This window comes from Schistocerca piceifrons, chromosome 2 (assembly GCF_021461385.2).
Source record: "Schistocerca piceifrons isolate TAMUIC-IGC-003096 chromosome 2, iqSchPice1.1, whole genome shotgun sequence".
Classification (NCBI taxonomy): domain Eukaryota; kingdom Metazoa; phylum Arthropoda; class Insecta; order Orthoptera; family Acrididae; genus Schistocerca; species Schistocerca piceifrons.
The window spans coordinates 950,690,239-950,762,327 of NC_060139.1; the positions used below are offsets into that span (position 1 = coordinate 950,690,239).

The 72,089-nt window shown below is 44.2% G+C and overlaps 1 pseudogene; it reads right to left on the reverse strand.

Annotated features, from left to right (window-relative positions):
- Nucleotides 1-17,722: 17,722 nt before the first annotated feature.
- Nucleotides 17,723-17,840, reverse strand: LOC124778570 (annotated as a pseudogene).
- Nucleotides 17,841-72,089: the final 54,249 nt, after the last annotated feature.

Here is a 72,089-nt window from a genome sequence, read left to right on the forward strand (position 1 = left end):
TTGGGTAACAGAAGAAATACTGAATTTAATTGATGAAAGGAGAAAATATAAAAATGCAGTAAGTGAAACAGGCAAAAAGGAATACAAACGTCTCAAAAATGAGATTGACAGGAAGTGCAAAATGGCTAAGCAGGGATGGCTAGAGGACAAATGTAAGGATGTAGAGGCCTATCTCACTAGGGGTAAGATAGATACCGCCTACACGAAAATTAAAGAGGCCTTTGGAGATAAGAGAACGACTTGTATGAATATGAAGAGCTCAGATGGAAACCCAGTTCTAAGCAAAGAAGGGAAAGCAGAAAGGTGGAAGGAGTATATAGAGGGTCTATACAAGGGCGATGTACTTGAGGACAATATTATGGAAATGGAAGAGGATGTAGATGAAGATGAAATGGGAGATATGATACTGCGTGAAGAGTTTGACAGAGCACTGAAAGACCTGAGTCGAAACAAGGCCCCCGGAGTAGACAATATTCCATTGGAACTACTGACGGCCTTGGGAGAGCCAGTCCTGACAAAACTCTACCATCTGGTGAGCAAGATGTATGAAACAGGCGAAATACCCTCAGACTTCAAGAAGAATATAATAATTCCAATCCCAAAGAAAGCAGGTGTTGACAGATGTGAAAATTACCGAACTATCAGTTTAATAAGTCACAGCTGCAAAGTACTAACGCGAATTCTTTACAGACGAATGGAAAAACTGGTAGAAGCGGACCTCGGGGAAGATCAGTTTGGATTCCGTAGAAACACTGGAACACGTGAGGCAATACTGACCTTACGACTTATCTTAGAAGAAAGATTAAGGAAAGGCAAACCTACGTTTCTAGCATTTGTAGACTTAGAGAAAGCTTTTGACAATGTTGACTGGAATACTCTCTTTCAAATTCTAAAGGTGGCAGGGGTAAAATACAGGGAACGAAAGACTATTTACAATTTGTACAGAAACCAGATGGCAGTTATAAGAGTCGAGGGACATGAAAGGGAAGCAGTGGTTGGGAAGGGAGTAAGACAGGGTTGTAGCCTCTCCCCGATGTTGTTCAATCTGTATATTGAGCAAGCAGTAAAGGAAACAAAAGAAAAATTCGGAGTAGGTATTAGAATTCATGGAGAAGAAATAAAAACTTTGAGGTTCGCCGATGACATTGTAATTCTGTCAGAGACAGCAAAGGACTTGGAAGAGCAGTTGAATGGAATGGACAGTGTCTTGAAAGGAGGATATAAGATGAACATCAACAAAAGCAAAACAAGGATAATGGAATGTAGTCTAATTAAGTCGGGTGATGCTGAGGGAATTAGATTAGCAAATGAAGCACTTAAAGTAGTAAAGGAGTTTTGCTATTTGGGGAGCAAAATAACTGATGATGGTCGAAGTAGAGAGGATATAAAATGTAGGCTGGCAATGGCAAGGAAAGCGTTTCTGAAGAAGAGAAATTTGTTAACATCGAGTATAGATTTAAGTGTCAGGAAGTCATTTCTGAAAGTATTCGTATGGAGTGTAGCCATGTATGGAAGTGAAACATGGACGATAAATAGTTTGGACAAGAAGAGAATAGAAGCTTTTGAAATGTGGTGCTACAGAAGAATGCTGAAGATTAGATGGGTAGATCACATAACTAATGAGGAAGTATTGAATAGAATTGGGGAGAAGAGAAGTTTGTGGCACAACTTGACCAGAAGAAGGGATCGGTTGGTAGGACATGTTCTGAGGCATCAAGGGATCACCAATTTAGTATTGGAGGGCAGCGTGGAGGGTAAAAATCGTAGAGGGAGACCAAGAGATGAATACACTAAGCAGATTCAGAAGGATGTAGGTTGCAGTAGGTACTGGGAGATGAAAAAGCTTGCACAGGATAGAGTAGCATGGAGAGCTGCATCAAACCAGTCTCAGGACTGAAGACCACAACAACAACAAGAATGAAGACCCAAGAAAAGAATTGCCCTCTTATACTTTCATTTAAGAAGTTAGGAGCTGTTGGATCTTCCCTCCATTGTTCTGTAACAGTGCTGTAAACCGTCAAAATCCCAGTTCGTAGATTACATATTTACTCGTTCAGTTTAATGTACTGTTATTGGATAATCCATTCAGCTGTTGTAACGGTGGTGTTTATTTCATATGATTGATTTCAGACAGTTTTCTTCAATGTACAAGAGCCGGTTGCTATTTGTCATATAATGGAATTCTTGCTTTCGTTTTCTAATTTTTTCATTTCATGTAGCATCACCGCATTTCCGAGTGCGAAATTTACAGAAAAGTACTATGAAAAGTTATTCTGACGATCCTTAATTTCTTTACGCGATTAGGCCTTTAGCACTGCGCGTGGTTAAAGCCTCGTCTTTCACTGGAGTCTGCTTCCTGCTTTCTCCAGCAGATAATTCTATGCTGATCTGCAACAATTCCTCACGGTTACCATCTCAACTTTTCTTACGTTTGCCTGTTGGTCTTTCTCCACGGGAGATTTCAAAGGTCATCGTCGTTTGTCCATGACAGTGACATTACCTACCCGTACAAGCCATTCGGTTTTCATTAGGCCTACAATATTTGGGCATTCGTAGGTCTCATACAGCTCAGACTCAAGCCTTCACTCCCCAGGGATATCTTCTTGTTCCTGATTATCTACCTCTCTTAATACTTTCTACATCCACACACATATCCTACAGTCCACCGTACGGTGCGTGACGGAGAGTAAATTGCACCACTACCAGTAATGTTCTTTCCCGCTCCACTCGTAAATATAGCAAGGACAAAACGACTTTCTATATGCCTCCGTTGAACCCTAATTTCTCCTGTCTTATCTTCATAGTTTTTATGTGAAATGTATGCTTGTGGCAGAAGAATCTTTCGGCAGTCAGCTTCAAATGCCGGTTCATTAAACTTTCTCAACAGTATTCCTCGAAAAGAACGTCGCCTTCCTTCCAAGGATGCCCATTTGAGTTCCCGAAACACCTCCGTAACACTTCCACGTTGTTCGAAATTACCAGTAACAAATCTAGCAGCCGGCCTCTGAATTACTTCCATGTCTTTCTTTAATCCGAGGTGGTGTGGTTCCCAAACCCTCGAGCAGTACTCAAGAATAGTTAGCACTAGCAACGTATAAGCGGTCTCATTTACAGATGAACCATCCTTTCCCAAAATTTTCCCGATAAACCGAAGTCAACCATCCGGCTTGCAGCGTTATCGCTTTGCAGCGTTTCGTCCAGATACTTAAACTTTGTCGTTGTCAAGCAGGACTCTACTAATTCCGCATTCGAACATTACTGGTTTGTTTTCGCTAATCATCTGCATTAACTTATATTTATCTGCATTTAGAGATAGCTGTCATTCATCGCACATCCTTTCTGAGTCATCTTGCGTCCTCCTGCATTAGGTGGCTTGCGGAGTGCGTTATAATATATATATATATATATATATATATATATATATATATGATGCAAAATAGTTGAGTTCACTTACACATGTTTCAGTAGATGGTCGTTCGTTTTGTTGTAGTCCATGTGATTTTCTTGCTCAACGTATATGTTCTTGAATTCCACCACAACACACAGTGCCAGAGTAACTTAGTTTCATTACGTGCGATGTGGTGGAATTCAAGAACATATACATCGAACAAGGAAACTACATGAACCACTAGAAAACGAACCACCATCTACTGGAATATGTGTAAGTGAACGCAACTATTTTGCATCCTCCGCAGTGTGGAGCAGACGACATGATGTTCACCAAAAGAGCTATGTAACGAAAAATATTAGCCATCTGCAGATGGGCATGGTAGCCGAGAACCAGTTACAGCAGTAAAATAACATTCAAAAAATATCTGCAGCTGGTTGCGTCAATCACCAACTATCATTAGCGGCCCCGGAGTTCACACGATCCAACATGGATAAGGTTGTTGTTGTTGTTGTGGTCTTCAGTCCTGAGACTGGTTTGATGCAGCTCTCCATGCTACACTATCCTGGGCAAGCTTCTTCATCTCCCAGCACCTACTGCAACCTACATCTTTCTGAATCTGGTAAGTGTATTCATCTCTTGGTCTTCCTCTACGATTTTTACCCTCCACGCTGTCCTCCAATACTAAATTGGTGATCTCTTGATACCTCAGAACACGTCCTACCAACCGATCCCTTCTTCTAGTCAAGTTGTGCCACAAACTCCTCTTCTCCCCAATTCTATTCAATACCTCCTCATTAGTTATGTGATCTACCCATCTCATCTTCAGCATTCTTCTGTAGCACCACATTTCGAAAGCTTTTATTCTGTTCTTGTCCAAACTATTTATCGTCCATGTTTCACTTCCATACATGGCTACACTCTATACGAATACTTTCAGAAACGACTTCCTGACACTTAAATCTATACTCGATGTTAACAAATTTCTCTTCTTCAGAAACGCTTTCCTTACCATTGCCAGTCTACATTTTATATCCTCTCTACTTCGACCATCGTCAGTTATTTTGCTCCCCAAATAGCGAAACTCATTTACTACTTTAAGTGTCTCATTTCCTAATCTAATTCCCTCAGCATCACCCGACTTAATTCGACTACATTCCATTACCCTCGTTTTGCTTTTGTTGATGTTCATCTTATATCCTCCTTTCAAGACACTATCCATTCCGTTCAACTGTTCTTCCAAGTCCTTTGCTGTCTCTGACAGGTAACATATGGATAAGGTAACATATTCTATTTCATCCCTGCCTCGCACGAAATGTTCTTTGTAAAGATCTCCTGCACAAAATTTCAATCATTGACCCATTTATTAGTACAGTCAAGCCTTGAAAGAAGTCAATCAGAAAATCTGACTGTCGCGTCAAGTGGAGGTGGCGTTCCACGCAGAAACAAGTACGATGCGAGGAGAACAGGTGGGGAAGGGCGCTTAGCGTCGCCGGTGTTTGCAGGCAGTAAAGCCGCGTGTGGTCCGCCGGTGACCACATCAGCTGAACCAACTAATTTCCGGAGCAGGTGTGCGGCAGCGGGGGCAAGAGGCCAGCTCTGGGCAAACGCTCGTCACTAACACTCGACGCCGAACGCGGGCCCGGCAGCTGTCGTGTCAACAGCCGGCTTTGACGACCTCCGTGGAGTTTGCCGTGCCGTCGCATTGAACCCGTCCATAGTGCTCCGCCGACAGCGCATTAATATCGCTGCCGCGCTGGGGTAGAACGTGCGCGGAAAACGGGACAAAGCTGGCGGACTGACAGCCGTGTATTGAGCTTCCAGCGACCTGCTCAGACGCACTCATTACAAATCCAGCGAGCTCTTATAGCTAGTGCATTCCCAGGGTCGTGCCTGTGGTTGCCATATACAGGGTGTTACAAAAAGGTACTGCCAAACTTTCAGGAAACATTCCTCACACACAAAGGAAGAAAATATGTTATGTGGACATTTGTCCGGAAACGCTTACTTTCCATGTTAGAGCTCATTTTATTACTTCTCTTCAAATCACATTAATCATGGAATGGAAACACACAGCAACTGAATGTACCAGCGTGACTTCAAACACTTTGTTACAGGAAATGTTCAAACTGTCCTCCTTTAGCGAAGATACATGCATCCACCCTCCGTCGCATGGAATCCCTGATGCGCTGATGCAGCCCTGGAGAATGGCGTATTGTATCACAGCCGTCGACAATACCAGCACGGAGAGTCTCTACATTTGGTACCGGGGTTGCGTAGACAAGAGCTTTCAAATGCCCCCATAAAAGAAAGTAAAGAGGGTTGAGGTCAGGAGAGCGTGGAGGTCATGGAATTGGTCCACCTCTACAAATCCATCGGTCAACGAATCTGTTGTTGAGAAGCGTACGAACATTTCGACTGATTTGTGCAGGAGCTCCATCGTGCATGAACCACATGTTGTGTCGTACTTGTAAAGGCACATGTTCTAGCAGCACAGGTGGAGTATCCCGTATGAAATCATGATAACGTGCACCATTGAGCGTAGGTGGAAGAACATGGGGCCCAATCAAGACATCACCAACAGTGCCTGCTTGATGCTAGTACTGTAGAGCAATGAGTCGCATGTCAACACAAGCAGCCTTCAATTGGGCCAACTGGCGGTGAATCGAGGAAGTACAGTACATACTGACGAAACTAAAATGAGCTCTAACATGGAAATTAAGCGTTTCCTGACATATGTCCACATAACATCTTTTCTTTATTTGTGTGTGAGGAATGTTTCCTGAAAGTTTGGCCGTACCTTTTCGTAACACCTTGTACAGCTCGGATCACGTCGGGACACTCTGGGATGTGGGTGTGTAAATGAAGTAAAAAATTTATTTAATGTAGTTATACAGGTGATTTTTTCGATTTTGCGCAAACTCTGGATTGATCGATGAGAGAACGGAACAAAGAAGGTCTAATGAACTTATGACTGGGAATGCCTCGTTTCCATGCTAGATATCATTTATCCAATCATACTTCGTCGCAGAGACTGTGGTCATGCATCCACATATACAGTATGTGTGGTTTCCTCCTAGAATCTAGAGGGTGGTAATGATACTTGTGCGTCATGCCCTAGCGCCCTCTCCTGGCCTAGTCATTGGTAATGTTCTGTCCGATTGACTTCTCTTGCAGACTCACATTCTACACAATGATTCCGTATTCGAATCGAGAGCTTGCCGACACGGTGTTTACTTACGAGAGGGCAAATGGCAACGGGAGCGCGCAGCAAGGTTTTATCAGTACACCTATCCCCACCGTCAACAACAACAGCATTAAGTGTTTGCAACAGTGTTTCACCGTTTGCCTGAAACGTAACAGGTAAAATTCAAAACACGTAATATAGGAACTGAAGATTAATTAGTAACCCCAACAAAAGACATACTTTACACTCACACACCACTGTGCTGCCATCCGGGGTGGCCGAGCGGTTCTAGGCGCTACAGTCTGGAACCGCATGACCGCTACGGTCGCAGGTTCGAATCCTGCCTCGGGCATGGATGTGTGTGGTGTCCTTAGGTTAGTTAGGTTTAAGTACTTCTAAGTTCTAGGGGACTGATGACCTTAGAAGGTAAGTTCCATAGTGGTCAGAGCCGTTTGAACCACTGTGCTTTCCACAATGTACATAATGGTTAAAGTGTTTTTCTAAACCGCGTTTAGAGATATTAATCCATAAATGAAACTGTATCCTATCGGGACTGTAAGGCTCGAAGTAATTCCGCGGCTTTCAGGACAGGCTGGTTCGGATAACATAACACTTCTCCCTCTCTTTCTATCCAAGTCTTCCCTATCATCTATCTCCTTAAAATCTGAATACTTTTAATATTTTTTCTTTCAGTTTCTAATGTAGTTTTAATTTATTATTACTTCTATTGTATTTGCTGAATACAATAATTGCTGTTTGTAGCATGGAATATGTTTTGTAATCTACATGGAAAGCTGTAAAATGAACGACCTGTTATAAAATGTAAGGAAACATCTCTAAATGAGCAATAAATCGAATTAAATTAAAAATCAGTTGTCTGAGACAGGGTCCTTTCAGGTCGAAGGATATCATAAAGAATGTAGCCGAAATGTTCGCGCACCAGACTTGGAGGAAAACGTGATTAACACTGTGGACGGCGACCGACGGCCCGCCAGTACAGGGTAAGCCAGAGCACAAGGTGTGGAACATTTTCCGTGGCAATTGCTAGTACCCTTAGCACCTATAGCGTGTACAGAGCTTACTAGCGACAGACTTTCCGGGAGCGGTTTTGTTACTGGTTTCTTCACCAGGAAACCACGATTCCGTGATTTTTGTCATCCACCCTATCCACAAATGAGACCGTCTTTACGCGGAGTGGTATCTGCAGCTTTCGTAACAGTCGTCTGTGGGACAGTGTGCAGAACCCCCCATGGTATGGTGACAGCGAAACATTAGCAACCGTGCAGCCGTAATGTGTGGGTCGGGATAATCGGCGACAATATTTTAGGACTAGTTTTCCTTTCACCTCACCTGATAGGTCGGAACTATCGGCGTTTCTTGCGTGGACTTTGCCTCCCCTGCTGGAAGAAGTGCCACTAATGATTCGAAGGGTTATGTGGTTGCTTCATGATGGTGCTCCAGCCCACTTCCCGGTTAACGTCCGGACGATCTCACTCGTGCCTTCCCTGCGCGACGGTTCGGACGAAGGGGTGCAGCTGCATGGCCTGCTCGTTCACCGGATCTCAACCAGTGTGATTTATGGTTACGGGGCCCATCTCAAAATTGCCGTGTATGCAGCGCCCATTCGACATGTGGAGACACTGTAGCAGCGTATTCATGTTGATTTTGACACTGTTCGGATGCAGCCTGGCCGATGTGAACGTGTGAGACTCAACATGCTATGGCGTGTACAAGCAAGTGCTGAGGCACATGGAAACAGTTTTCACCACATACTGTAAATATGGCTGCATGGTACACCACGTATTAGACCGCAGTCTCTGTAACAAAGTACGACTGAATAAATGGTCTGCCGGCCGCTGTGGCCGAGTGGTTCTAGGCGCTTCAATCTGGAACCGCGAGACCGCTACGGTCGCAGGTTCGAATCCTGCCTCGCGCATGGATGTGTCTGATGTCCTTAAGTTAGATGTGTTTAAGTAGTTCTAACTTCTAGGGGACTGATGACCTCAGATTTTAAGCCCCATAGTGCTCAGAGCCATTAGAACCAATAAATGGTCTCTAGCATAGAAACCTTACATTTCCAGAAGTAAGTTCATTAGGCCTTTTTCGTACCGTATCCTCTCATCGGTCAATCCGTAGAGTTTGTACACGGTGGAAATAATCACCGTGTGTAATAATAAATCTGATACCTCACATCTGCCTTACCTCCGTGAGTTACTGAGATGAAACAGCTAAAAATCTCACACAACTCTTCCTAGTCCGTACGTCCTTTCTTTATAAAAGGCTACTCTTTTGCGGAATCATCCGAAAAATGACACTTCATCTTTCCATCCTTAGACATATTCGTAAGCTATGAAGTACACGTCACTATACACTTCACGCGCTATATACCCGCAGTAAACACTTCAAACAATACTAACTTGAACTAGTTGCTCATACTAAGTTTAGAAGGCATCGTCTTATCAGATCTTATCATGCAATTGGGAACTTCCCGATTCTTCTGCGTAGCGCTGGTTAAACAGTTCCAGCCCCGTACTACTGGAGGAGTCTGGTAATTTCCCGAATGCTGGAGCTATATGTAGAAATTGCTAGCATCGTCAGTAAAGGATACATAACACGCAAGGCCATCTGTGAGACGATCTTGTCAACATAAACTTCTTGACATAAATAGAACTAACTCAGCCTCCATTCAGACGTTTAGCTAAGAGACGGCGTTACTTCAATACTTAAGCCAAGCTCGTAACAGTATTTTTTTTTTTAAATCGGGAGAGAATCAGGTTTTGTCGGGATGTTGGAACAAGAAGGTACAACTCTGACGGATATATCGGCACGGATGGGAATCCTAGTCGTGCCTGAAGGACAGGCGCATACAATACAGAAGATGATCTCAAAGGATTTCAAAATTTTCTGAACGATATTAATATATACATATTATAAATCAAGTTCCCCGCTGAGTCTGCATGTGAAGGCTAATCTCTGGAACTTTTGCAGGAACTTTGATATTTTTTCGCAAAGAGATAGGCTACTTCAAAAGGAATAATGTTTAGGATATATCACAACATACACGGTCCACCGCCTACCTTCGAAGTCAGCGTCCAATCACCACACTCTGGCGGCAGATGGCTGCATTGGTAATGGAGAGTTTATAAACGGTGTTCCATGGGGGAGAGGGGGTGGTGGTAGGGGGTGGGGGTTGGGGGTGGAGATGGTGGTGGGGGGAGGGGAGGGAGAGGGACGCGGAAAACAGTGCAGTCGTTGTCGTAAGGCGGAAACGGAGCGATTTATCTGACGCCCAAAAGGGCATTATCGTTGGCTTTTGGTCCAAGGGTTTAAGCATTTCCGAAACGGCTACGTCTGTGAACTTCTCGCGTGCCGCTGTGGTTAAACTACACCGACTGCGGAGATGTGTACTGGTAAATGGAGGTCAAACTGTTGAGGAACTGACCGCCCAGATGAAATGAAGTGCAGTTCTCTACAATGTGAGAAGAAAAGGGCACATGGAGCAGAGGTGACGACAATGAGAAGCTTCTTATCTGCAGTCAATAGCATTCATTAAATCGCCACTGAGCGGTACAGAACTTCTATATGCCGTTCGAAAATAATACATCAAGTTCTTCTCTCTTAAATTTGTCTTCGGCATTTTGTCGTTCAGCCAAGAGACGCCTCTACAGGTTGCAGTGTATAATAAAAATTATAATTCGTCCTTCCGGTAAAATTAATTTATGTCTCGTTCAGGAAATTCCGTATAAGCAGATTCAGAGCCACCACATTAGCTTTCCAGCTTCAGTGATCATTTGGCATCAGGTAATTGTTACTGTGAGGGACGATGGTTTTCGGCGTTTTACAACTTGTAACCCGGTAATGGACAGTGCGACAAGTCTCAAAAGGCGTCGCATTTTATCCCACGGCACCAGCCCTTTCTTGGAGAGGGAAAAAAAAACAGCTTCTGTCATCACATTAAAAAAAGTGTCTTAACATACGAGACAGCTTGTAAGTCGGATTGTACATATATTGGGAAGATGTTTACAGGTAGCGTCATCGACAGTTCCGTGACATTACAGTACTGTGTATCCTCCGCCAAAAAGCGTACGGTCGCTTTCTGAGGACACATGTAGGTGTAGTTGTAGATGAAGATCTGGAAAAGTGCGAAAAACAATGTAGCAACCATACGAAATTTGTCAATTTGCGGAGTAATTCGTTTCTGCCGGACGGCTGCATCGGCTCAATTGAGCTGTCTCGCTGTGAGTTTCCTAACAGTCGACCATTGATAAATCGACGTGATCGCGGTGTGGGTGGAGGCTCTTTCAGGCACGCACATTCGAAGGTCATAAATCATTGCCATCCACCGGTATTGAGTGCTCCAGACACGCACCACCACCGTCGTCAGTGAAGTAACGGTTTTGGAAAGGTATTGAAAACGAACAGACGCATTGAGGCTGCCCTTTTTCCAAAAACAGTATTACTTACACACGGATTGATCTTTTCGTGTCTATGTCAGTACATGTACTAGGTGATAATCCACCCATACACCCATGTCATGGATTTTGTACATCTTTGGAATGACTGTAACACATACCTAGAAGTTACAAATGCTCTTCTCAAGCTCAAATGGCTAAAGAGCCAGACTAGATGTCTGACCATAGTAAGCTCGAATCTCGTAAATTTCCAAAACCCTAGTATCGCTAAAACGACCCATGATTCTTTGGAGAGGAATAAATAATAATAATAATAATAATAGTGATAATTCTAGAGGTACATTCATGATGAGACATAATAAGGAATCGTGAGAGAGTGAATATTTATTTATCGATATATTCTGTCGTATTTAAATGGACGTCTCAGTTAACTCAGTACACTTGTAATCTTCATCGCCATTAGTTTCAAATTTTTCTTGGTTCATATGTACGACTGATCGTAGCGATGTCCAACGTGTCATTTTACATTCAAATTGTATGTACGCGTACATGCTGGCTGTTTAGAAGTATTCTCCTTTCTTCCTTTTTTTGTACATATATAAGTCAGTATTTCCCACCCACCACCTTCTACACATAATAAAAAAAGAAATTCTTCTACGGTATAATTTTCAAATTTAACTTCGCTATCTGTCTGACATTTTAAATTAGTGGGTACGTTATCAAAAATGTTGGTGGCAGCAATGAGCTATCCTTTTCGTCCAAAAGGCAACATTCATGTGGAGAAGTGAATGCCATTCTTTTCTTCCAGTATTGTAATTGTGTACTCATCGTTCCTTTTGAACTGCAATGATTTGTTTACAACAAACATCACGGGGGAATAAATATTCTGTGAAGCAGTGGTCAAAATCCAGAAAGAAAGTTTCACTCTGCAGCTGACTGTGCGCTGATATGAGTCTTACCGGTAGATTAAAACTGCGTGTTGGTCCAAGAATCGAACTTGGGACCTATGCCTTTCACGGGCAAGTGCTTCACCGAGTGAGTTATCCAAGCGTGATTCACGACCCTCCCTCACAGCTTTACTTCCGCCAGTACCACATCTCCTACCTTCCTGACTTCACAGTAATTCTCCTGTGAACCTTTCAAAATTAACATCCTGGAAGGAAGGATATTGCGGATATATGGCTTAGCCACAGCCTGTGGAATGCTTCCAGAATGAAATTTCCGCTCTTCACTGGAATGTCCGAACATGCTTTCTGCTAGGAGCTCCAGTCTTACAAATTTCGCACGAGAACTTCTGTGAAGGTTGGAAGGTAGGTGATGAGGTACTGACGATAGTAAAGATGTGAGGGCGGGTCGCGAGTCGTGTTTGGGTAGCTCAGTGGGTGGAGCAGTTGTCCGTGAAAGGCTAAGGTCCGGGATCGAGTCTAGGTCCGTCACACAGTTTTAATCTGCCAGGAAGTTTTAATAGTCAAAATGCCAAACCGCTTAAAGAGATGATCGTGCGTAAACACCACATATTATCCTCACAGCACATTTTTTAACAACGAAGTTTCTTTAACTTAAAGGTCAGTTACAACAGAATGTTACGCCATATTACATTATTGAATGCAAGTACTCAAAATACGTGAACTTACTAACATGTTTCTCCCCAAGACCAGCAAAGGTTCGAATAGCAAATGTGGCTGAACTGACAAGAGGCCCATCAGACCTGTTAATCACGAATTTTGATGAGTCTTGGGTATGTTGTAGAGCGACCTATCCTAAGTATCTGGCTAGCACCTTTCCAGGCAATGGGCTCCAATTTCCGAAAAAATCGACGTTGAAGTTTTATGCATACCTTCTACATCTGTAACGTTAGTCGTAATTCAAATTAGCGAATGTTTCTCAGGGGCCAAGAACCGCGGCTACCACGCTAGCTTTCAGTTTCATCTTACAGAATATAAATAAGTAGTATATGTCAAGTAAAATTATTCACAGATTATCCCATCCATGTGTACTCCACTCTGCCAATTCAGTGATGTTCATTTTTACAGGCAGATTAAAATAGTCACGAAGTATTCAAAATGCACACACCTTGCTAAAGTCTAACAGAGAAATCGTTTCGAGGCGTGACTACATTAAAGTAAACTCTTCAATTGTTCATCAGTTTAGCGCAACTGCTTTGACCGGAATAATCAAATACGCGTGGTATGCATCGAAGGTAATCTAATAAAGAAAAGTATTCGTGGAATTTGAACGAATGTGTTTTCAGATCTCGCTTGGGAACAATCTGTGTACCTGCGTGGTATTCTACAAATTTGTGTTTCTGTTGCTCCTGCGACAAATACCAGCCGGAATTTTGCTCTAGCAGAGCAGGCGGATGGCTGGTACGACGATTATGTCATATTTTGTAACAAACGGAATACACATGAGAAAAAAGTTTACCGTAGTGAATGATGTATTCATGAAATTACTACGGAGAAAATATTTTTGAATAATTTTGCATGACGTATACACTAATTAGCCAAAGTCTTATGACCACCTGCTTAACAGCTTAATTATGTGTCCACCTCTGGAACGAAATACATCAGTCATTACGCGTATCACGCATCCTACAGTTTGATGGTAGGTTTGTGGAGGCATGTGGCATTAGATGTCTACGCACAGGTCATGTAATTCGCGTAAATAGTGGGCCACCGATTTGCATACGCGGTGATGGCGCCCGATAGCGACACAGACAGTTTCCACAGGATTTGCATCAGGCCAATCTGGTCGCCGAGACATCATCGTGAGTTCACTGTAATTCTTCCCAAACGACTGTGGCACGGTTCTGGCTCCGAGACGCAGACAATTATACTGCTGAACGATGACTTCGCCGTCGGGGAAGACATCAAACATGAAATGATGCAGGTGGTTGGCAGCTGTCAGCTTGTCTTCGATTAATATGACAGGGCCCACGCAATTGCAGGAGAATGTCTCCCGTAGCATAATACTACTCTTACCAAACTGCGTTAGTGGCGCGCTGGACGTCTCGTGCAGCCTTTCACAATGATGGCGGTGTTTGTGAGACGACCATCGACTTAGTGTAGCAAAAATGTGATTCATCGGAAGAGCAGACACGTTTCCATTGATCGACGGTCGAATCCAGATGGTCCCGTGCACACTGTAATCGTAATTGATAATGTCGCTGGGTCAACATGTGAATACGTAGGCTGGCTCTGAGCACTATGGGACTTAACTTCTGAGGTCATCAGTCCCCTAGAACTTAGAACTACTTAAACCTAACTAACCTAAGGACATCACACACATCAATGCCCGAGGCAGGATTCGAACCTGCGACCGTAGCGGTCACGCGGTTCCAGACCGAAGCGCCTAGAACCGCTCGGCCACTCCGGCCGGCTGTGAATACGTAGGTGCGGCCTGCTGCGGAGCTCCACCTTCGACAGTTTACGATGAACGGTGTGCTTCGAAACACTTGTGCGTGCACCAGCACTGTGTTCCTTCAGCACAGATGTCACAGATCACCATCTATCCTATTTTGCAAGGAGACAAGCCTCCAAAGCCCCGGTTCTGTGAAGCGTCGTGGATGTCCAACTATTTTAGGGCCTAGTCGTAGTTTCACTGTCATTCTGCCTCTTTCCGTAGATGCTCTCAACAATGGCATGTGAACAATCGACGAGATTAGCCGTTTTGGAGATACTCGTTGATAGGCTTTGGGTAATAATAATCTTCCTTTGACGAAGTCGCTTACCTGAGCGGATATCGCTAGGGTGAGCCCCATCCGTCTCTGCTGCACTTACATACGTTTCATAGCGCATCACGTGCCCCACATCATCACCAGGCGGCAGGCATCCAACGTTGCGGCGGGCAGTAGTCACTGTGTTTCGGCTTATCAGTGTACTCTTTAATGTTATCATTCACGGTGAAGCAGAAAAAAGTACACAGACAGGAAATGATCCTATACCATCATCGAGGTAGCCATTACCCATGAACGCTGCGGTACTTCCACTAGGTGGAAGCATTAGTAGCTTCACGGATGTAGCAGGTCCGCATCAAACTACGAACTTCTATTTCCTCGGAAAGTAGGGGCAGTCGCATGAAAAGGCGTTAGCTAAGCCCCTAGCACTCCGTCATGAGTCAAAACTGAGTTTACTGTATCTGGTCCTGTGATGCAGGACGTATCAGATAAGCTGATAACAACAGATGCAATACTACGACAAGTTTCTCTTTAACATTCCTAAGACTCACGAAAATCCATGATTATGAGGTTTGATGGTCCTCTACACGTTGTTTTAGGAGTTCTAAAATGTGTTTTCTTCTTCTTCTTCAGCGTGTGTTATTGTTGTCGCTGGTGTGCTGTCTCTAGACCTGCAGACTTTAATATTTTGTCCTTGTAAGTAGGCTGTTTAGGTTTTTATGTTGGTAACGCCACGTAGTACTCTATATGAAAATCAGTCTGTGGCTGGTTGACATTGTTGGAATATTCGCTATTGTGGTGTTGGGCAGATGGATGTGAACAGCTTGTAGCGTGGTGCAGTTGGAGGTGAGCCGCCAGCAGTGGTGGATGTGGAGAGAGAGATGAGAACAGACGCTCTGGACGTGTGTCCGCCAGAAAAACGAAATTTGTAAAGACGAATGTCATGAATATATATATATATATGATGACTTTTCAACACTATTAAGGCAAATACATTGTTTGTTCTCTATCAAAATCTTTCATTTGGTAACTATGCCTATCAGTAGTTAATGCCTTCAGTAGTTAGAATCTTTTATTTAGTTGGCAGTGCTGGCGCTCGCTGTATTGCAGTAGCTCGAGTAACGAAGATTTTTGTGAGGTAACTGATTCATGAAAGGTATCGGTTATTGTTAGTCACGGCCATTCTTTTGTAGGGGTTTTTGAAAGTCAGACTGCGTTGCGCTAAAAATATTGTGTGTCAGTTTAGTGATAATCAGAATAAGTAAAGAGAGAAATGTCTGAGTAAGTTCAGTTTTGCTCAGCTGTTTGCAAATCAAATAACGTAAGAGGTTTCCTAGCACAGTCATTTATAATTTTTCTAAGGGGATGTTACATCCTTTTAAAATTGAGACTGTGCGAAAATGAACAGTTTGGTGACACTGTGTGTGTGCTTGCCTTGTAAGTTTGGCGCGTAACATCGCGTATCTTGTGTCGGAATACGGGCTCGTTTGCTGTAGGAGAAATCTCCACACGGGCAGTGTGACTGCGTCTGGAGCAGCGTGGACTGTCACCACGGCAACTATTGTTGCGGCTTCCCTTGGCATGTGAACAGTAGCGCACCCAACGGCAGCACTGGACACAGTTGGCGTTGTGTTTTCAGACAGGTCCCTGTCCCGCGTCCACTAGCATGATGGAAGTAGAAGTTTGTGGAGGCTCTAAGGAAAACAAACGTTCCCAAATTACATTCGACATCGTCATACAAAAGCATCTCCTGGCTTGATGGTATAGGGTGCCAGCAGGTATACAACACAGTCGCCTCTGGTGGAAATCAGCTTTACACTTCTGCCTTGCAAGGCCGGTGGCTGCGCCGTATTTTATAGGTAGTCGTGACATACTTCAACAAGATAACGGCAGACTGTATGGTGTCCGTACTGTCCTGATACAGTTCGATACAGATCCGGTTCGGCTGTTGCCTTCTGCAGCACGCTTTCCAGATCTCTCACCCGTTGAAAACATTTCTTTATGGGTTGCCAAGATACTGACACGCCATCCCTCACCGTAACTACGATAGATGGACTCCGGAGTAGAGTTGAAACGGTAAGGAGACTGGGCCTACTCGTTATCACCGATTCTTTCTAAATTTATAGTACCGCTGTACACAGGGCTTGGCCAAAAATGAAACTCACAGATGTGCGAGCTCCATGTAGACAAGCATTTAAAAAGAAAATGGCGAGGTACGAGTAGGACGCACTCTAAGAGTTCCGTAAACAGTTTGATATATAGACAAAAAAATGGTTCAAATGGCTCTGAGCACTATGGGACTTAACATCTATCGTCATCAGTCCCCTAGAACTTAGAACTACTTAAATCTAACTAACCTAAGGACAACCCACAACACCCAGTCATCACGAGGCAGAGAAAATCCCTGACTCCGCCGGGAATCGAACCCGAGAACCCGGGCTTGGATATATAGAGAGTTCATTCATTCTGGGAATAGAGAGCTTAGCTATGTTTGCCTGTTACTGACATTGATACCGGCGCCACAATTAACGTACCGCAGTACGTAGACACTGCGCAAAGACTGAAGCGCGACGTCAAGTCCAAACCCGCGGGAATGTTAAAGCAAAAGATCATTCTATTGCAGGATAATGCCCGCCTGTATGTTGCCAAGGCTGTTCCGACTACGCTTAGAATTTCTCTGGGAGACCCTTGCACATTCTTCATAGAGCCCTGATCTCTCCCCATGGGATTTCCATATTTTATCAGTCCTGAAGAAACACACTCATGGCCTTCAGTTTGATTCGGACGAAAAGGTGCTGGTAAAGATACAATCGTGGTTCCGTAGGCAACCGCAAATGTATTTCAATTTCTTTGATCACTGTGGAATAAATATGTTAACAGTTATGGTGATTGCACTCCGCCTTCAGGCCACAAGTAGCCCATCGGGACCATCCAACAGCCGCGTCATCTTCAGCTGAGGATGCGGATAGAAGGGTCGTGTGGTCAGTACACCGCTCTCCCAGTCGTTGTGATGGTTTTATTTAACCGGAGCATTACGAGGCTGAGTGCACTCTGAAAAATGGCAACAGCGCATGGTGGCCTGGATGGTCACCCATCCAAGTGCCGGCCACGCCCGACAGCGCTTAACTTCGGTGATCTGACGGGAACCGGCGTATCCACTGTGGCAAGACCGTTGCCTGCTACGGTGATTGCTTTTCAAATAACAAACAATTTACTAATTTTTTTCTGTGTGCCTCATTTTCATTTGATTGCCCTTATAGAATGGACAGGACAAGGACTGGTAAGGTGGGAGAAATAGGGAAAGAGAAACCCACGCAAGAGACGACAGAAAAGGCATGAGCATCTTCAAACAATGAGACTTCGAAGGATGCCGAGACAGCCGCTTGTAATTACGCCAGGAGGCAACAGATCTAGAGGAAGACCGAGAGACGAATGGATCCACGGAGTCAAGGGGTGCAAGATGAAGAGAGGAGTAGATTGCAACAGAGTGGAGGGGTGAGCAGAAAAAGATAGAGAGACATTTGTTCTGAACAAACCCAGTCAGGGGCTACTAACTGCAGAATATGATGGTTATGACGACGGTTCTTTATACTGCACTGAGGTGTCAAAAGACATGGGATACCTTCTAATACCGTGTCGGACATCCTTCTTCCCGACGTAGTGCAGAAACTCGACGTGGCATTGACTTAACAAGTCGTTGGAAGTTCCTTGTAGAAATATTGAGCCGCGCTGCCTATCTAGCCGTCCATCTTTGCGAAACTTTACCCGTACAGATTTTTGTGCACAAACTGACCTCTCGGTTATGTATTATAAATGTACGAGGGGATTCATGTCAGGTGCTATGGGTGACCAAATAGTTCGCCCGAACCGTCCAGAATCTCCTTCAAACCAATTGCGAACAACTGTGGCCCAGTGACATGTTTGGGAACATTAAGTCAGTGAATGGCTGCAAATGGTCTCCAAGTTGCCGAACATGACCGTTTCCCATGTCGACAAGGGAGAAGACTAATAGGGAAGAGGACAAGGAGGCACAGAGCATTGCTGTGTTACCATATGTGCAAGGGGTCACCGAACGTATTGGCAAAATTCTACGAAAAGCCGACATCAAACCAATTTTCCAAAGCAGAAACAAAATATCAGACATGCTCGGTTCTACCAAGGATGCAGTTGACAAACTACACACAGCTGGCGTGTATGAAATTGGTTGTGCGTGTGGATTAGTCTACATAGGTGAGACGGGACGTCCGATTAGCACAAGGCTCTCGGAACATGAAAGATGTATCCGCCTGAAACAACACACTAAGTCAGCAGTGGCGGAACACCGAGACGAGTGCGGGAAACCAATATTCTTTCAAGAAGCCCGCGTCCTGGCGAAACAGCCTCTCACTTTCAAAGATTAGAGAGGCGATAGAAATAGCCAAAAGACCCGCCAACATGAATAGAGAGGACGGGTACGAGCTTCCGAGGTCTTGGCTGCCTGCAATAGCAGGGCTACAGAGCGGCGGCAGAGCCGTGGCGGCCCATGCAGACACGCGGAGAGCCGCAGTAGTGGTCGCGAGCACACAAAGCAATGGCACGCCGCAGCCGGCTTCTGGACAGCATGGAAACAGTGTGACGTCACAGCCATCACCTGTTCGCTATTCGTCCGTTTCCTCCAATGGGGTGGATTAATATAAATACCAATAGAAAACAGCTATTTCAGCCAATGACAGATAATAAAGGAAACACCAATAAAGCATACCTTTCACCCCTCCTCCTCCTCCTTTTACAGCCAATCAAGTAACGACACGGTTTTCTCGTGCAGCTATTTAAGGAACCAAGTGTGTTCATTTAGCAGTTAACGCAAGGCCCTGATGAAGGCTAGCTGCAACGCTGGCCGAAACGTTGGCGCATTTTAAATTATGACGATGTGGTCTGATACCCTGAAGAATTTTATTGAAGATGACCGTTTCGCCGTCAACGACCGTTTCAGTTGGACCGGAGTATCCATTCCATTACAAGTAAACACAGCCCACACAATTATGGAGCCACCACCAGCTTGCACAGTGCCTTTCTGACAACTTGGGTCCATGGTTTCGTGGGGTTTCCGGCATACTCGAACCTTACCATCAGCTCTTACGAACTGGAATCAGGACTCATATGAGCGGGTCACAGTTTTCAAATCATCTACGGTCCAACCGATATGATCAAAAGCCCAGGAGGGGCGCTGAAGATGCCGTCGTGCTGTTAGCCAAGGCACTCGCGTCGGTCCTGTGCTGCAGTAGCCCATTAACGCCAAATTTGGTCGCACTGTCCTAACAGATACGTCCGTCTTGCGTCCAGCACTGATTTATGCTGTTATTTCAAGCAGCTTTTCTTGCCTGTTATCACAGACAACTCTATGTAAACGCTGCTGCTCTCGGTCGTTAAGTGAAAGCCGTCGACCACTGTGTTGACCGTGGTAAGAGATAATGCCTGGAATTTGGCATTCTCCTTACACTCTTGACAGAGCGTATCTCGGCAGTTTGAGTTCTCTGCAGCCGTCCATACATGTGCATATCGCTATCGCATGACTTTTGTTACGTAAATATACAGAGTGGTCCGAAATTCCCGTTACAAACTTCTAGGACATATACAGGGTAGTATAGAAAATTTTGAATAGCAACCCATGTCCGTAATCGTATCGTTTCCGTTCTACGACGGTTTCAGGTCAGATGTGTACCTCGGCAACGTCTGCTTAGGGCAAGAGAAACGTCTCAGAGTTCCCTGTCCTGGTATGAAACAGGATAGACACGATGGCGTGTACTACGTCAAACGATCCCCAGATGTCACTTATTGTCCACTTTGCTGTAAGATGTAGCACCGCCTCACTTTTCACTGACTGTCCGGAGACATTTCAAAAGACGGTATGGTGAAAGATGGATAGGACGGGGTGATCCAACCGCGTGGCCGCCACGATGGCTGGATTTAACCCCTATGGACTACTTCTTGTGAGGTCGTATGAAGAGCCTAATTTATGAGACTCCTGTAGAGACAGAGGAAGATCTGCTGGCACGAGTTCTGGCCGCTGCACAAGACATTGAAGAGACACCAGGTGGGATGGAGAGAGTGTACCAGAACATGCTTCGGAGGTACAATGTATGTAACAACGATGGTGGTCACCACATCGAGCCGCTCAGGTAGAGTATCCCGGATGAAATCATGATAACGTGCTCCATTGAGCGTAGGTGGAAGAACATACTGACGAAACTAAAATGAGCTCTAACATGGGAATTAAGTTTGGCCGTACCTTTTTGTAACACCCTACATATTGCTTATGTACAGTGAGTCTATCCTTGTGATGCTTCTTCGTGTTTTTAGTTACCAGCGTGTCGTTCCTGTTGATTTTAGCATTAATATTTAGAGTGAAACAACACCTAGCTGTTCTGTGTTGTTCGTGGACCGCCACCCCCCCCCCCCCCCCAAGCTGCCTCTTCCCTAATGTCCACCCCTCGCACTGCAGCCCCTCGCTACACAGCCTCCAGGACACTGGAGAGAAACTTGGCCATCTGCCCGGCCTCTTTGGCGCGGCGGCAAGTGGATACCTCCCGTGCGGCATCGCTGAGTGGCCGACAACGGGCGAAGCCTGTGGGTCTCGCTCTCCACGGCCCAGTCTGGAACCCAGAGCAAACTGCCGATCTGCTAATTAAAAGTTGTCTCGCGGCTACAGCACCGCTGCTGGCTGGATGCCGGGCACAGGATTCCTCATCACAGCGCTGATCCTGTCCCGAGGCAGAAGTATAGAGAACACAGAAATGCGAGGGGCTGAAGCGGGGATGAGCACGGTCGGGGAGTGGGCAGGCGGCAGACACAGAGAGTAGAACTGTCAGGGCCTGGCATGTCGGCCCCTTATCTTAATTGGCCGACGGTCGTCGGAATCTTTCGGGAAAGACTCGTGGGCTCTTTTGCGGAAATACTGGGAAGCACCGTTCCCTTTCTCTGTACAAAAGCGGTGTCTGTATCTAGATACCGCCGGCGTGAGACGGAAGTTCCAGAGTGAATACTGTGTCTGTTAAATTCCTTGCGTACTGATTGGTTATAATTAAAATGCAGCTATTCACAGAAGTCCACTGTAGGCTGAAATTATCGTGAGGCAGCGAAACTTGGTGGAAGTGTGTTAATGTGGAACCGGATTACGCTGGAAAATTTTTTTTTTCCAATTTTGGCCACCAGTTGCAAATTTGGAACTGTGAATGTAGGAAAGACGTGTGTGAATGTTCCTGTATGTAATCTACTGGAAACAATAAGTGGGTAGAAGAGGTCGAACGTGTGGGGGCAGACATAATGTTGCCTTCATTATTATCTAATGCTTCCATAATTTGTTCAGTATGAACAATGGAGACGTCGACGAGGTGCTGTAGAGCGTCATATTTGCTCCTGGTGGCCAAAATTGGAACTATTTTTTTTTCCCCAGCGCAGATCGATTCCTTATTAACGCATTAGGATATCTACTTCGTTTCGCTGCAATATTATAATTACAGCGCACTCTGGATCGTCGTGAGCAGCTGCATTTTAATTATGAACACCAGGTAGTTCTCGGCTAACTTGGAAACATGATTAGTGGAGGCATGTGAAGATAACGTAACAGGCTTGTAATGCCGAACTGACAGTTGTTTCCATCGAGTTATTGTCACTTGTGTACAACAGCCGTCTCGTTACAAGGTGGCGCAAAAGGGCGTTAGAAAGTTCTTGTCTATTACCACGAAAAATTGAGTCAACTATCGTCATCATATTTGTGCTACAGAAGACAACCTGAAATTTAACACAAGAGGCGCCGGCCGGGGTGGCCGAGCGGTTCTAGGCGCTACAGTCTGGAACTGCGCGAACGCTACGGTCGCAGGTTCGAATCCTGCCTCGGGCATGGATGTGTGTGATGTCCTTAGGTTCGTTAGGTTTAAGTAGTTCTAAGTTCTAGGGGACTGATAACTACACAAGTTCAGTCCCATAGTGCTCAGAGCCATTTGAACCATTTGAACACAAGAGGCGTTCATAATCGTTTCCTTCTGCAGCAATGAGTGTTTAAACGGAATTCCTTGATGACTTTCTGAAGAACACCTCGTAATACAGTTTCCTGGAAACTGTATTACGAGGATCTTACAGCGTTGCAGGTACATCTTTGATGACCCTTTTCCTTAGGTTCCTCCATAAGAAATATTCACACAGGTTGAGACCGTAACTAAAAGGGGGCAATTTCCACTCCATGTCTAATGAGTGCTAAGGTGTCCAGGAACACAAATATCCGATATCTGACTGTCGTCTGAAGAAAATGGAAGAGGTTCGTAGTACAGTGTAGACGCGCTCCATTCTGCATGAGCCAGTAGTTTTAAAGCTTTTGGTGGCGTAGTACAGTCGTTAGAAATTCATCTTTCAGAACTTGTCTGTGTTTGTCTGCTGTGGCAGGTGCCTCAATAAAAAAGGGACCAATAATGCGCAATCAGTACTGATTGCACACCAAACAGTGACTGTTTGTCGATGAAGTAGAGGAACAGCTTGAACGTATTGATTCACAGTGCCGCTGTCCCAGTGTTAATGCTTAACATTGTGATATGTGAATTGAGATACATCAGTGAGTGAGCTACAGAATTTTCAGAGCTATACTGCACCAATATCACGAGGAGAATCATTTATGGCATACGATAGAACTACAGCAGACAAACATTTTCTAACACATATTCTGCCCTACCCTGTGTATGTCTATATTTATTATATCGTGCCGGCTACTGCCATCAATATATCTTTAATTATGCTTACTGGAACATGCGAATGAGGGGTGTGTACTACACAATACTCATACATAATATGAAAATTAATAACATAATACGTTTTTTAAAATTTCACTAATCAAAACATAGAACTTGCAAAACAACGTTGTGTTAGCACTAGTTAATTTTGTATTGAAGTGGGTCTCAGCTATTGACTTAGCTCAAAATTTTATTAAAGATGCAAACAGTAAGCCGGGAGGTGTCACTAGTACGGGGAATGTTGCTTTCATTATACTTCCATTTTTCCTTCAGAGATGACCCACTCTTAAAATCGATGAAGTGGCAAAAATCTGTGATGTGGGAAAAATCGGTGAAGTGGGACAGATGCGTTCCATTGAACCTAACTAGATACATGTCTTAAGGTGAACCTAAAATTTTCAATGTTAGGTAAACTGCGAATTTTAGGAGGATTTCACCAATATGGCAGCTATGAAAAGAAGTATAATAAATCAGTAACAAAACAAAAAATAGTTCAAATGGCTCTGAGCACTATGGGACAAAACATCTGAGGTCACCAGTCCCCTAGAACTTAGAACTACTTAAACCTAACTAACCTAAGCACACCACACACATCCATGTCTGAGGCAGGATTCGAACCTGCGACCCTAGCAGTCGCACGGTTGCAGATTGAAGCGCCTAGAACCGCTCGGCCACTCCGTCCGGCCGAGAGGATCAGTCCAGTCACCAAATGTCCTCTCTTTCCAAGAGCTCCTCCACATCCGCTAGTCGATGTGATCGCGCTTTTCATCCATAAAGATGGAATCAGGGCCGAATGCACCCCTGAGAAGACGCTCACGTGGAAAGCGTACAGGGTCACAATAATGTCGATCAGTGAGTCTCCCGTGTTCAAAGATTTGGAAGTCAGTACTCCCACGAACCATTACGCTTCCCCACACCACAACACGTTTTCCTCCAAAACCGTCATCTTCGACAACATTCCTGGATACGACACATGTTCCCACTTGTCGCCACGCGAGGGTTTCCCGTCCGTGGTGATCGCATACACTGTTAAGAACGATGTCCCGCCTTTTCTAATTTCCAGGGGACAATTATAAATCACGATGGCTTCAGTGTAATTATTGTCTTTGAATGAAAGTGTCATTCCCGTTCGTCTCATTGCATATTTCTCCGACTTACCTTACTGTATTGTAGCACTCCTTTCTACACATGCTCAAAGCTTCATCGAGTTACACACGCAAGTCCCAAAGAAAATGGTATAAACACGTAAATTCAAATACAGAGATACGTAAACGCGCAGAATATGGCGATGCGGTCGGTAGCGCCTAAATAAGACAACAAGTGTCTGGCGCAGTTGTTAGATAGTTTACTGCTGCTACAATGGAATGTTATCAACATTTGAGTGAGTTTAAACGTGGTGCTACAGACAGCGCACGAGCGATGGGACACAGCATCTCCGAAGAATCGATGAAGTGGGGACTTTCCTGCACAACCATTTCACGAGAGTACCGTGAATATCAGGAATCTGGTAAAACAACCAATCTCCGACATCGCTGCGGCCGGAGAAAGATCCTGTAACAACTGGACCAACGACGACTGAAGAGAATCGTTCAACGTGGAAGAAGTGCAACCCTTCCGCAAATTGCTCCAGATTTGAATGCTGGGTCGTCAACAAGTGTCAGCGTGCGAGCCACTCAACCAAAATTCATCGATATAGGCTTTCGGAGCCGCAGGCACACTCGTGTACCCTTGATGACTGCACGACACAAAGCTTTACACCTCATGTGGGCCCTTCAACATCGACATTGGATTGTTGATAACTGGAAACATGTTGCCTGGTCGGACGAGTCTCGTTTCAAATTGTATCGAGCGGATGAGACGAGTACGGGTATGGAGACACGCTCATGAATCCATGGACCCTGCATGTCAGCAGAGGACTGTTCAAGCTGGTGCAGGCTCTGTGATGGTGTGGGGTGTGTGCAGTTGGAGTGACATGGGACCCCTGATACGTCTAGGTACGAATTTTGACAGGTGGCATCTACGTAAGCAACATGTCTGGTCACCCACATCCATTCACGTCCATTATGCATTCCCACGGACCTGGGCAATTCCAGCAGGACAATGCGACACCCCATACGTTCAGAAATGCTACAGAGTGGCTCCAGGAAGACTCTTCTGAGTTTAAACACTTGCACTGGCCACCAAACTCCCCAGACATTAACGTTATTGAGCGTGTCTAGGATGCCTTGCAAGGTGCTGTTCAGAAGAGATCTCCACTCCCTCGTACTCTTACGGATTCATGGACACGCGTGCAGGATTCATGGTGTCAGTTCCTTCCTGCACTAGTTCAGATATTGTTCTAGTCCATGCCACGTGGTGTTGCGGCACTTCTTCATGCTCGCTGGGGCCTTACACGATATTAGGCAGGTGTACCAGTTCCTTTGGCTCTTCAGTGTGGAACTATACAGGACAGTGCACGTCGTTTCATCTTGAAGTTATTGACGCAAAAACAAATTGAAAGTAAGCATTCACTATTGACCAATTACGAATTTTTAGTCATTATCAAGCATCAGTCAGATTACCTCTATGCAGCATGTCGGAATTTATGTAGCATTGTAAGGTGTATGCTTCGCCGGCGATGGGGGAGGCATGACAGAATCTCTGACCAGAGAGTAGTTTATCGTTAGTTGTTGCTTGTCGCTTGTCTGCGGGAGTCTGCAGTAGTAGTCAGTCGGATACAGTAGCCTGCGGGTGTCGGCATGCGTCGGCTGTGTGCTCTGCTCACGACTCTGGAGGATGAGTATTGTTGTAGAAGGTAAAGAAGCAGCATCGCGCATATTTAATAATATATGTTAATTGTAATTTAATTTGTTCACAAAAATGCCCCAATAATAATTTTTATAAAGTAACTTTTTTTAAAGAAAAGTATTGATTTCAATTTAAAGAATTTTTCCACTCTTTTGAAGAAAAAGCATTCATTTCAATTTAAAGAATATTTCCTATGCATTCCTTCCAAGAATAAAAAAAATATACGCCAGCATTGCACGAAGCTGTGTCGACAAATAAGAGCAGATATAGTTGCAGTTTTTATTGAGGTAAGAATTTTGCTTTTGTTATTCAGAATACAGGGCCGAAGGTCAGCGCTGCTGTCCTTATAAAATTTACCAGATATTACTATTTCTGTTAGGAGGTTACATTTGGTTCATGATTCATTATTCAATTAATATTATTGTGTGGTTCATGGACAATTTTTATTCATTAATTTTTTTGTGTGGGGAGTTTACGCTTGGCTCCATTTTGCATTATTATTAAACATTATATTTGTTGGGAGGTTACACATGGCTCTATTTCAAATTCATATTTATTAAATTATTGCGGGGAGGTTACAGCATGTGAATCAGCTCACCAACTGACATGCGGAACCACTTATCACTTATAAACACTGAAGCGATCACTGAGAAACCATTTCCACACCACTATCAAACGTATTCTCGTGGTACACTAACGAGAATAAGTTTGATAATGGTGCAGAAATTGTGCGGATTCTCAGTCATCAGTTAAGTACTTATAAACGCCTCCAGATGTGTGATGGTGGATCGAGTTGCATGCGACATGTGTTAAGACACGTTACGTATAGTTTATCTGAATGTTGGTTGATAATGATTAAGAAATCGAAACAGGCCCGTAACAAAGAAAATTTGAAATTTTACATACCGTAACGGGCAATGCTTCCATTTGAAAAGTATATAGAAGTTGTGGACGAATGTGGAAGTTCAGTTATCAAGTTAAAAATAATTCCAATCTTCTGGCATCGATCAAGATTTTCTAGGTATATGGCAAAGACCGGAACGTAATCCCCTCTGAAATACTCCCAGTTAACAACATATCTCTCCTAATGCAAATTTCCTGGGACTTGCCTCAGAAGAACGAACCGCAACAAATTCTCCACTGCGCCGGGTGCACCCGTAAATCAAAAGTAGAGTCGTCCTCAGACCAAAGGCTGGTTTCAACACCATAGTGCTTTGCTATACGTGGTAGTATTGGAGGTCAGATGTCTCTACCTTCCTCTGACCTTTGACTTGATCAACCCAGCGAGATATAATTGGACGTAAAGTTTAAAATTATTTGTGAAACAAGGTGCAACATTTTAATTTTCTTACTAACATTATTTAATAGATCCTTAAATTTTGCACGAGCAGTATGCTCATAAAAGGGTTTTGATTTCGTCTACGTCAGCACGGCAATAGATCGTTTTACCGAAAATCGGGGTGGGCTCTCCACAAAGCCTGTCGCCAATTTGGAGCCCATTTCCTGTCTCGTTTGAAGATAAATGAGCGTCGCTGATTACAGAATATTGCTGGGAAATTGGGTAGGAAATCGTCATTAGCATCTTATCGTTTGTCCGTAACCCAAGTAAAGCTGAAGCTAATCGACAGAGGCTACAGATTATACAGCAAATTTGAATGTGCAAATTGATCTACTTAACCGCCACACTTTATATGCTCAGATAACAATCTAATAACTCTGTACTGACTGTTCCGCGAAGAGAGTCACGTTCTGGTAAATAACTGAGTTGCAGTAGCAAGAAAGGACTTAGAACGATACACAACAAGGATTTTTGCAGATTTAATTAGTCTGGTTTTTGCTCGTGTTCATTACGCTTAAATAGTTTTTTTTAGCACATTTTACACTGGGGTGGCAAAAGTGATGGGCTATTTCTTGCCGGCCGGAGTGCCCGAGCGGTTCCAGGCGCTACAGTCTGGATCTGCGCGACCGCTACGTCGCAGGTTCGAATCCTGCCTCGGGCATGGATGTGGGTGATGTCCTTAGGTTAGTTAGGTTTAAGTAGTTCTAAGTGCTAGGAGACTGATAGCCTCAGAAGTTAAGTCCCATAGTGCTCAGAGCCATTTGAGCCATTTGAACCATTTTTGGCTATTTCCTCAGATCGTGTCAGACCTATTTCCCAGTGTAATGCGGCAGCACGATGTGGCAGGGACTCAACGAGTCATCGGAAGTCCCTTGCAGAGATACCGAGGCATGCTGTCTCTCTAGCCGTCCACAGTTGCGAAAGTGTTGCCCGTGCAGGATTTTGTGCACCAACTGACATCTCGACTATCTCCCATAAATGTACGATGGGATTAAGGATGGTCGAACTGGGTGACCAAATCATTCGCTTGAACTGTTCAGAATGTTCTTCAAACCGATTGCGAACAATTGTGCCCCGTAACATGACGCTTTGTCATCCATAAAAATTCCATCGTTGTTTGTGAACATGAACTCATGAATGGCTGCAAAAGTTCTTCATGTAGCCGAACAGAACAATTTCCAGCCAATGATCGGTTCAGCTGGACATGAGGGTCCACTCTATTCCATGTGAACACAGCCCACGCCATCGTGGAGCCACCACCAACTTGCACAGTACGCTGTTGACGACCTGGTCCATGGATTCGTGGAGTCTGCACCACACTCGAAACCTGCCATCTGCTGTTGCCAATTGAAATAGGGACTCATCTGACCAGGCCACCGTTTGCCAGTCGTCTAGGATCCAATCAATATAGTCAGATGCCCAGGAGAGGCGTTGTAGACGATATCGTGCTGTTATCAAAGGGACTCGCGTTTGTCGTCTACTTCTCAACCAATTAGCTCCTCAATTGGCCTCACAAGGACGTAGTGCATCACTCTTGTCAACAGCACTCTGCAGACCTGGCTGCGATCCATTCAACTGCTAGCCAAGACCGACAGCGCGTAACTTCGGTGATTTGACGGCCACAGATGTTACCATTGTGACAAGGCCGCTGGCAACATTCTAAATGATTTTATTTAAATCGTAATTACATTGTTACTCTGCAACAAGCTATTAGAGGCCACACGTCCCTTGTAGCAAAATATTCCTGTAAAACTTCCGAAATTTTGTCACTGGATATGAGGTTCATCCTGCATAAGAAGCTAATACCGGGTGATCAAAAAGTCAGTATAAATTTGAAAACTTAATAAACCACGGAATAATGTAGATAGAGAGGTCAAAATTGAGACACATGCTTGGAATGACGTGGGGTTTTATTAGAACAAAAAAAAGTATTGCTAGACGCGTGAAAGATCTCTTGCGCGCGTCGTTTGGTGATGATCGTGTGTACAGCCGCCACTTTCGTCATGCTTGGCCTCCCAGGTCCCCAGACCTCAGTCCGTGCGATTATTGGCTTTGGGGTTACCTGAAGTGGCAAGTGTATCGTGATCGACCGACATCTCTAGGGATGCTGAAAGACAACATCCGACGCCAATGCCTCACCATAGCTCCGGACATGCTTTACAGTGCTGTCCGCAACATTATTCCTCGACTATAGTTATTGTTGAGGAATGATGGTGGACATATTGAGCATTTGCTGTAAAGAACATCATCTTTGCTTTGTCTTACTTTGTTATGCCAATTATTGCTATTCTGACCAGATGAAGCGCCATCTGTCGGACATTTTTTGAACTCTGTATTTTTTTGGTTTATTAAACCCCATGTCATTCCAGGCATGTGTGTCAATTTGTACCTCTCTATCTACATTATTCCGTGATTTATTCAGTTTTCAAATTTATACTGACTTTTTGATCACCCAGTATGTTAATTTTAAGAGTTTCTGTGAGGAGCTTAGAAGTATCTGTAATTCTGTAACTGTTTCTTAAGTAGAAGATCCTTTGAATTCCAGAGAAACAATATTGGGCCTAAGATTGTGTCTTGTTGGACCTCACAATTCCGCCTTCTACCATTCTGATTAAGGAAGAACACAGTTACGTAGCATCACATCCGTACAATTCAATGTCCTGTTTCTTCAGTTTACTCGAGGCCAATTACAACCCCTGTCGTTAATCGATTCATCTAATATTCCAACTGACGATTTCGACGTCTGATCTTCCTCTCTTATTCCCTCCCTTTCCTCTGATTCTCATGTCCGCTCCCCACATCTTTTTCGGTCTTGTCGCTCCCTCCACCCCTCTTCATTAGACCCTCCTCGTACGCCTGTGTCACTTCTCTCTCTCTCTCTCTCTCTGTCTCTGTCTCTCTCGCACATGCACACGCACGCACACACACACACACACACACACACACACACACACGCACGCACACAGACACACGCACACGCCTGTGCACTCGCCGCGAATTTCCCTGAGCTCGGAAACGGACGTGCGCAGCGGTCTGAAAGCGGATTTCCGGTGAAACGCATGAGCCACGGTTCGCAGCCTTAATCCGGGCCGAGTGCGGTGCGGGGCTGCGGCTTACGGGTTGCGGCCTGCACCTTGGTCACTCAGGTGGGGACAGCGTCGCGGCATTAAGTGCTCCCTTGCGCTCGCCTGTAACACTACGCAACCCGAAATCCGATTTACATGCATTCTCAGCCGGTCGCGCCGAAGCACCGAGCATCGCATGGCACAGTACCATTCAAGTGGACTGAATACCAGCGTTTCGCTAACTTTCTGGTTTAGGTTGCAGTGTTTCGTCTTGCATGAAATGCTGCATTATGCTGAAAGCTGGAGTGACGAATTCACTCCGACGCCACCGAAGGAATTTATGGCAATATACAGGGTGATTCAAAAAAAATACCACAACTTTAAAAATGTGTATTTAATGAAAGAAACATAATATAACCTTTTGTTATACATCATTACAAAGAGTATTTAAAAAGGTTTTTTTCACTCAAAAACAAGTTCAGAGATGTTCAATATGGCCCCCTCCAGACGCTCGAGCAATATCAACCCGATACTCCAACTCGTTCCACACTCTCTGTAGCATATCAGGCGTAACAGTTTGGATAGCTGCTGTTATTTCTCGTTTCAAATCATCAATGGTGGCTGGGAGAGGTGGTCGAAACACCATATCCTTAACATACCCCCATAAGAAAAAATCGCAGGGGGTAAGATCAGGGCTTCTTGGAGGCCAGTGATGAAGTGCTCTGTCACGGGCTGCCTGGCGGCCGATCCATCGCCTCGGGTAGTTGACGTTCAGGTAGTTACGGACAGATAAGTGCCAATGTGGTGGCGCTCCGTCCTGCTGAAATATGAATTGTTGTGCTTCTTGTTCGAGCTTATGGGAACAGCCAATTCTCTAACGTCTCCAGATACTGTAGTCCAGTTACAGGAGCACCTTCGAAGAAAAAGGGACCAAAAACTTCATTGGCTGAAATGGCACAGAAAACGTTCACCTTAGGCGAGTCACGTTCATACTGAGTTGTTTCCCCCGGATTCTCAGTGCCCCATATACAGACATTGCGACGGTTGACTTTCCCGTTAGTGTGGAAAGTTGCTTCATCACTAAACACAATCTTTGAAACGAGAGATTCATCTGTTTCCATTTGAGCAAAAATAAAATCACAGATATCGATTCTTTTAATCTTATCAGCTGCAGACAGTGCTTGAACCAATTTCAGACGATAAGGTTTCATAACTAACCTTTCTCGTAGGACTCTCCATATAGTGGATTGTGGAATTTGCAGCTCTCTGCTAGCTCTGCGAGTCGATTTTCCTGGGCTGCGAACAAGTGCTTGCTGGATGCGTGCTACATTTTCATCACTCGTTCTCAGCCGTCCAGAACTTTTCCCTTTGCATAAACACCCATTCTCTGTAAACTGTTTATACCAACGTTTAATACACCACCTATCAGGAGGTTTAACACCATACTTCGTTCGAAATGCACGCTGAACAACTGTCGTCGATTCACTTCTGCCGTACTCAATAACACAAAAAGCTTTCTGTTGAGCGGTCGCCATCTTAGCATCAACTGACGCTGACGCCTAGTCAACAGCGCCTCAAGCGAACAAATGTACAACTAAATGAAACTTTATAGCTCCCTTAATTCGCCGACAGATAGTGCTTAGCTCTGCCTTTTGTCGTTGCAGAGTTTTAAATTCCTAAAGTTGTGGTATTCTTTTTGAATCACCCTGTATTACAAAGCAAACTTAAGAACGGGCCGCAGCGGGAACTAAACTGGTCATTTGACCAGGTACAGACACCACCCAGTTCAAAGTACTGCTCTTGTAAGCATGGAAAGTCGTAACATCACGTAAACTAAAGCTTCTGATTATAATAATCTCTGCCACATCGATCGTAATAATACAAAGGCACTTCAGGTGCTGGTATTAGGAATAGCTGTCAGCTATCTTTGTGGCCTCGCCCCATCACAAATAACATAAAAATAAAATGATCTTCAGAAAAACTACCCAGTCCAAACACGGAAATTTTTAAAATCCCTTAAATATCGGATTATAACAACGTGATACATCCTAATATCGTGTGAGGCCTTCTTTCCCCAGAATATTGCAGCAACTCGACGTGACATGGACTCACCGACTCGGAAGTCCCTGCAGAAATACTGAGCTATGCTCATAGCCGTTCATAATTGCGAAAATGCTTCCGGTGCAGGATTTTGAGCACTAACCGACCTCTCAATTATGTCCCATAACTGTTCGATGGGACTCATGTCGGGCGATCAAATTTTCCAGAACGTTCTTCATAAAAATCGCGAACAATTGTGGCCCAGTGACATAGCATCCACAAAAAATGCATCGTTGTTTGTGAACATGAAGTCCATGAATTGCTGCAAATGGTTTCCAAGGAGCAGAACATGATCATTTGAGTCAATCACCGGTTCAGTTGGACCAGAGAAGCCAGTCAATTCTATGTAAACACACACCCCATATCATTATGGAGCCACCACTAGTTTACACATTGCCTTGTTGACAACTTGGATCCATGGATTCGTGGGGTCTGTCTCACATTCGAACGCTACCATCACCTACCAATAACAGAAATCAGGACTCATCCGGCCGGGTCACGATTTTCCAGTCGACTAGGGTCCAACGGATATGGTCAAGAGCCTCGGAGAGGCGTTGTAGGCTATTTCCTACAGTTAGCAAAGGCACTCGGCTCGGTAGTCTGCTGCCATAGCCAATTAACTCCAAATTTCACCGCCGTCGTACGTTCATCGTACGTCGTCGTACGTCGTACACTGATTTCTGCTGTTATTTCGTTCAGTGGTACTTGTCTGTTAGCACTGACAACCCTGCGCAGACGCCACTCCTCTCGGTCGTTAAGTGAAGGCAGACGGCCTTTGATTTGTCCTTGGTGAGAGGTAACGCCTGAAATTTTGTATTATCGACACGCTCATGACACTGTGTATTTCGGAATATTGAAGTCCACAACGAGTTCCGAAATAGAAAGTCACACGCGTAGTCCAAGTACCATTCCGTGTTCGAAGTCGGGAAACTTTTCACATGAATCACCTGAATACAAATGACGGTGCTGCCCTCTTACACCTTGTGTACACGATACTACCGCCATCTGTATATGTCCATATCCCTATCCTATGGCTTTCGTCATCTTAACGTGTATATGACTGGTGTGAGTTGGTACCATATTGCTAACTGCATTGCATGAATAATGTAGTCACATTACTTGAGGTTCAATTGTGCTTCTCAGGCACTATTGAAATGTATTAATTGTGTGTCCACCCGACAATATAAACCAATCAAGACGCTGAACGCTTATTCTTTGATTATTTCTTTAATTATACTTATGAACCTCAACAGAGTTTCTAGAACGACTATAGTAATTTTAACTTACACTGTATTCATTGACAGCAGTCAGGAGTTAGAACAGACAAACGCTATGACAGAACTCGTCATAAAGTGATCGAGGAGGATTATTTTTCGCTTATCTTTATATAATTTGGTTTTATGTAATAGATTATGTGCTATACTTCGTAGTGAAGAATCATTTTGCCACATAATAGTATCTGGTGGTACTGCTGAATCAAGCAAAAATAAATAAATAAAATAAATAAAAACTAACATGATGGCGAAAAATGCCTTTCCGTAGATTTGTTGTTGACGTCATTAAATTTACTGATGATGAGCAAGAGAAAGGAGTGACAGTGCTGTCGGAAAAGGTGACCTTGCAAATAAAATGGTACGACGTCGAGAGCAGTGAGATTCAAGTTTCTGTCCCTGTTCGACACCGTCTCCTAGATGAAGTAGAGAATAAACTGGCAATTCAGAAACAAAGACATTGTTACTCAGCTCCTGACATGAGTCATAAATACTTCGTTAAAATGGACTGTACCGATAATGATATTACAACAGCTGACAAGACATTTACAAGGAAAAAGTTTTGCATTATACATCCATGTCACTGTCGAAAATTCTACCTTATCGGGTGACCATCGGAGTCCTCATTACATTTGCTCCTTATGTTTAGACTTCACGTTCAAGCATCGGCCTAGGACAGGCTACGCAGCTTGTTGTAAAGGTAACGTACGAGACTGCACGCTGTAATCACCGAAGCAGGCGATACGCCGAAGTAACCTACGCGAAATACCATCGCAGCGTAACCAAATTGCATTTCTCAACTGCAAATTAACAGGCGAGCGATAGCCGTAAATTCACAGCCAATTAGAATATGCGCTACGACTGCCAAGGAATATACTATTACTACGAACGATTGACAGATAGCTTGAGCTACTTTTATGAGGCTACTAGAGGAAGAAAATAATGTTAAAATCCATTAGATTTCGTAAAATGCTTAGGAAGAGTCCAGTTAATCCCTTTTCTTTTGGTTATCAGTTATTACCTCTCTTTTGAGCGCGAAGGAAGGGTCAGCCAATGGGATACAAGATGTCTGTATATATCTCCTCTTCCTGCAAAGGATTTCGATCTTATCCAACTACCTTTACTACTTCGCACAAATTACTGACATGTTATTCTAGTTCTGCATCATGTGAAACCTCCCCTTGGAAAAATTATACATGACTGTGCTTAAACTGACACACAATATTTTTAGCGCAACTGAATCTGACTTTCAATAATCCCTACAAAAGAATGGCCCTCACTAGCATTAACCTATACCTTTCACAAATAACTTACCTCACAAAAATCTTCGTTACTCAAGCTACTGCAATACAGCGAGCGCCACTACTGCCAGCTAAATAAAAGATTCAAACTACTGAAGGTGGTGGTGGTGGTTAGTGTTTAACGTCCCGTCGACAACGAGGTCATTAGAGACGGAGCGCAAGCTCGGGTTAGGGAAGGATTGGGAAGGAAATCGGCCGTGCCCTTTCAAAGGAACCATCTCGGCATTCACCTGAAATGATTTAGGGAAATCACGGAAAACCTAAATCAGGATGGCCGGAGACGGGATTGAACCGTCGTCCTTCCGAATGCGAGTCCAGTGTGCTAACCACTGCGCCACCTCGCTCGGACTGAAGGCACTAACTACTGATAGGCATAGTTAGCAAATGAAAGATTTTGATAGAGAACAAACAATGTATTTACCTTAATAGTGTTCAAAAGTCATAATATATCAGTTCATGACATCCAGTCTTACAAATTTACTGTCTCTGATGGACACAGGTCCAGATCATCTGCTCTCAAGACTCCGCCATCTCTCTCCCCACATCCACCACTGCTGGCAGCTCACCTCCTTCTGCGCAACGCTACGCGCTGTTAACAGCCAACTGCCCAACACTACAATAGCCAACAAAAATGCAAACCAGCCACAGACTGCACACAGCACACCCAGTGATTTTCATACAGAGCGCTACGTGGCGTTACCAATATAAAAACCTAAACAACCTACTTACACATGTAGCTATCTGAAGTTCGTAATATCATACAGAAACCGGTAATTCTGTTATACTTCGCTGGCATCAATGCATCCCATAGACAAATAACGGCGGAATTCTTTATTTACGACACACGCTCACTGCACGTATTTAGGTGTACAATGGGGAAACCCGTGCCATTTTGCATACAGGTCGTATCACAATTAGTAGTGCGAAAACGTCCGCGGGAGAAATGATGTATTTCAACGAAAACGTTCCAGTAAACAAGGGTCCGCAATGTCGTCGTTTGCGAGGTAACTGCGAATGTGTGATCTCGAACAGTCACTGACAGTATGAAATATTGCCATAGTAAGTACAAACGTGTTTCAAATGTAAAATTTTAGATTAATTTCCCAGATAGTTGAGCTAAATTTACCCATGGCCCATATATTGGGAATTTGGTTCAAGCATGATGAGATACTAGCACATATTGCTGCTGATGTGAGGGACATGTAATTTGCTAATATAGGGTGATTATTATTGAACTATATGAAAAAAAACTTTATTAATTACAAACTACAGTGTGCACATACTTTATTCAACATGTAAACGTCACTATAGATATTCGGATTTAGGTTATGACATGTGCGATATGCATGCCATAATTCGCGATGATGTGGCGCAGACAGCTATGCCCGATGGAGTACTCGAACCTACGACGGGAGGAATCGCGCGAACCGTGGCAAGGCGCCTTAGACCGCGCGGCTACCCCAAGCGGCCCCCGGAGGTCTATGGAATCATTGCACTGGAAGGGTACTGACAGGCTGTCTTGCGAAGTTCTTTTCCACAGGTTTTCCAAACACGGCCTTCAGCAGCTGGTTCGATGGCCCACGCGCAATGGGAATATCTTAGAATTCGTATCTGGAAACATGCGTGACCTAATCGACAGTTTCAGTATAGATACAAGGATTAATGGCCATGATATCATAGCGACTTTGGTTTCTAACATTAATAAATCAATCAAGAAGGCTAGGAGCCCGTTTCTGCTAGGAAGAGCAGGTAGACAGTTGCTAGCATCACACTTAAATAATAAACAGTCATCATTTAGTTCCAATACGAGGGAAATAGAGGAATTCTGGGAAAATTTAAAACGGACTGTAAATCATACTCTGGAGAAGTTTGTGCCGAGTAAGTGGATTAAAAATGGGCAAAACGCACCGTGCTTTAACAACGAAATCCGAAAAACGCTGAGGAAGAAAAGGGTGTTACACTCTCGGGCAAAAGAGAAGGCTCAGATGACGACAAGGAAAAGTTAAGAGTAATTCGTGCGTCAGTAAAACGATCGATGTGCGAAGCTTACAACAATCACCGTCAAACCACAGAAATAGATTTTGCCGAGAAGCCGAGAAAAATCTGGTCCTACGGAAAATCGCTAAGTGGGTCTAAGCCTTCCATCCGGTCACTGGTTGACCAGTGTGATATGGCAGTAGAAGACAGCAAAAGTAAGTCCGTAGTTCTAAATTTCACATTTAAGAAGTAGTTCACTCCGGAGGATCGTGCAAACATACCGTCATTTCCCCAACGCATGGAGGACATAGTAATAAGCATCGCTGGTGTACAGAAATCACTGAAACAGTTAAAAGATAGTAAGTCGCCAGGTACTGATGGAATCCCAGTTCGGTTTTACAAGGAGTACGCTACGGAATCGGTTCCTTACTCAGCTTGCATTTCTCACAAATCTGTTGCCCAGTGCCATGTCCCAAGCGACTGGTAAAAAGTGCAGTTGTCTCCTGTATATAAGAAGGGTAAAAGAACGGACCCACAAAACTGTAGACCGATATCTTTAACATCGGTTTGCTACACAACCCTTGAACATATTCTCAGTTTGAATATAATAAATTTCCTTGAGGGCGAAAAGTTTCTCTCCGCCAAATAACATGATTTTAGAAAGTATCGCTCGTGCGAAACACAGCTTGCCCTTTTCTTACACGAGATCTTGGGATCCGTATTTCTAGATTTCCGGAAAGCATTTGACACAGTGCCTCACTGCACGCTGTTAACGAAGGTACGAGCATATGGAACAAGTTCACAGAAATGTGAATGTCTCGAGCGGAACAGTAAAGGGAATGACAAGTAGTGGTGCACGGTCCCATACGGTGGCTTAAGGAGTGTTTACGAAAATGTCGAGCAGAATTCACACTTAACTGCCTTGCCGAGGGTTCTCCGAACCACCTTCAGATTGTTTTTCTACCGTTACACTTCCTAACAGCGCATGGGAAAAATGAATACTAAAATCTCTCTGTACGATCTTTGATTTCTCTTATTTTATTAGGATGTTCATCTGTCCCCGTACAGGCGGCTGACAAAAAAATAAAAAATAAAAAAAAAATAAAAAAATACATTTAGGGGAGAAAGTTGGTGATTCAAATTTCGTGAAAGATCTCGCCGCTACGAAAAACAACTGTTTTAATGAATGCCGCCCCAACTCGCTTATCTTATCAGTGTTCCTGTCTTCATTATTTCGCAATAATACAAAACGAGCTGCGCTTCTTTGGACTTCTGCGATGTCCTCCGTCAATCTTATCTGTTAAGAATACCACACCGCACAACAACACTCTAGCATAAGACGGCCGAGCATATTAAAGGCAGTTTCTTCCGTAGACACGTTGCATATTCTAACCGTTTGGCCAGCAGAGCAAAGTCTTTGCTTTGCCTTGCCCACAATATCACGTCTTTGATCCTACTATCGTGTACTATCACCCGCATCAGATTTCGCACTCCGTGTAAGATACTCCCAAGTTTTCAATTCCTGTCGCAGAGACACTGCAATGATAACTTTCTCAAAAAGTTGTTCACTTAGGAAGTGAAGCTTCAGAAAATCATTTGTCCAGTTGCCTGCCGAAGCACCCATGGAGGGGAGAACGAGATGCGTGAAAAAAAAAAAAAATATATATATATATATATTCTCGATACTTCCTTTTGATAAGATGTATGTTTTCAAACGGAGCAAGCAAAATTTTACTTCGCTTGTTCCACAAATAGCACATAACTTTATACACTGAAGATACAAAGAAACTGGTACACCTGCTGTGTAATATCGTGTAGGGTCCCCACGAGCACGCAGTAGTGCCGCAACACGACGTGACATGGACTCGACTAACGTCTGAAAAAGTGTTGGAGGGAATTGACACCATGAATCCTGCAGGGCTGTCCGCAAATCCGTAGGAGTACAACGGGGTGGAAATTTCTTCTGAACAGCGCGTTGCTAGGTTATTCATTGCTTGGTAGCCTGAGGGAGTGTTTAAACTCAGAAGAGTGTTCCTAGAGCCACTCTATAGCAGTCCTGGACGAGTGAGGTGTCGCACTGCCATGCTGGAATTCCCCAAGTCCGTCGGAATGGACAATGCACATGAATGGATGTAGATATTAGTCAGGATGCTTGACGTATGTGTCACCTGTCAGAGTCGTATCTAGATGTATCAGCGGTCTCATATCACTCCAGCTGCACACGCCCCACATTATCACAGAGCCTCTACCAGCTCGACCTGTCGCCTACTGACATGTTGGGTCCTTGGATTCATGAGGTTGTCTCCATACCTGTACACGTCCATCCGCTCGATAAAATTTGAAACGAGACTCCTCCGACGTACCAACATGTTTCCAGTCATCAACACTCCAATTTCGGTGCTGACGGGCTGAGGCGAGGCGTAAAGCTTTGTGTAGTGCAGTCATCAAGGATACATGAGTGAGCCTTCGGCTCCGGAAGCCCATATCAATGATGATTTGTTGATGGTCCAACACTGAAATCTGCAGCAATTTGCGGAACGGTTGAGCTTCTGTCACGTCGAACGATTCTCTTCATTCGTCGTTGATGCCGTTCGTGCAGGATCTTTTTTCGGCCGGAGCGATGTTGATGTTTTACCGGATTGCTGATATTCACTCTCGTGAAATGGTCGCACGGGAAAACCCCCCACTTCATCGCTACCTCGGAGATGCTGTCTTCCATCGGTCGTGCGCCGACTATAACACCATGTTCAAACTCACTTAAATCTTGATAATCTGCCATTGTAGCAAAAGTAACCGATATAACAGCTGGGCCAGACACTTAGTCTTGTGTAGACGTTGCCGACTGCAGCGCCGTATTCTGCCTCTTCATATATATCTGTATTTGAATACACATGCACATACAGTTACTTTGGCGCTACAGTATATCTCGTGCCATAAGATTTTTCTCTCTCTTTCTGTAACCGCTCTCACTGCTGTATCCCCCCTCCCCGTCCTACCTACAACTTCCTCTTGTAATGGTACTTGAATTGCGCAACCATTACAGCACCTCACCTGAACCTCTCGATACCAGCTTTATTCCGCCGGCCGGCCGGAGTGGCCGTGCGGTTCTAGGCGCTACAGTCTGGAACCGCGTGACCGCTACGGTTGCAGGTTCGAATCCTGCCTCGGGCATGGATGTGTGTGTGATGTCCTTAGGTTAGTTAGGTTTAATTAGTTCTAAGTTCTAGGAGACTGATGACCACAGATGTTAAGTCCCATAGTGCTCAGAACCATTTGAACCAGCTATATTCTACTGTATTTCTGTGAAGTAGTTAACATATTTCTGAGACAACATTCAGATTTGATTTCATTTGTGATACATCGATATGTTTATATTGCAATGATATTATTCTTATGTGTATTCTTTCTTCTGTCACTATGATCTTCGACGTACTTGTAACTCTGATTTTTGGGCGCGTAAGCGATAGTTAGTTAGTTGTTAACTTGTTAGAGAGTCGGACCTTGAAAAGGACAAGTCTTGGACGTCAAGTTGGAAAGACGCGTATTGTAGTCCGCTTATAAAATGTGAACTTTAACAGTGACTGTGAGGAATAGTGACTTTGAGGAAGACGTTTTCAAGTATGTTTTGTATTGTGAAGTGATGTTTGTGTGTCACGTGATATTGCAACAAAAGCAATAAAAAGGGAGTGTAACTTAAATTCGGAGTGCTGATTATTTTTTTTACATCACTATTGTGCTAACTTTGAAAGGTTTAATCTCCAAGAATGGTTTGTGAAGCGCATCTACAAAACTTTTGAATATAGCAGGATAAAACCTAGGCCTCTTTGCATCCGAGCTTGAAATCATAACCACCTAGATTTTCAACGATTGAGCCACGATTTTACGACGAGACCAGCGTGAGAAACACAAAAAGATGAGTGCCTAGTTTTTTTTATTATTACATGAAATGACTCTATTAACTGTGCTCTAATGACACCTGCCATATAATATGACTGTTGTTGCCCGAAAATGCAGTATTTAGCAGCGTGAGCAACACCACAATCGTTATTAAATTCTGACCTTTGTTGTGGTAGGGTTGTTAGACTCTGTATCATTCTTTACACCTGCCTCATTTTTTTAAACCATGAATTACCCCGTACGATATTTCTGAGAATTTTGTGGATGCCTGTCCTTCCATGAAAAGCACTTGTATATCGAAAAACATGTATCTCAGCAATGGACACACGCTTTTTGTCCAACCCGTCAGGAACAGAGCAACGGAAAGTGATATTTCGGTGGAAATGAGGCGAAACTTTCAAGCCTCGCGAAAAAGTTAAATTCGTTTCTGAGTTCGTGGAATTTGACTAAAAATGTACGTCATTAACAGTGGAAAGTGAAATTAAAGAAAAAAGAAATAATGTTTGTCACATTTGTGCCTACCGTTCCTCCTCTAATTCTGTTTAACGTAGTGGTCTATGTATCGAAACCAGCTCACGATTTTCAGATGAGAGGGGTCACCGTAACAGAGGGTTCTGCCTTGACACTTGGCAATGGCGTAAATTTTCACACAATGAACCGGAAATTTCAATTACGTTCGGCAGCTGTATGAATGTGCAGTACTTTACAGTACGAAACACTGAGAGTTTTAGCGAAACAATGAAAGGGAAATTACAATGGAACTCCAAGCTAGATTCAATACTACACCTACATTATCTTGTTATCCGAATTATTTTTCTCCTCTAACCGGAAGCTCGGGCGCTCACTGATTCTGCACACCTACTTGATGCTCCCGTATATTCTGCCAGCATTAATTTCAGCCACGAACTCTTGACTCGGACGTCCTTTCTGTTTTATTCCCTCTGTCACTAGCACGATAGGAGTAATAAAGAAGTATGAATGGAAAACCGTGTTGTTGCTCCCAGTACGGTAGTGGGTGTTTTGAGTATGCTCTTTTGTGTGTATTGCTCTTTTCAAGACCCCTTTGCTTGTGACTCTTTCAGTCCTTGGTATCATCAACATTCTCCTCAATCATCATACACCGCACGTCAGGCTATGTCTTAATGTTCTTGCCCGATGTGCTTACATGGCGCTCCAGATATGTGATACACTGTCTAATCAAAAATATCCGTACACCTATTAATAGACATGAGTACTGGGTGTTGCCCACCCTTCACCTTTATGATGGCTTGACCTCTGCTGGGGACACTTTAAATGAGGTGTTTGAGTGTCTGTAGAGGAAAAGAAATCGATTGTTCCATAAGAGCCGAAACCAAAGATGATAGTGAGGTTGGACGCCTGGATCTGGAACGCAGCTGATGTACTTACTCATCCCAAAGGTGTTCCATTGGGTCCAGTCTATTTCAAGAATGGTACTATCCACAAACCACTGCATCACAGATGCTACTTTACGACTGGGTACATTGTCATGCTGGTACAAACAATCAACCGCTCCTCCACTGTACGCAGTACACAAAGGTGTGAAAGGTATTCATATGCCACATCCTAAGCACGAAGGGAGCCGCATCCTAAGCACGAAAAGCACCCCCATACCGTAACACCACATCCTCCGTACTTCATTGTTGGCGTTACATACGATGATAGGTACCGTTCTCCAGGCATTTGCCAAACCCAAATCCTTCCATCGGATTGCCAAAGGTTATAGAGTAAATCAAGAATAAAAATCGTTCATTTCCAGTCATCCGCCTTCCAGTGGCTTCGCTGTTTACATCACTGAAATGTGTGGCTCAGTTGGAGCTGCTTGTTCGTTGTTCCCTATTGTTTATAACTCCCTATGCACAGTAGAATTACAGGATCTGCTGAATGGAATGAACAGTCTAATAAGTACAGAATGTGGGCTGAGAGTAAGCAGAAGTAAGAAGAAACTAATGAGAAGAAGCAGGAACGAGACCAGCGAGATGCTTAATATCAGAGTTGGTGATCACCAAGTAGATGAATTTAAGGAATTGTGCTACATAGGCAACAAAATAATCAATGATGGATGGAGTAAGGGGTACATCAAAAGGAAACTAGCACTCGCAAAAAGGGCATCACCAGCCAAGAGAAGTTTACTAGTGTCAAACAAAGGCCTTAATTTTGGAAAGAAATTTCCGAGAATACACGTTTGTAACACTGCATTGTATGTTAGTGGAACATGACTGTGGGAAAACCGGAACAGAAGATAATCGATGCACTTCAAATGCCTTGCTACAGACGAATGTTGAAAATTAGGTTGGCTGAGGAAGCTAAGGAATGAGGAGGTTCTGTGTAGAATCGGAGAGGAAAGGAATATATCGGAAACACCGACAAGAAGAAGGAAGAGGATGATAGAACGTCCATTAAGACACCAGGGAATGACTTTCATGGTACTAGAGGGAGCCGTAGAGGGCGACAGAGATTGGAATATATCCTGCAAATAATTTAGGATGTAAGTTGCAAGTGCTACTCTGGGATGAAGAGGTTGGCACACCAGAGGAACTCGTGGAGGGCAACATTAAACTAGTCAGAACATTGACGAGTAAAAGAAAAAAACAACATTTAAGGAAAGCCGCACAGTCATTGCGCTAGTTGGACTGATGGATATTTTATGCAGGTTTCATCGGGTTACTAGTCAATCTTCTAACTCGCGTTTTCAAACTTACTGAGATCTCCAGATCGACCCATTCTTTCCATACTGCTTCCCCAACAACACATTCCCCGTCTCCTTTTATACTGAGGATCCGTCTCTCTTGACATCTAGGGATCCTTTACAGAAGATAGAAATTTAACGTGGACTTCAATGCTTATAATAGTTTCCACAACGGAACTTCGTTTCAAAACCTGGCAGAAAATCCATAGAGATTCGGCTCGGATGTGAAATATGCTAGTAGCAAGACACAATCAATATATTCTCTGCCTGATATCGATGGAAACACCATGGACGATAGTATTGTCAAATAAGAGTTACTCAGCACAGCCTTTGGAAATTCCTTAACCAAAGAAGATGACCCAAATATTCCAGAATTCGAATCAAGAACAGCTGCCAACATGAGTAACTTAGAAACAGATATCCTCAGCGTAGTGAAGCACCTTAAATCACATAAGAAAAACAAGTCTTCCATTCCACACAGTATACCGGTTAGGTTCCTTTCAGAATACGCTGATACAAAAGCTCCATACTTGAAAATCATACACAACCGTTCACTCGACGGAAGATCCGTCATTAACGTCGATATGCAGCAAGATTTGGAACATATATTGTCCTCGAGCATTATGAATTACCTCGAAGAGAACGACCTATTGACAAACAGTGAACACATATTTAGAAAAAATCGTTCTTGTGACACATAACTAGCTCTTTACTCACAGAAAATGTTGAATGCTGTTGAGAAGAATTTCAAATTGATTCCGTATTTCTAGATTTCCAGAAAGCTTCGGACACTGTGCCACACAAGCGGCTTGTAGTGAAATTGCGTGCTTGTGAAATATCTTCTCGGTGTGTGACTGGATTCGTGATTTCCTGTCAGAGTGGTCTCAGATCATAGCAATTGACGGAAAGTCATCGAGTAAAACAGAACTGATTTCTGGCGTTCCACAAGATATTGTTATAGGCCCCTTGCTGTTCCTTATGTGTATAAACGATTTAGGAGACAATCCGATCAGCCGTCAGGTTGTTTGCAGATGATGCTGTCTTCAGAAAATCAAAATAAATTGCTTAACGATTTATAAGACAGATCTGTAGTTGCGAAAATTGACCCTACGTAAATAAAAGTGTAAGGTCACCCACGTGAGTGCTAAATGGAATCCGTTAAACTTCGATTGCACGACACATCAGTCAAATCTGAAGGCCGTAAATTCAACTAAGTACCTGTTAATTACAATTACGAACAACTTAAGTTGAAAGGAACACACATAAAATGGTGTGGGGAAGACTAACGAAACTCTTCTCTTTGCTGGCAGGACACTTAGAAAATGTAACAGACCTACGAAGGAGACTGCCTACACTACGATTGTCCGTCCTCTTTTCGAATACTGCTCCGCGGTGTGGGATCCCTATCAGATAGGATTAACTGAGCACATAGGAAAAGTTGAAAGAAGGGCGGCACGTTTTGTATTATAGCGAAATAGGGGAGAGAGAATCACTGAAATGATGTAGGATTTGGACTGGACATCATTAAAACAAAGGCGTTTTTCGTTGCGGCGTAATCTTCTCACAAAATTTCAGTCACCAAAATATTTTGCTGCGCCAACCTACAGGAATAAAGATCATCATAATAAAATAAGGGAAATCACAGCTCGCACCGAAAGATATGGGTGTTCGTTTCTTCCGCACGCTGTACGAGATTGGAATAATAGTGAATGATTGTGAAGTTGGTTAGATGAACCCTCTGACAGGCACTTAAATGTGATTCGCGGAGTACCCAAGTAGATGTAGATGTAGAAAAATGTAAGGATGAATGGAACATTTTTACGAAGAACAATCTGTTTCAACCAAGTGCAGACTCTTTTTTTCCTAGCTCAGTTTGGCGGTCCCCGATATGGCAACTTCCGCTGCGCGTAAACAAAAGGCTGATTAAATTAATTAGCTCGACCACAGCGGCGGCATTTGTTTCATTTGAATGATCAAATGAATGGAAGTGGATTAAAATAAGTTCAATTAACGAGCGGCCGATTGCTGTTTGTTTATATTCGGGATGAGAATAAATCTCGGTCTAGTGCATCATTATTCCGGTCTGTGTGATTCGTCTTGTTGTTTTAACAATCGTGTCATCATCTTTTTATTCAGTTGTTGGTGATAGTGAATTTGCAGTGTATTCCATTAAGTCAGCTTTTTCAGTAGAGATCCCGTAGGTGAAAGTACACATACCGTATTCCACTAACGCCAAGTGATAACGTTTGCTACACGGAGCCAGATAGAAAGCTATACTCGCATACTTCATTTTACCCCCATTAATTCTCTCTCCTTCCCCTTTAATTACCAAACAACCCTCTCTTTCCCCAGTTTTGCATACACTTTTCACTATGTGAACCCCTCCCCGATCGCTCGCCATTAAATCATCAAATTCCACTTACCCACTATAAAAAATCATTTGAACATATGTCAAAAGACACACTTCATACATGAAAAGGTATAGACAAAAAGAAACGCGTTTTAGATAAAGTGAAATCCGATATTTGTAGAACACTACACGCACAAAACACACAGATACACGTTTAGCCATGCGAACTTACATAAAACAACACTGGTACAAGGTTTTGCAGTGTTTTATGTCAATAAATGTGTAGTGCTGAATGCCAGATCGATATTACACAAAATTAACTGGGGCCTAATGCGGGAATACCTGGTAACTTGCATGCAAAAGACGCTTTTATTGTTAGGAGGCAAACTGACAAAAATGTTATGTCAATATCACTCGACATGAACTGTTTTCAGATAAAAAAAAAAGAAGAAAGAAAATGCCAGTCCTGAAAATATGTACGATGCGAGCCAATTTACGAGGTAATAATGAATGAAACGTAGCGACTATGGCAAAATACGTGTAATTAAGCACTTTTTGTAGTTGCAAAGTTGGAATTGAAATACTTTAACTAATCGATTAGGTCTTGCTTTTCTTTCCGAACTGAAAGAATGAGTGAACGCTTTTATAACTCAAATCCCTACCTTTCTCAATGTTTCCTGTACCATCTGACCTCCAGATCGTCTTAACCTATTATCACACAATAAAAGCAAGGAAAGTTAGAATTCCAAATTCAGTCGGCGTCAAGATTATTACAGACGAGGACTCCATCGGCCTAAAGAGTAGTAAGTGAAGACATTAAATTCCATATTGCAAAGGTATCCCATTCCATATTCTTTCGTGATTCGAGGGAGCGATAGTAAACCTAACTAGCCCGTCCGGTTAGCCGTTCGGTCTAACGCACGGCTTTCCGGAATTGGGAAGGAGCGCCTGGTCCCCGGCGGACTTGTGTCGAGGTCCGGTGAGACGGCCAGTTTGTGGATGGCTTTTGGGCGGTTTTCCATCTGCCTCGGCGAATGCGGTGTGGGTTTCCTTATTCCGCCTCAGCTACACTATGTCGGCGATTGCTGCGCAAACAAGTTCTCCACGTACGCGTACACTACCATTACTCTAACACGCAAACATAGGGGCTACACTCGTCTGGTGTGAGACGTTCCCTGGAAGGGGGGGGGGGGGAGGGCGGGGAGGGGGGGGGGAGCCCACCGGGGGCCGGACCGCACAATAACCCTGAAAGAGTGGTTCGTACAGTACAGCGCAGTACAATACAATACAACACAAAACCTAACTACGTATAGCTGGGCTGATGTATCTTAACAGGCAAAAGTAATAGACTAGATGGAGAAGTTCCAAAGAACATAGATGCCTTTAGTCGCGGTTCGTTTCAAATAGATCGAGAGTGTTACAGAGATGCTCATCGAATGCCTCGGCGGGCGCTAGGCGAGTGACCTTTTCCAACTAAGATGGTTCTACTATTGACTTTCCAAGAGCGAACGCTCCAAAAAGAGTCAAACAACGTTCTATTTTATCTAACTTACATTTGTAAAATGTGCATGACGAATAAATTAGAGAAACTGGAACTAAAGAAGTGGCTTGTCTGCTGTCGTTTTACCCATGTTCTCCGAAAGCAACAGGAAAGACACGAACTAATAGTGTTACTACATGCTGGAAGGACCGGCATATGGCGAGACGTGGGACGTGTAATGCAACGAGGAATATTGTCGAACATGACTGTTTTGGTGGTTGAAGCGTTAGGGTGTAGGCATGCATGATGTTGCGTGGGCGTAGCGTACTAACCACCAAATCTTTGAAGGCTCGCCCGTCAACGTTGTTGTGGCGCTGTGCTTCTTCTCCATGTGTTTTATCATGGATGCATTCGGTTGTGACCTTATTTTTATGGATATCAATGCACGATCGCATCGAACAGTGCAGGTGGAGGTGCTCCTGAAACAAGACGATGTTCGTCGAATCGATTGCCCTCTTGTTTCCCCAACTTAAATCCTATCAACCAAGTGTGAGATGCACTGTGTAGAGGTATTGCAACACTTCTACGTGCACCAACGAAACTCGAGCAGTTGTCACCCGCGCTATTGGAGGAAAAGAATGCCCAGGAACAAAAACTTAACGGCGCTGGGACCAGCATGGGACCGAGTTGCACAGTATGCATTGCCGTCACACGCTATGTAGAACGATGTCCAGCCTTTTTTAATGTCCAAGGGACTATAATAAATCGTGGTGACGTCAGTGTAATTATGACGTTTGAATAAAAGTGTCACTTATGTTCGTCTCATTGCGTATTTCCTTCAGTTATGAAAAAAAAAAATGAGCGTATGGCATCGTTGGTCGGTATGTCCCATCTGGGGAAGTTCGGCGGCTAAGTGCAAGTCTTATTTCAGTCGACGCCACATTGGGAGAACTGCGCGCCGGTGATGAAGAAATGACAACGACGACACAATACCCAGTCCCCTAGTAGAGAAAATCTCCACCCTGGCCAGGGATTGAACCCGGGCCCGCTTGCATGGGAGGCGAACCCGTTACCTACCAGCTAAGCAGGCGGACATAATCAGTTTTTGCGTCAGTCAATTATTTTGCCACTATGCAGAGTAAGTGTAGCTTCATGGTCTTACAGTTTTCATCTACATCTACATGGTTACTCTGCAACTCCCAATCAAGTGCCTGGCAGAGGGTTCATCGAATCATTTTCATACTACTCCTCTACCGTTCCACTCTCGAATGGCGCGTGGGAAAAAGGAACACCCAAATCTTTCCGTTCCAGCTTTCATTTCTCTTATTTTATTATGATGATCATTTCTCCCTACGTAGGTGGATGTCAACAAAATATTTTCACATTCGGAAGAGAAAGTGGGTGATTGAAATTTTGTAAATAGATCTCGCCGCAAAGAAAACCGCCATTGTTTCAGTGACTGTCACCCCAACTCGCGTATCATATCAGTAACACTCTCACCCCTATTGCGCGATAACACGAAATGGCCGGCCCTTCTTTGCACATTTTCGATGACCACCGTCAATCCTACCTGGTAAGTATCCCACAACGCGCAGCAATATTCCAGCAGAGGACGGACAAGTATAGTGTAACAAGGGTATCAGACGGATGCCATATTCCTTGACTTCCGGAAAGCGTTTGACTCGGTGCCCCACTGCAGACTCCTAACTAAGGTACGAGCATATGGGATTGGTTCCCAAGTATGTGAGTGGCTCGAAGACTTCTTAAGTAATAGAGCCAAGTACGTTGTCCTCGATCGTGAGTGTTCATCGGAGGTGAGGGTATCATCTGGAGTGCCCCAGGGAAGTGTGGGAGGTCAGCTGTTGTTTTCTATCTACATGAATGATCTTTTGGATAGGGTGGTTAGCAATGTGCGGCTGTTTGCTAATGATGCTGTGGTTTACGGGAAGGTGTCGTCGTTGAGTGACTGTAGGAGGACACAAGATTACTTGGACAGGATTTGTGATTGGTGTAAGGAATGGCAGCTAACTCTAAATCTGGATCAATGTAAATTAATGCAGATGAATAGGAAAAAGAATCCTGTAATGTTTGAATATTCCATTAGTAGTGTAGCGCTTGACACAGTCACGTCGATAAAATATTTGGGTGTAACATTGCAGAACGATATGAAGTGGGACAAGCATGTAATGGCAGTTGTGGGGAAGGCTGATAGTCGTCTTCGGTTCATTGGTAGAATTTTGGGAAGATGTGGTTCATCTGTAAAGGAGACCGCTTATAAAACACTAATACGACCTATTCTTGAGTACTGCTCGAGCGTTTGGGATCCCCATCAGGTCGGATTGAGGGAGCGCATAGAAGGAATTCAGAGGCGGGCTGCTAGATTTGTTACTGGTAGGTTTGATCATCACGCGAGTGTTGCGGAAATGCTTCAGGAACTCGAGTGGGAGTCTCTGGAGGAAAGGAGGCGTTCTTTTCGTGAATCGCTACTGAGGAAATTTGGAGAACCAGCATTTGAGGCTGACTGCAGTACAGTTTTACTGCCGCCAACTTACATTTCGCGGAAAGACCACTAAGATAAGAGAGTTTAGGGCTCGTACAGAGGCATATAGGCAGACATTTTTCCCTCGTTCTGTTTGGGAGTGGAACAGGGAGAGAAGATGCTAGTTGTGGTACGAGGTACCCCCCGCCACGCACAGTATGGTGGATTGCGGAGTATGTATGTAGATGTAGATGAATGTAGGCTGTCTCTTCAGTAGGTTTGTCGCATATTCTAAGTCTTCTGCCAACAAAGCGCATTCTTCGTTTCGCCTTCCCCACAATATTATCGATGTGGTCATTCCAATTTAAGTTGCTCGTAATTGTAATTCCTAGGAATTTAGTCGAATTGACAGCCCTTAGATATGTGCGATTTATCGTATACCCAAAATTTATCGGGTTTCTTTTAGTGCCCATGTGAATGACCGCGCACTTTTCTGTTTGTTTGTTCTGGCCAGCCTTGTAGTACAGATGTGATAACCGTGTGATTCGGCTTGTAGTTGGCTCAGATAATCCAGATCGTACTCGATAATCGACAAATGATTACATCAGTTTTTTGCTTTACATTATCTTGTCTCCTGATGCAACGGTTATGTAAAAACTTGGGAAATAAGAAGCATTTATCAGGTAGGGTGTTGCACAACCCCGCCCTTATTTTACTCACGAGGTACGGGTAGTGCAGGGTGGGTGCAGGCAGCGTTAGCGTTCCCTAGTAGGAGAGTAATCCGATTGAGTTGGTGACACTGGGTATGAGGCGGTTGCCGCCGCTAGTCCCTCCACGTGGACCGACGGTCCAGGAGGCTGACGCAGCTTAACAGCGTTTCCTGCAATTACGACAGCGCCGAAGTGTCGCGCTTCGTTAGCGCCCCTAGCGGCTAACCCGATAACCAGCCGGCTTGCGGCGCTGCAGTGGAACGCACCTCTCGCGCAAGACTACCACAGCGCAAGCATTCGGCCTCGTTTCACGACCAGCAGCAGTGACAGTTGAGCGGAGTGCTCACACGTACGTAGTGTAGAACTGCAGAAGGTTAGGAATTATGGCGAGATTTCTGAGAGCAGTCCCGCAGTGGATGCTGTCGTGGCATGAATTTCCTTTGCGGGGAAGGTCGTGTAGCTGTTACCTGTGAGGTCCAAATGGTTCAAATGGCTGTGAGCACTACGGGACTTAATATCTGCTGTCATCAGTCCCATAGAACTTAGAACTACTTCAACCTAACTAACCTAAGAACATCACACACATTCATGCCGCCGACCGCGGTGACCACGCGGTTCTAGGCGCTGCAGTCCGGAACCGCGCGACTGGTACGGTCGCAGGTTCGAATCTTGCCTCGTGCATAGATGTGTGTGATGTCCTTAGGTTAGTTAGGTTTAAGTCGTTCTAAGTTCTAGGTGACTGATGACCTCAGATGTTAAGTCCCATAGTGCTCAGAGCCAACCATTTTTGAACCATCCATGCCCGAGGCAGGATTCGAACCGGCGACCGTAGCAGTCTCGCGGTTCCGCGACAGCGACATCTGTTATTATACATGTGTCCTAAATGAACGGCGGCGGCTCCACTCCCCTGTTTATGTGGTACAAGCAAGAGGAAAATTGGTCATTAAACCGATTGTTTTAATGTATACTTACATTTAGGATTTTTTTTAAATGTGCGAAGGTCTACGCTCAGCTGAAGTCGATAAAACATAACATTCATCTAACTGTCAGTTATTAAAGCAAATTTCAGACGGAACTGATGAAAGATATAGCAATAATGGTATTGAAATAACAGGTGATCGAGAGGTCTGCGGTTATCATTATGTTCAGAGGTCAGTGAGACAGAAATTATGTGGGTGTAACTGAGGGCACCGAGAATTAGTTATAGGAAACCTTGCATTAGTTTAATGTTATTTGAAATCATGAATAAGGTTCGTTGGAAGTCGCTAAGTGCTCTCTTTCTTAAATACTAGCTCAAAAACATTACGCGTGTTTACCTGCCGTCAGTCAAGCTTCCTTAATAAAAACCCACGATTGATAACTGTATTACATGTCTTACTGGGTTAAACTGTTAACATAAAAGTAGATGTCTCAATGAGTAGACTGTGAGAGTATTTTAAATGTTTAATACGCGAAATACCTTCCCATTGCAAGCTGTGGAAAGAGCACTAGAATGCGCCGGTACAGAGTATCCCAGCAAGTGGATAAAGCGACATCTGTGCGTAGAAACATACACTACGTGAACGCTGACGGCTGCGGCGTGCACGCTGTGACCCGGAAGTTGCACATGTGCACGAGCACCGCACGCGTGCAGAATTTCTGGCCGGCCCTGACTCAGAACTACTTAAACCTAACTAACCTAAGGACATCACACACATTCATGCCCGAGGCAGGATTCGAACCTGCGACCGTAGCGGTAGCGCGGTTCCAGACTGTAGCGCCTAGAACCGCTCGGCCCCCTCCAATAAGTGGATTTGTAGTATCATGGCAATGCGGTTTACACTGGTCACACTGCTACGACACTGATGCATGAGTGGAACCAGTAGACAGAAGACGGCCGTACACAGCAACGAGCATAAGACGTGGCAGTGGCACGCTCATCTCAGAGGCAGATTAAAATAACGATGGGGAGCAGGAAACATATGTGTGAACCGTGGCTGGCTCATGTTATGCGTTGGATTACACCTTGGTTGCTATTCTGTGTCAGTCTCCCGCGGTTATCGCCATTATGCTGTTATCTTCTCTCTCCGTGAGTGGCAGCAGCGATCTGTATCGATATTCGCACCTTGCACTATGTAATATTAGTAATTTTCGCCTAATAAACATTAATATACGCTCAACAGTAAACGCCTGATGGCCTAAAGTTATCGAACAATTGTAAAGTAAAAGAAATGAACCATCGCATAGCAGCGACAGAATCTATTATTCTTTATCTTTACCGTTATTGCGCGGTGCCTGTATATCTCTATGTACATGTATCGATTAACCATATAAAAAAAAAATTCTGTTGTTTCAAGACAAATGAGGCATTTGGCGCCTCACCTTTTACTGTTTGCGTTCTATGAAAGGTGGACGCGGACTTGCTGCGTTCCGCAACGGTATTTTATATTTCATGTGAAAATATTGAGTGAATATACTTATTGTTATTTTTCCAATCAGAAAACATGATTACGAACAGATAGCATCAAGAGGACATTTTGACTTATGTATAAAGTACTTAACCACAATGGTCATCTATTGTAATTTATTATGAAAAGTTAATCACCAGAAACTACGATCACGTTGATTGGCCAAACCCAGCATGAGGCAGAAGGAACGTTATCGTTATTTCTGAACCAACTGTTTTTAAATTGTGTAGTGTTGCATTTCTTTTAAAGTCTATAAATCTTCTGGTCTCTTAGTGTTGTTCTGGGTATAACTACATCACGAACATAAAAATGCACAGAAATGATAATGTTTCTCTTATTCAGGTATTTAATGCTCAACGTATGCTATTATAGTAGTGTAATCAATCCCTGATTCAGTTGCCAAGTGGCCCACCAAAATATTCACATTTTCGACATTTTTTCAAATAAAAAAATATAAAATAACAATTCTTTTTCTTTTTTCCCCCCAAGAGCAACGCTGACAACTATCTTTGGCCTCGCGCTTATAGTTTCCGGCTGTGCTGTGTGCGAGCAATCGGTCGGTAGGCGTGGAGCAGCGAGGAAACCTCTGTGGCGCGTAGTTTGGCTGGGGCTGCTGGCGGCGTCTACACGCGGTCGGAATTTGTGGTGTTGTTCCCATTGCTACGAGATCCGTGGCTCACTGATTATGGACACGAAAGTTGAGTTTTGACGTAATCTACCAGAAAGTCACGACTGTTCACATTGTGTCGTTTGGATTTAGTTGTCGACTGTTGGGACATTCCTGCGAGCAACAACGTGTGTTTTCAAGCTGGCGAATTTTAGCCACCCTCCAGTGGAGTTTAACTGTACTTGGTCATTTTGAATTGAAGTGCACCAGCGGAATCTTCTGCCTTGTGGCCGTTAACGTTGCAGTTACCTGCCCTGGCCGTTGACGTAAATTCAGGCAGTGTATTTTCCTCATCGTGTTGTTGCTGTCCGGCATGGTGTGTAGTTTGACAGCTCAATGTATAATTGGTTGTGGGACGCCAATACTTTCTATGTTCTTCCATTGAACTCCCTGTTGTGTTCTGGTTGGGTGGAGCGGAAGTTATCTTGTCGGTGGGTCTCTTGACTGTCCGTCGCTTGGGTTGTCGTCAGATCGAGGATGGTTGGGCCGACTGCCTGTCTCACCCAACCGAGCATTTGTGTTCGAATTCCAGGCCGACCCCTGGCAACTTCTGAGCGCCGTTGGGTGTACTGCCTTTTCTTATTTGTTCTTGTTGTTTGTATTTGTATGGCTTCTAGCCGATTTTTAAATTCAAGTTGTTTTGTCCTTAAAGTGTAAGATTATTTGGGCCTTCAGCCTAATTTAAAGAACTGTTGTAAGTAAGGCCTTTGGCCCTCACGGCTAACCGGGCAGACTATTAATATAATACTGATGTGAAAATTGCCTTGTAGATAAGGGAACCTTATAACTTCAAGCGTTTATTTTACGTTTGTGATTTTAATTTTTCAAATCAGGAACTGCTAACTTGCATAACTTATTTTACAATTCCAATTCGGAATTGCAACATTTAAAAAGATTAAAACTCTTAAATTCTAAGGATGTACCTAATGTAAACCATTTTAAAAATATTATAACATCAGAAATTAAAATTTATTAAATTTAAGATAAAATATTAGTCGTATTACAATGATTAAGGTTCTGATGGTACTTTTAAAAAGGTATTGGACATGAAAAATAGTCGTCGTAAATTGTAACTGCTTTTCCAGCAAATTCTGCTTAATATTGTAATAAATGGTAGCTGAAACAGAAAAATCAGGAAGCTCTATTTCCGAAATTCGTGTCTATTCTGACACACTAAGAAGACACGAATTATTTCACGGTCAGAATAAGGAATGACCATCCAACAAAATGGTTCGCGCCAGGCACGCAGTGACAAGTATGATTGCGTGGCCTTAAAACGTGCGCCGTAAAGCTCGGTCATATACGAAAAAAAATATTATACGAAGAATTTAGGAACGTCTAATTTGTCTTCCTACATGTTAATAATACGTATTGTTCCGTTATAAACTGATGAGCAACTGAGTCTTGAATGTTGTTCTGATAACTAATTTATCATGTGAGCTTGATAGGTGCAGACATTATTACACAAGATTAGATGTTTGTTTGCTATTTTTCCTATTTAATATGATTACAATTAAAAATAGATGGCATCCATATAAACTACCTCCTTGATTATTTAGATGAAATAAAAGACTCTCCCAGATAAACTGAAAATTCATATAACCTCTCATCAGAGGCAACAGACTCAAGACATGCTTGTTACTGGGAATAAAAATAAGAAATAACTCAACAATCAAAAATGGTTCATATGGTTCTGAGCACTATGGCACTTAACTTCTGAGGTCATCAGTCCCCTAGAACTTAGAACTACTTTAACCTAACTAACCTAAGGACATCACACACATCCATGCCCGAGGCAGGATTCGAAACTGCGATCGTAGCAGTCGCGCGGTTCCGGACTGAAGCGCCTAGAACCGCAGGGACACTTCGGCCGGCCTCAACAATCAATAGCCATTTAAATCATTATAAAAATTATGACAGCTACAAAAGTCGAGAATGATGAGTTGTTTCCAAAAACCGCATGTTTGTATGACGGTACTTATTTGCAAATACCGGTTTCATGTCAGTGTAGACGCATCTCTAGTTTTATAACAGTTATATTTTCAAAATGTCGATGGCCTATTGGGGAGTCTCAGAATTCGTAAGTTATCCACTACTTACTTCTTCCGTGCTGGGACAACGACATTGTTTGGTGACGTCAGGTTGGTGGAAGTATCAGAATTTCGCGTTCTCTTCTCATGTGGCAAAAACATCTAGGTTTCTGAAACGCTCTGCTACTCCAGTGCAAGTGGAGAAGGTAACGTACTGTCTGTGGTAGCACAGACAAACGAATAGCGCACTGCCTCTACAAACACGTGCCATTTATTAGCCGCACATTTAATCTCCAACGGGAGAAGGTGTGCTATTAATTCGCCGTAACGAACCAATTAATCGCACTGAACAACTTGCGACCTGCGGTGCAGCCAAGGCAGCGGCGGACTGATACCTTAAGCCTAGTTTATACCGGGGCGAGTGAAAGCGATCGAGCATTCGCAGAGAATTCGCCAGCGTTCACCATCATGCTCTTGTGTCTGCGAACAAGCGTTTACGCTAGACTAGTAGAAGAAACGGAAGAGAATAGGAGACAACAAGCATAGCCAATAAATGCTGCGTTTTTTTTGTTTAGTTTTTGTTTTTGCGCTTGTACTCGGCACGCAGGATACTACATTACGGTGCTAGAGGCACGATGCAAAACTATGATATTCAGAGAGGATTAGTTTGACGGGCGAGCGCGCTTTTTTTGACGATTTAAGAAAAATGGCTCAGTGGAAGAAGTATCTATTTGTCCGAATTTGTACTTAAGAATGAAATACATGGAGGTAGTGAACTTAACACGGAACTGTAGTTCCAGATGTCCTTAGCTTTACTCCAAAACTTCGCACGTATTTCGACTGACGCTTTTCTCTGACTATTCATTACAACTGAGGAGGAAACTTACAAGCAGAACACTAATATCTGACGATCAACATAGACTGAAGAAAGGGTAGCACGAATCGGCCACTCCCGCCGGAGTTTCGAGTCCTCCCTGGGTCGTGTGTGTGTGTGTGTGTGTGTGTGTGTGTGTGTGTGTGTGTGTGTGTGTTGTCTTTAGCGTAAGTTAGTTTAAATAGTGTGTAGGTCTAGGGGCCGTTGACCTCAACAGTTTGGTCCCATAGGAATTAACACACATTTTTTTCTTCGAAGGGTAACATTTTATCATTTACGCTCTGGTTATTAGAAACAGAAGACATTCACGTAGGTGATTGTTTCGCATTTCAGTTGCTTCTATATCTCAGGTAGTTTCTGATATCTGCTGTGACGTATAGAAATCACATCAAGCATTTTATTAAAGTACATATAAGGAAGATCATGTAAATAAAATATTATTATCAATATGTCAAATATACACGCGACTTGTCACGAATGCTCCTTGATAAAATCTGCTGTATAGTGTATTAGATGGCAGGCAGCGTGATCCAACGTAAACCATTTTTATTTATCCTCAAAAATCTCTAAAGTAACAGTGATCCATCAGTTTTGTAACTACAGCTACCATGAATGGGAGCAAGTAGACTAACCAGACCTTTCGTATATTCTAGATTTCAATCATCATAGTAAATGCGTTGGGTGATTCCGTGACTATGTTACATATTTTCAAGAATGATGGAGAAGAGTAAATGTATTATTTGAGGTAAGGGACCCTGGTCCGAAAACAGTTCAAAGCAAGAACGGTTCTGATACCTCTGACATTGGGGTACATGTGCCGGCACTCTTGTTGTTAAGATTTTCAGGTAGGGAACTTTCAGAAGTGATAATATGAACCAAAACAAAATAATATGTATGCAGAGGCTCTAAAATCAATACCTTAAGAGCTAACAGCACTTGTTCGTCCTCGACACTGTGAAACACATCTCTTCTACTGCAAGCTCTTTGGTTTCCACATTACTGGAGGAGGTAGTATGGACGACAAGAACAATATAAAAAGTGTCCAGTAAATGAGGGCTCCATAATGTACACCATCAGACTGATTCAGTAAAAGAGATGCGTTCCACTAAAGCGAAGATGAGCAAGAGCTCGTACCTCGTAAGGTATGCATTTTAGAGGCCATATTTGCTGACGATTTTTTTCTTGTTGTAGTCCATAGTACCACTTCTGAAATTTGTCTGTCCTAAAATCTTAGCAACATCCGTACCAGTACATGTATTCCTGGTAGAGGTATCGGAACATTTTTCGCTCACAACTTCTGACGCAGTTATTTCCCGGTCTGGATCTCTCACCGCAAATTGATACATTTACCATCATTCCTGAAACTTTGTAACACCAGAGTATCGCCCTGTAGGCCCATATTCGCAGTTGTTGACTTTCAAGGAAATTTATTGAGCTTTCCATTTTTTTAACAACAATAAATAAAAACCATGTGCTTATTCACTCACTTTTCCACTGATGCAAGCACATAATGAAGTTATCGTCTTTTTCACGTTTACAGTAGGACCTCTCATCTACATCTACGTGATTAATCTGCTATTCACAATAAAGTGCATGGCAAAGGGTTAAATGAACCACCTTCAAGCTGTCTCTCTACCGTTCCACTCTCGAACGCCGAGCAGGAAAAACGAGCATTTAAATATTTCTTTGTGAGCTCTGATTTCTCTTATTTTATTTTCAGTGTTTTCTACCAGTTGTATTCAGTTTCCTTTGGGATGTGTGATATGTCTCTTGGATCCCAGAAGCACCTCTGAGATCTACACTGCCATTTTTTTTCTGTGTCAATGTTCGTACATCTGAAAGATGATGTCTATTCAGATTTCGCGCCAGTTGCGTAAGAGTGGCGCTATTAATGGCGCTATGAGAATGCAAATCAGGTTTGCCTTGAATACACACTGCAACGGTCGTGAGCGTTATTTACCTTTGAGAATTGACGTGGTGAGTTGGTGTTACCCAAGCAGCCTTTAAGGTGACAAAGACGCCATTATCAACAACTCGCTGAGTTTGAACGAGGTCACGTAATAGGGCAACGAGAAGCTGGATGCTCATTCTGCGAAACTGCAGAAAGACTTGGCAGGAATATAGTCGCTGTACATGATTGATAGAGCGGTGGTCAAGGGCACGTATGATCGCGAGCAGACTGTACTCCCGACGGCCACGTGGCACTACCAACTGCAAAGACCATCGTGTTCTGCTGTGTTGCATCGTACCGCATCTGAAGCAGCGATCCGAGTAGCAGTTGGCACCACAGTGACACAACGAATAATAACAAATCGGTTACTTGATGGGCAGCTCCGAGCCAGACGCCCTGTAGCGTGCATTGCACTCACCACAAACCACCACTATTGTCGACTTCAGTAAAGTCAAGCGAGAGCTGGCTGCCTATGAGCACTATCGGACTTAACAGCTGAGGTCATCAGTCCCCTAGACTTAGAACTTATTAAACCTAACCAACCTCAGAACATCACACACATCCATGCCCGAAGCAGTATTAGAACCTGCGAACGTAGTAGCAGCGCTGTTCCGGGCTGAAGCGTCTAGAACTGCTCGGCCACAGCCAAGCAGGAGCTCATTCAAGGTCAGGGTGGTGGTATGTTGTCTTTTCTCGTTCTGCCTCGGTGCCATTCATGGCCGTGTATTGGTTAGAAGGAGACGCAGCATGTCTACTTGCTAGACACACTGCACCTACACCTGGGATGCGACTGTTCCTAATTGCAAATTTCTGGGTCGGTCTGGTTATTCGACCTGTTGTGATGCCATTCGTGAATAGCATTATAGGAGGTGTTTTCCAACAGAAAAACTCTCGCCCTTATACCACACCGCTTTAATCCAGCATGTTCTACCGAGTTTCGACATGTCACATTCTCCTGCTCGATTACCAGGTCTGTCTCCAATGAAGCATATTACTGTGTCCAGAATAAGCGCCTGCAACTCTCGCTTCCCGCGAAGCAGACCGGTACAGCGGGCCCCGGACCGAGTAGGAGTCAGCCTAGCCGGTCGTCCCGGAAACACAGACGCTTCCCAGAGACCACCAGGAGGCGTCCACGGCGCCGCAAGAGGTCACTACAGCCACGGACCTTTTTCCTTCCGCTCGACACGTGACTGCAAATAGAGCGAGCCATATCCATGCGCCAAGTAGTATTTAGGCTGGCGCAGGAGCCTGGAGAGGCAGTTCACGCCGAGCGAGCCCACTGGTGTCATCGTAGCCGCCGCATCATCGTCCACCGCCGCCATCCTCGCAGGCCTATAATCGTCCTCGGGCTCAGGTGACGGCAACGTGGACTCCGCGCCGTTTTCACGAGAAGCCCGGGGCTTGGTTTGGTGAAGTTGTATGGTTACTACGGACAGTTTATGTTCGGAAGAATCTCTGATTTAGTTATTGGTAGGCTTGGAGGATCAGTCCTACCTCACGAATATTGTTTCGTAAATTTTGGAGAAAGACTTTAGTTTAAATAAAAACGCTATAACTCACACACTGAGATTTTCCTATCCGCGGACGCCGGATATATTACATATATGGGACATTGCGGACGGCAAACTCCAGCGTCGTCCACACAAAGCATTAACCGTCCCTGTATTGACTCAGCAACTGCAACACGAATCGATCTTCATCGCACAAACTGACATCCGGCAACCTGACAACGCAATGCATGCATGTTTGCACGCTTGCATTCATTGCTCTCAGGGTTATACCAGTTATTAATCGACCAGCATTTCACATCTGCAATGGCTCATTTAGCGGTTACGTTAACCTGTGATCTAGCATCGTTAATCACTTAAATACGTTACCTACGGTATTCCCGAAATTTTATTAATGTAGATTGTTTTTTGTCGTTGAGATTTTTCCGTCAGCGTATATTGAAACTTCTTTATTTAAATGAGTGTGTCTGTACTTAAATTGCAGAATGACTGAGGAGATGAAACTTCTACGTTATTTGATTCTGAAACAGCTGAGTAAATCTGAACGTACTGAGCCTACTTTGTCTTTACTACTTCTTATCATGTCGACAAATATTCTAGCGCAACGCTATCTGACTGCTCAAAAAAATTAAACTTGACTTCCAATAATTAATTCAAAAGAACGGCACTGACTAAAAAGAAATCTTAACAATAACCTATACATTTCATTAAGCACTTACCTCACAAAAATCTTCATTACGTGAACTACTGCAATACATCGAGCGTCAATACTGCCAGCTAAATAAAAGATTCTAACTACTAAAGCCACTAACTACTAATAGGCATGTGGTTAGGAAAGGTAAAATTTTGTTGCAAACCAAATAACGTATTTTTTTTCTATAATAATGTGACACCCAGTTCTAACACGAGTATAGTATTTGACATCCAGTACAAAGATATATAATCATGAATCATTTTCAATCTCCAAGTCGGATACTTGCAGATTGTTAGCCTAGGCTAACACTTCATACCTTTATCCTCCATCAATGCTAACTTCTCACATCTAACATCCGTCACTGCTGGCTGTTCACCTTCAACTGCCCAACAGTACTTCCAGCACTACTGGCGACTATCTTCCAGCTGCCCAACACTACTGGCGATTAACTTCCAACAAGGAGTACAACCACCCAGAGTGTCTCCTAGAAAGAAAGCGCAGTCAGAGATCCAATGCAAGCGCTACACAACGCTGCCAACACAGAAGCAGCCCACTTACAACATTCTTCTGTCAGCAACATTACATTCTCCAACGCTCAAGCAGCTGATGTTACACAAGAACAGCATCTCGCACGTGAAACAGTAGCCGAATGCTCTCTGACTGTAGTAAAGGAGCGGGGACGAGGCAAACTTCCTTTGACGATTCGCACGAAGGATCGGCAACGAATGGAACGCTAGCGCGCTCTCTAGCGAATGCGAATCAAAAACGACAGATGATGTCCGCTCACACTCGCCTGCCGTACACACCAGAGATAATTTTCGTTTGCTGGTGTTGGCTCCCCTGTACAACAAGCTTCACAGGAGAGAGCGCAGGTTCTCGGTGCCCTGCGGGTGACCTTTCTTAGCCACGGGTCGATGTGGACAAACTTCGCCGCTGTCGGGTCCTGTCGTCTTTTCATTTCGCTACCCCACGGGCCGGGCTGCCGTCTCTAATGGGATGAAGACCGCAAGCCGCGTCGCTCTAATACCGAGAGGGGCGTCTCAGCGAATACGCCGCCTGCGCGTCTGCGTTGAATGTCGCACAAGATTCAACATCTCCCGCTGTGTGTAGATTCATCAACAGCGCTCTGTGCACCGTTGAGAGGTCTAGCGCCTGAGGTACGTACGGCGCCCTTCGGTGTTCTCGAGGCACACTCCCTAACTAACGCGTTGCATCGTACTTAGGTCGTCCATCAGTATCGCCAGTACTAATGAAACAACCGAATGATTTTAACAACCAACTGATCAGCAGATTGTATTTTTCACTACTGGCCATTAAAATTGCTACACCAAGGAGGAATGCAGATGATAAACGGGTATTCATTGGACAAACATATTATACTAGAACTGACATGTGATTACATTTTCACGCAATTTGGGTGCATAGATCCTTAGAAATCAGTACCCAGAACAACCACCTCTGGCCGTAATAACGGCCTTCATACGCCTGGGCATTGAGGCGAACAGAGCTTGAATGGCTGTACAGCTACAGCTGCCCATGCAGCTTCAACACGATAACACAGTTCATCGAGAGTAGTGACTGGCGTGTTGTCACGAGCCAGTTGCTCGGCCACCATTGATCAGACGTTTTCAATTGGTGAGAGATCTGGCGAATGTGTTGGCCAGGGCAGCAGTCGAACATTTTCTGTATCCAGAAGGGCCTGTACAGGACCTGCAACATGCGGTCGTGCAATATCCTGCTGAAATGTAGGTTTCGCAGGGATCGCATGAAAGGTAGAGCCACGGGTCGTAACACATCTGAAATGTAACGTCCACTGTTCAAAGTGCCGTCAATGCGAACAAGAGGTGACCGAGACGTGTAACCAATGGCACCCCATGCCATCACGCCGGGTGATACACCAGTATGGCGATGACGAATACACGCTTCCACCGTGCGTTCACCGCGATGTCGCCAAACACGGATGGGACCATCATGATGCTGTGAACAGAATCTGTATTCATCCGAAAGAATGACGTTTTGCCATTCGTGCACCCAGGTTCGTCGTTGAGTACACCATCGCAGGCGCTCCTGTCTGTGATGCAGCGTCAAGGGTAACCGCAGTCATGGTCTCCGAGCTGATAGTCCATGCTGCTGCAAACGTCGTCGAACTGTTCGTGCAGATGGTTGTTGTATTGAAAACGTAACCATCTGTTAACACAGGGATCGAGACGTGGCTGCACGATCCGTTAGAGCCATGCGGATATGATGTCTGTCATCTCGACTGCTAGTGATACGAGGCCGTTGGGATCCTGCACGGCGTTCCGTATTACCCTCATGAACCCACCGATTCCATATTCTGCTAACAGTTGGATCTCGGCCAACGCGAGCAGCAATGTCGAGATATGATAAACCGCAATCGCGATAGGCTACAAACCGACCTTTATCAAAGTCGGAAACGTGATGGTACGCATTTCTCCTCCTTACACGAGGCATCACAACAACGTTTCACCAGGCAACGCCGGTCAACTGCTGTTTGTGTATGAGAAATCGGTTGGAAACTTTCCTCATGTCAGCACGTTGTAGGTGTCGTCACCGGCGTCAACCTTGTGTTAATGCTCTGAAAAGCTAATCATTTGCCTATCACAGCATCTTCTTTCTGTCGGTTAATTTTCGCGTCTGTAGCACGTCATCTTAGTGGTGGAGCTATTTTAATGGCCAGTAGTGTAGGTCGGTCAATTTTCTTCAGTCGAATAAAATAACCGAATGAAAATACAATGCCAGCCGAAATTTTCCTACCACTAATCACAACTATGAATTTGTGGTTAAAATGTGGATTTCGTTTCGAATATTCCATCACACCCCCTTTCTGAAGATACAACAAGTATAGATCTGTAACGACTAAGCAAATGTGTTGTGTATCTGATTGATTGTTCGCGTAGAGGGGCGCTGGTGTATATCAACAACAACAATGACGTGCCTTTACCTAAGACGTTTACATTCGAATAGCCATCATTCCTTCAGCTCTCCGTGTAGCAATCAGTTCGCATTAGTTTACAGTAGACTGTGTTTATCTATCAGCGTGTTTATATGCCTGATCATGTTCATACAATATTACTCCCTAATGGGACTGATGCAGGTGAAAAAACGTCTCCAAGCACTATGGGACTTAACATCTGAGGTCATCAGTCCCCTAAACTTAGAAATACTTAAAACCTAAACCTATGGACATCACACACATCCATGCCCCAGGCAGGATTCGAACCTGCGACCGTAGCAGCAGCGTGGTTCCGGACTTGACCACAGCGGCCGGCACTGAAGCAGGTGACTGGAATTGAAGAATTTGCAGGAATTGTAGCTGTGCATCATGAATGATTTTCTAGAAGGACAATAGAAACAACAATCGGCGTGGTCCAGTCTACAGTGACGTATACGCGAGTTGGCCAGAGAACAATGCACCGTATTCTTTCTTCATCGATTCTTTATTGAACATAAAGAGAATTCCAGAAAGAAATTTTCACTCTGCAGCGGAGTGTGCGCTGATATGAAACTTCCTGGCAGATTAAGTGTGTACCAGACCGACACTCGAGCTCGTTACCTTTGCCTTTCGCGGGTAAGCGCTCTACCGTCTCAGCTGCCCAAACACGATTCACGCCCCGTCCTCACAGCTCTACTTCCACCAGTACCTCGTCTCCTACCTTCCGAATTGCAAAGAAGCTCTCATACGATGCTGCAGATCTAGCACTCCTGGAAGAAAGGATATTGCGGAGACATGGCTTGCCAGAGCCTGGGGGATGTTTCCAGAATGAGATTTTCACCTTGCAGAGGAGTGTGGGCTGATATGAAATTTCTTGGCAGATTAAAACTGTGTGCAGGACCGAGACTCGAAATGGGGACCTTTGCCTTTCGCAGGCAAGTGCTCTACCATCTGAGCTACCCAAGCACGACTCACGACCGTCCTCACAGCTTTACGTCTACCAGTACGTCGTCGCCTACCTTCCGAACTTCATAGAAGCTCTCATACGATGCTGCAGAATTAGCACTCTTGGAAGAAGCACTTGCCCGCGAAAGGTAAATGTCCCGAGTTCGGTTCTCGGTCCGGCACACAGTTTCAATCTACACGAAGTTTCACATCAGTGCGCACTCCGCTGCAGAGTGAAAATTTCATTCTGGAAACATCCACCAGGCTGTGGCAAGCCATGTCTCCGCAATATCCTTTCTTACAGGAGTGCTAGATCTGCAGCATCGCAGGAGAGCTTCTGTGATGTTTCGAAGTTAGGAGACGAGGTACTGGCGGAAGTGAAGCTGTGAGGACGGGACGTGAGTCGTGCTTGGGTAGCTCAGACGGCAGCCGGCATGGTAGCTCAGCATGTTTGATTAGAGGGTTAGCTGCCCTCTGTAATAAAAAACACTGAGTGACTGGATCAAAGATGAACTTGAACGGATGTCATATGGATGTCTGCCCCGAACAAATGCAACGAACATTAGCCAACTAAATGAGATCAACATAAAAAAAACGGTATAGAGCACTTGCTCGTGAAAAGCCAAGGCCCCGAGTTCGAGTCTCGGTCCGGCACACAGTTTTAATCAACCAGGAAGTTTCATAATGAGAATAATACACACGAAAGAATGGTGTTTTATCTACACATCCCATTTTTCTACCTAATCTCCATTCCATTCTATGTTGTTTCTCCAGCGCGAAACAAGGACGTGTATGCCCTGTCGGGGGCGGAGCCAGTGCTTCACTGTGTTGATCATCTCCTCATCATTCTCAAAATGTCTTCCACGAATGGCATCCTTTATTGACGAATGACATCATCAGCTCCCTGTAACATGTCGCGTGTGACAGCCGGGAAAATCTCCCCGACCGCTGCAAATCGTGGAGCTCCGCCGAACCGCCTTCTGATGACCTCAGCCTCCGTTCCCAGCAACTAACTGTTTTTCTGTCGACAGCGGATGCCCCATAGAATTTGCACAAGCCTTTGTGAATATTCCCTACAGTTTCTTTCTCTGCAGTGAGAAATTCAATGACGGCACGTTGCCTGTAACGTACATCACCTACAGACGTCTTTGTGGAAGTGCCCTGCAGCTACGCTACCTGTCGGAAGTGAGGCAAACTTGGCGCGCTTACTCAGGGGACTTGAAATAATACATTCGTAACGTTGCGCATTCGTAGCATTACTTTCGGCAGAGAAAAAAAAAATGCGGTGCAACCCTCGTACATTGCAGCTGTTCATTTGAATAATGAAGTTATAACTAATGTCATTTTTACTTTATTTCGTTGTAATTATTAGACAAAACTAATACGTTCCACATAATCCTCTAGTTTGGCCCCCTGCGTCCATTTTCAAGTGATTATTACCTATAAATAACGCAGAATAATACACGCGACGTCCAAATCTGTAAATTACTTCTGTTCTGAAAATTAATTTAGCAGTAAACAGCGCATTTCACTTACACAACGATGTTTGCGAGTCAGCGCTCGTGGTTACACGACCGAATGAAAACCCATGTGTGTTCACTGTCCCCCTGAGAGATTACATATTTTAATGTGTGGATAGTTTTGCACGCCATCCTTTATTGTATGGCAGACGGGGTCAGTCCAGAGCCGCCGTCCACCGAATATAGAAGAGAGCCCACACGATCGATGTTGCGGGGTGATAAATTGAACCTCAGCAAAAACGTGTTGCGTATTCATTAATTCAACACATTACGGACCGCAACCGCACACAGTATTGCAAAAGGGTCCCGCGATTAGCATATGTTCTGAAGTGTGACTCCAATGTGTCAAAGCTTTTGCGGTGGCTTCCATTTTAAAATATGTTGCGCACAGAAAAAGAAATAAAGTAGCACAGCATGACATGACAGCCGTAGAGTTGATAATCTCCGCCCCACCTCCCCATGTAGGGCACATCTGAATATTTCCAGCGTGATGGTTTCGAACAACTGGAACACTTTTCTTGCCGTCACTTGTGAAAATAATAAAGGCGGTTAGCAGTGAGTTGGCACAGTGCTGAAGGCATTATACTTCCAAAGGTATGGTTGGCCTGTTGGCGGAAAATCGCAAGAAACAGTAACTATCATTGAACACTTAGAACTAAGGATCCAGAGACACAGCTAAAGAGGAATGACCAAATGAAACAAGTTGTAGAAAAAGTGGATGCCACGCTGAGAATTGGGAGAATGGTAAGGAAATAGAATTCATCCACGGATGAAGTGAATTAGTAAACAATTGTTCCAGGGATTCTTGAGTATTGCTCATTAGTCTCGGTCCCTCATCACGATGGCTTAAGCAGAGAAAATAGAAAAGATCCGACGAAGAGCGATGCGTTTCGTCACGGAATAGTTCAGTCTGTGCTACAGTGTTAAATAGATGCTCAACAAACAAAATACAGGACATTATCACGCCTAACATGATGTAGGAAACCGCTGGCATTCACAACAGCTTCTTGTCATCTCGGAACGGATAAATACGTATCATGTAAGTTTTTAACGGGAATTTTATGCACTTCTTCCTACAAAATATCCGCAGGTACAGGAAACGATGATGCAGGTGAAAGCAATCAGATACTCTTCTCTTCAAAGTAGACCACAAATGTTCTATAATATCTAGATCTTGTGACCCCGGTGGCCAGAGTAGATCTACATCTAGATCCATACTCCGCTAGCCACCTGACGGTGTGTGGCGGAGGGTACCCTGATTACCTCTATCGGTTCTCTCTTCTATTCCAGTCTCGTATTGTACGTGGAAAGAAGGATTGTCGGTATGCTTCTGTGTGGGCTCTAATCTCTCTGATTTTATCCTCATGGTCTCTTCGCGAGATATACGTAGGAGGGAGCAATATACTGCTTGACTCTTCGGTGAAGGTATGTTCTCGAAACTTCAACAAAAGCCCGTACCGAGCTACTGAGCGTCTCTCCTGCAGAGTCTTCCACTGGAGTTTATCTATCATCTCCGTAACGCTTTCGCGATTACTAAATGATCCTGTAACGAAGCGCGCTGCTCTCCGTTGGATCTTCTCTATCTCTTCTATCAACCCTATCTGGTACGGATCCCACACTGCCGAGCAGTATTCAAGCAGTGGGCGAACAAGCGTACTGTAACCTACTTCCTTTGTTTTCCGATTGCATTTCCTTAGGATTCTTTCAATGAATCTCAGTCTAGCACCTGCTTTACCGACGATCAACTTTATATGATCATTCCATTTTAAATCACTCCTAATGCGTACTCTCAGATAATTTATGGAATTAACTGCTTCCAGTTGCTGACCTGCTATTTTGTAGCTAAATGATAAGGGAACTTTGTTTCTATGTATTCGCAGCACATTACACTTGTCTACATTGAGATTCAATTGCCATTCCCTGCACCATGCGTCAATTCGCACACCACATCATCATCTGCAAAAATCCTCAGTGAACTTCCGATGTCATCCACAAGGTCATTTATGTATATTGTGAATAGCAACGGTCCTAAGACACTCCACTGCGGCACACCTGAAATCACTCTTACTTCGGAAGACTTCTCTCCATTGAGAGTGACGTGCTGCGTTCTGTTATCTAGGAACTCTTTAGTCCAATCACAGATGCGACAATTTAGCCTCGTGCTCACAAAATCGAGTTGTGTGAACAGGAGTCTTGTCTTCTTTCAACACAGCATGACCATCAGGGAAAAAGCTGCACATTGGATTGACCTGACCGGCCTTATGGTCACATAATTTTTGCGATATCGCAGAGTAATCACAGGGCCCATTGAATAACACGATACGGCTGCCAAAATCATCATCGAACCTCTACCAAGTTTCACTCTTGCGAGGAAACTCGGCCATAAGTTGGAAAAAAGTGTGAAATAAGACTCAAGTGAACAATTAAATTCCTTCCTGTGCTCCGAAAAAATGGTTCAAATTGCTGTGAACACTATGGGACTTAACTTCTGAGGTCATCAGTCCCCTAGAACTTAGAACTACTTAAACCTAACTAACCTAAGGACATCACATACATCCATGCCCGAGGCAGGATTCGAACCTGCGACCGTAGCGCTCGCGTGGTTCCAGACTGTTGCGCCTAGAACCGCTCGGCCACACCGGCCGGCCCTGTGCTCCGAAGTGCACGTTTAATCCCTTCAGCACCACAGTTGCCCGTTATGGGCATTTGTATTACTGTTATATGGTTTTGGAATTCCATTTCACTCTTCAATTCTCGGGCTATAATGCTCCCTTCGTGTTGTTTTGGTACTGACAGGGTTTTCGAGTGCAATATTCAGTTCTGTAGTGACCTTTAAAGCTGTAGTCCTATCATTTTTCACCACAATCACCTTCAATAACCGTCTGTCACGATGACTCAGTACGCAGTTTCATCCACGTTGTGACTTGCCGTATATGTTCTTCCGCTTTATATATGGCGCCCTTTGAAACACGCAAAACGTCGGCTGTCTTGGTTTCGGCAGGACCCCCATACGAGCACTAACAACTTGGCCACGTTAGAATTCAATTAGCTCCCAGATAACGCACTCACAACCACACATCACCCTGTTCTGACCATGACTGTCAGGTGCAACGTACTGAAGACACTGCACAGATCCAGTTCGTGGTCAAATACAACAGCACAACCTGAAGGCCTGGCTAGAATCTGTATTTATGTTCAAACATACATTACTCAAGGTGTCTCCGTACCTTCTTCCAACCACTGTACGTCTCATGAAATGACAACGATGAGAAAAACAGAGAAATTATAGCTAGTATGGAGGTTCATCGACAGTCATCCTTCCCAAGCGATATTCGCGAACGGAACAGGGAGGGGGGGGGGGGGGGGAATCAGATAATGATACCAGAAGTACCCTTCGCCGCATACCATAATGAGGCTTGTGGGGTATACATGTAGATGTAGAGGGAGGTTTAAAAGCAACTTCCAGCCGTCCATATTTAAGTTTTCCTGGTTCTTACAAATCGATTAAGTCGTGTAACCGGTGGTCCTTTGACAACGCCGGTTACTTGCCTTGATTGTGTTCCAATGTCGTTGACTCTACGGCGACAGAACGGTAAACCCTTGCCGTTCTTTGTTCAACGTACAAGACTCGCTCTTTTCTTGATGCACCTAGTTGTGTACCATTTGGCTGCACTTTTCCAGAAGATCAACCCGATTTCATGTACCAGTGATCTATAATAATAAATGGTCAGGTATAAACGCCTACCCAAATAAGCATTTTCTCCAGCAGAAATGAGATGGGTAAATATAGGAGAGTACTGTAAGCCATCCGGGCGGGTAGGAGCGCCGGTCCCCGGCTCGAATCCGGCTGGCGGATTTGTGTCGAGGTCCGGTGAGCCGGCTAGTCTGTGGATGGTTTTTAGGCAGTTTTCCATCTGCCTCGGCAAATGCGGGCTCGTTCCCCTTATTCCGCCTCAACTACACTATGTCGTCGATTGCTGCGCAAACGAGTTCTCCATGTACGCGTAAACCACCATTACTCTACGACGCAAACATAAGGGGTTACACTCGTCTGGTGTGGGGGGTCCACCGGGGACCGAACCTCACAATAACCCTGGGTTCGGTGTGGGGCAGCGGAGGGGTGAAGTGGACTTCGGTAGTCGTCGTGGGGTTGGAACACTGCGGCTGCGGCGGGGACGGAGCTTCTCCGTCGTTTCTAGGTCCCCGGTTAACACAACATAACTATAAGCCAAATTAGGGTAACTGTAAAATATATTTACTACTTATACACAGTAATAATTTGGACGAATAGGGCCGATATACAGGGTGATTCAAAAAGAATACCACAACTTTAAAAATGTGTATTTAATGAAAGAAACATAATATAACCTTCTGTTATACATCATTACAAAGAGTATTTAAAAAGGTTTTTTTTCACTCAAAAACAAGTTCAGAGATGTTCAATACGGCCCCTTCCAGACACACGAGCAATATCAACCCGATACTCCAACTCGTTCCACACTCTCTGTAGCATATCAGGCGTAACAGTTTGGATAGCTGCTGTTATTTCTCGTTTCAAGTCCTGAATGGTGGCTGGGAGAGGTGGCCGAAACACCATATCCTTAACATACCCCCATAAGAAAAAATCGCAGGGGGTAAGATCAGGGCTTCTTGGAGGCCAGTGATGAAGTGCTCTGTCACGGGCTGCCTGGCGGCCGATCCATCGCCTCGGGTAGTTGACGTTCAGGTGGTTACGGACAGGTAAGTGCCAATGTGGTTGATTGTGGAATTTGCAGCTCTCTGCTGGCTCTGCGAGTCGATTTTCCTGGGCTGCGAACAAATGCTTGCTGGATGCGTGCTACATTTTCATCACTCGTTCTCGGCCGTCCAGAACATTTCCCTTTGCACAAACACCCATTCTCTGTAAACTGTTTATACCAACGTTTAATACACCACCTATCAGGAGGTTTAACACCATACTTCGTTCGAAATGCACGCTGAACAACTGTCGTCGATTCACTTCTGCCGTACTCAATAACACAAAAGCTTTCTGTTGAGCGGTCGCCATCTTAGCATCAACTGACGCTGACGCCTAGTCAACAGCGCCTCAAGCGAACAAATGTACAACTAAATGAAACTTTATAGCTCCCTTAATTCGCCGACAGATAGTGCTTAGCTCTGCCTTTTATCGTTGCAGAGTTTTAAATTCCTAAAGTTGTGGTATTCCTTTTTGAATCACCCTGTACGTCATTTGCAGCCATACTAGTGAACTCATCCTACAGCAAAGGAAACTTCTGTAAACACAGATTTATTCCTTCCCACGAGGCTACTGTAGGTTTCATGACGAGACTGTCTTGTGATTATAGTTTGCCATTGAGTTGACCTGTATCAGCACGTATGATTGGTGACGCAGTTATACGACAAAACATGTTTGGACTTGCGACTGACAACACTCTAAGAAGTTCGTCACTTTGTTTGTGTACCTGTTCAGATTGTCCTACAGATCTGACTGGAAATGAGTTCCAGTCGAAGCCATGTAACATGGCGTAGAACTATAGAGCCAAAAACATCGTAACCGACAGAGTTTTAAGAAGAGGGATGCTCGTTTTCGAATAAATCCAATTTCAAATCGAGCA